General features: G+C 38.5%; 1 protein-coding gene across 2 annotated transcripts; it reads right to left on the bottom strand.

The window, feature by feature from the left end:
* Positions 1-39301: 39301 nt before the first annotated feature.
* Positions 39302-71034, bottom strand: PURG (purine rich element binding protein G). 2 transcript variants are annotated; one of them, XM_054720063.1, is made up of 3 exons: positions 70982-71034; positions 69793-70674; positions 39302-39409 (listed from the first exon to the last, which is right to left on the bottom strand). In XM_054720063.1, exons 2-3 carry the CDS (start codon positions 70666-70668, stop codon positions 39305-39307), a joined length of 981 nt encoding a protein of 326 aa, XP_054576038.1. In that variant the 5' UTR covers positions 70669-70674; positions 70982-71034; the 3' UTR covers positions 39302-39304. The 2 variants fall into 2 exon arrangements, with proteins under 2 accessions (XP_054576038.1, XP_054576037.1); XM_054720062.1 differs by lacking the exon at positions 39302-39409 and having other exon boundaries at positions 68675-70674.
* Positions 71035-71455: the final 421 nt, after the last annotated feature.

Raw genomic sequence — 71455 nt, 5'->3', positions numbered from 1 at the left:
CCAACCCTGCCTAACTTTACAATAATTAAGTTCACCTTGTCTCTGCCACCTGCCTCTACGATTCCGGAATTCTATTACTCCCATTGTCATTAAGAACAGTTCCACAACAGCATCTGAAATCAGTGGCTCTGGGTAATGGAGTGTCTCAACTGAGTGTCTCAAGAGTTCTGTGTCCTCATCATTAGTACATTCCTTATCGTGTAAGTTAAAGGAGTATCCTTTGGGCCCTCACAAGGAACAGAGTGGGTCCTTGAGTCTCGAGTAATTCTGACATGGTCTTATCTCTGAGCCTTTAAAATACCATTCCTAACACTCTGCCAAGGTGTTTCTGGCATCTCCACTTCTTTAAATGTGGGTCATTTCCCCCTCCCCCACAAACTTCTAAAAGCCGTTTCAACAACACATTATTAGTTCTGGTTTCATTAGCAAGCCATTACATCCTGACTGACTGGATAGTGGTCTTATATTAAGGAACTCTCCCTTTTCCAGATTAGTATACTACCCCCAACATAGGTCCAGCACCCTCATTATCCACCACTAGAAGCGTCAGCCAATTCCTGCAGCTCCTTCAGTGAATACCCTTTCTCTCTCTGTGGCAACGTCAGCACTTCCTCAATCAGGCCACAGCGAGACTTGTCCCTTGTTGTTGGTCTAGTGGCCAGGAGGGGAGAGGCAGACATTGTCTTGAGAAGCACAAGGCATTTGTCTCACTTGAGGCCTTATGTAGTCTCCAGGTGAGGGGTGGGCTGTTATCCTAGCCAGCAGCATAGAGGCCACTTCTGCAGACCCAGAGGCTTCAAGATTCTCAAGTGCATCTACCTAGATGTCCCTATTCCAAGTCTCAGGTTCACACTCCTTTCCCCTATGAGGCCCTGACTTTGTTCTAGGAGACTGGATGAGGCTGCAAATTCAGCCTTCTCTGAAGTTCTGTTAGCCTTACAATTAGGTCCTGGCCTGGTCTTTAGCATGCTATGGTTTCTGGAATCCAAAGTGTTTTTAAGTGATGCTAAGGAGGCCTTCTGACTTTCACACCTGAGTCTCTTCAATGCATCAGTGATGCCCAGAAACAACCAGTTTCACAGTCCTTACAATTACCGTTTCCTTCTTACTTCTCAAACAACAGAGAAATTACACCAGCCACTGCCTCTCCTCCCACTCTGTCCTATCCAGATTCGCCATAGGTGAAAGTCTTAGTGAATGCAATTTTACAGCGTGACAAGGGCTGACAGAATTCCACTTACCCCAGTGAGGAAGTCCTGGTTGCCATCTGACTGGCAAGTGACCCAACTCTAGAACCTCTTGCTTCGAGTCAGCTTCCTAGGACCCCTTTTAGAACCAACTGTCTTGGGTTCAGTTCCTCCAAAGCAACCACTGAGACAAGGATTTGAGAACAAGTGATTTAATAATGAGGAGAAACTTGTGGAGATGGGGAAACAGAATGGAAGGGGAAGAAGTGAAGCAAAAGTGTGCAAAGTCTCAGTTTCAGCAAGGTCCTGTCAGGCCCTCTGGATTGTAATTACCTTTGAAGTTAGACCCACTCTAGACAAGGGAGATGGTTTTTTTTTATACTCAAGCAAGGCCCCCCCCCCCCCCCCAGGAGAGGCAAACTCCTAAGCACATCTGTCTTCCTGCAAGTATGGTTTTGGCTCTGGTAGCCCTTGGGCAGTGCTCTCAAGAGAGTCACTGGGTGGACTGTTAAAAGAAAAAACACGGAATTGGGGGAAGGGCCCTTAGAAATGATGGAAGGAGTCTGAAGGGATATGGGTGGAGGCCCCTAAATATCCACTACACTGATCAAAGAGGTGTAGTGATGTATCTGTCAGCTATTCTGAGGGACTTTACTTGGGTAGTTGGACCTCTGGGTGAGTGAGGTGAGCCATATGGACAACAGCAGGTGAGCCAGTAGGTCTTTGGCATTGTGTCTATTAGATTGTGTATGTGTGTGTGTGTGTCTCTGAGAGAGAGAGAGAGAGAGAGAGAGAGAGAGAGAGAGAGAGAGGTTTGTGACTCCTCAGTGTTTGCAGGCTTCTTCTAGCCACATGCTTGCATTCTTCATTATTTAATTGCCATCATGTTTAATGTGCCCACATTCTAATATTAGAGGTATAAAAGAAGGATGTAGCTATTCCTGTCTTTTGCTTCACTGTGGATAAATATTCACACCATGTCTATTCATAGAAACACAGGCAAATAGAATCCTGGATATAGATGTGAGAATTAATGAGCACCCATCCAGTTTAAGGTCTGATTCACAGGCACCATAGATGGCTGCACATATAACCATAGCTTTAAAAAAATGTTCAACTCTTAGAAATTATCCAGGATGAGAATTTTCAGGAACAGAGCAAGGTTAACTAAGTGACATTATTTATTCAGCAAATGCATGCTGTGCACATTATACACCAGGCATTTTGTTAGGGGAGAAACATACAATGATGAATAAGACACAGTCCTTCCTTTTGAATGTATAAGTTAGTAGAAAGAGAACACTAATATACTGTATAGTTACATAATATGAATGCATACATATACAATACATAGCTGTGCTGGATGCAAAAACAGATATATACAGGTTAAAAAGAGGTATAGAATAAGGCTGCTAAAGGATGCCCTGCTTCAACCTTGAGAATACTTTGTAAAACGGTGATTAAAAATTACAGATACCAAAGCCCACAGAGTCACTGATTTTTCCCCTACTCGAGATGCGGTGGGAGTATTATGTTGCATCTGCTTCTGACAGCCTCCTAAGGCTTGATTAGGACACAGAGGAGAAGACAGCTTAACCATAGTGCATAATAAGTGACTGTTAACTCTTGAAGGAGCTATTGCCATCACCACCAACCAATATTTATTTGTTCCACTATGAAAGATGCTGTGTGTATGTGTGTGTGTGTGTGTGTGTGTGTGTGTGTGTGTGTGGGGAGCCAGGTGGGGAGCTTAAAGGGTACCTCCTTTACAAAGACTTGTCTGTTCTTTCAGCTAAAATTTGGAGGAGATAAATTATGGTAATATGCAAAAATAATTATACTATTAAGGTCTAGGTCATCAGAAGTATAGCTGGAATAAGAATATACTTTGCAGCTGTACCATGAAGGATGGGTAGAATTGAAAAATATGAAGATATTCCAGAAAAAGAAATGAATTAATGAGTGAGTGAGGAGTGAATGAGTGAATGAATGGATGGATGAATGAATTGAGCAACTGCTACATATAAGGCTCTGTGTCAGGGCTGGGAGACACAAGAATGGAGAAGACTGATATGGTCCTATCCCTCTTAAGAAGTAGATACAAAATAAAGAAGTACCAAGTAATTATACAATGAAAAGTGTTGTAATACTAACAAAGGAATGCAATTAGGTTGTATAATAGGTGGATCTAATTTGGAGACCTATAATAGTGTGATGTTTAGGCAGAGACCTGCAGAGTGAGTTGAAATTATGCAAGTGTATTAGTTTCCTAGAGCTGCCACAACAAATAACCACACACTTTGTGGTTTAAAACAACAGAAACTTGTTCTCAGTTCTGGAGGCCAGAAGTCTAAAACCAAGATGTTGTTAAGGCTTCCCTCTGAAGCCTCCAAGAAAGAATACTCCTTTGCCTCTTCCAGATTTTCATTTCTCCTGGTGTTCCCTGGCTTGTGGTTGCATCACTCAAATCTCTGTCTGCCTCCATCTTTATATAAACTTCTTCTCCTCTGAATCTTCTCTTCTGTGTCTGTGTGTCTCAAATCTCCCTCTCCTTCCTCTTCAAAGAATGTCAGTCATTAGATTTAGGGCCCACCCTAAATCCAGGATGATCTCATTTCAAGATCTTTAATAATCTTATCCTACCTAATAATAGACAAATATGCAAATTGACCACACCTTTGCCACGCCCACCAACCAAGCCACGCCCACCAACCAATCAGGACGAGTATGCAAATTACCCCAACAAAGATAGCAGCTAATTTGCATGTCAAGACAGCTTAGAAAGAAGCCAAGAGATGCTGAAGGGAGCAAAGCTGCGGAGAAGCAAGCAAGCTGGGGGGGGGGAGGAGAAGGGAGGAGCGGAGGCGTGGCCGGGGGAGAAGGAAGGAGAGTGGGGCGGGCTGGCAGAGAAGGCGGGCAGGGGGACAAGGGAGGAGAGCAGGCGGGGCGGGATAGAGTGCAGCAGGAAACCCTATTGCAGGATTTTTCCTGCAACGGGAACGCTAGTTTCCAAATAAAATCACATTCACAAGTACTGACTTGGACACATCTTTTGGGGGATACGATTCAGTCTACTATACCAGATGCATGGATATCCTGGAGGTAAAGAAGGAGAAAGAGTCTTTTCTAGAGAGGAAATAGCATGTCAAAAGACCTTGCTATAGAAAGTAACACAATACTTTTATTCAAGCAATAGAAGAGGATTTCTTTTTAAACTCACATTGAACAGATTTGTTTATAGCTGTTTCCTTTCAAGGCCCCACTAAAATGACAGAAAATGAATATGAAAAATATGAATCCACACAGATAAGAAAAAGAGACAACAATGGACCAGTGGTGATGGACCAGAGGGAAGAGTAATAAATAACTTTAATAAAATAGAAAAAGCTGAAACCTTCCAAGCCTGTATAGGAGGATGTCAAAAAAGAGAAAGCCCATTTCCTATAAAACCACTGAAAGGATCAGTTACTAGAAGCACCAGAAGCAGTGGAAGGTAAAAGTAAGTGACGGTGCTGAAACCAATGATTAGTTGAAAATCCTATATAATAAAGAGCTAATATGCAAATGGTCAACACTCAACACTGGGGAAAGAGGAATGGGGACCAGCCAGGCACAAATGAGCTTGCGAGAGAGGAATGGGCACCAGCCAAGCTGCGGCCTGGGAGAGGGACAAGCTGCCCACCCTGCGGTCCCAGGTGCCAGTGGCTGTGCCTGCGTCTGCAGCTCGTCCTGGGAGAGGGACAAGCCGTACGCCCCTCGGTCCCGGGCGCCAGCGCCTGTGGTTGTGGCCCAGGTGAAGATGCCCGCCCATAGTCCCCTGCGGCTGTGGCCAGCCGGGCAAAGCTGGCCTAGGTCCTGGATGTCTGCAACTGGCCGGAGGAGGGAATCCTGGGTCCCAGGTGTGGGGCGAGGCAGAGGTGGTTAGGGGCGATCAGGCCAGCAGGGGAGCAGTTAGGGGCGATCAGGCAGGCAGGCTAGCGGTTAGGAGCCAGTGATCCTGGATTGCGAGAGGCAGTCGGACATCCCCAGAGGGGTCCTGGATTGAAGAGGGTGCAGGCTGGGCTGAGGGACTCACCTCCCCCCACCCCGTGCATGAATTTTGTGCACCAGGCCTCTAGTCTGAATATAAAATAGGTTCCAGTCCCTTTCCCCATGTTTCACAGCGAGGCAACAACCTTCCCTCCAGCCTCTGTAGAATACCAGAGATTTATATTCTGAAGAAACTGAATGAGAGAAGCTCCATTCTTGACACCAGGCAGAATGGAAGATGGGAGAAAGATGCCTGACTGATAGAGGCAAAAATAAGTGAATGGCAGAGTCCCATTCCTCTACCCCCTACCCTGACCCCTGTTCCCTGGACATGGACTTTCAAATATAGAGGGGCATAGGCAAACTATTACTAACATACAAACACTCAGAGTTTTTTTTTCCCATGGGCTCTTCCTGACGAATCTACTAGAGAAGATCTTCAAACAGCCAATGTGATGAGAAACTTAGACAGGACAACTGTCTGAGAGCACTCACACATCCCAGCGCTGGCGATGCTTCAGGTAGGTGTTTCTTCATTATCCTGGGAATTTACAGGACAGTTTCAATTTGGAAACTTAGTTCAGTCTTAAACTTAGTTAGATGTATATAATTCCTTTGAAAATCTCTTCGCTTGCATTTTCTTTCTGAAACTCTTATGTATCAGAAGTTTTCTACTCTGGTCTAGCTCTTTGCCTTTTTGCTGTATGTTTTGATAGTTTCCTGGCTTTATCTTCTAGCCTCTATACTGAAACTTTTAATGTAATCTCTCATATTTTTAAATTTCAAATGCTCTTTCTGTTGGAGGAATAATCATGACTGCCAGTTGACCTGCAAGACGGACCCAGGCAATCAGAGGTGCCTCCCCCACCCTCCCCGTCCTTGGAATGTTCCTTCTGTCCTTGGTTTACACAGTGGGAGCTGTTCCAAGGACACAGCCTTGAGAGGGTAAAGTATTGTTGAGACCATCTGGACTGAGCCCGAGTAAGGCCTCTACATAAACTTTAAAATTCTGGAGTGCTGGCCAGAGACCTGTGCATCTTGCAGCACCCAAGACAAGACTCATACATTCCCTTGCTTATTAAACTTGCCACCCTCCAATATGGAATGGTATGCCTCTCCTTGCTGTTCGTGTAAGGGGACCATTTGTGAACCAACATTTAGTTTTTCATAGGAATAGGTATTGTTTCATGGATGAAGTATCTTTCTCTGAAGGTATCACAAAGTTTTCTTCTGCTCCTTATAATATGTTTTCTTGGAATTGCTTTTCTGGTCTCTGTATTTCATGGTACTGGTTTTCTTCTAATGTATGGTAACCCTTTATTGTCCACTCATATTTAATTGGAATACTAAAGAGCTGACTAGAGCTCTGTGTGCACAGACTGGTTTGACCACTGCAGGGCATTTGTATAAGGACCCTCAGGATCTAAGAGACCTGAAATTATCAGTTTGAGCACTCCCTTTTTTGTTCCTCTGGGATCATTCTGTTTCCCTAGAGAAGTATCTTGTGTGTTTTTTTGTTTGTTTGTTTGCTTGGAAGGTATAAACTTGGTTGCTACCATGCAGAATTAAATAGGAAAAGGTGGTTGGCAAGGCAGAAATGTACCATGTGAAGACACAGGGAGAAAACAGGCTTCTATAAACTAAAGAGAGAGACCTCAGAACAAAACAACTCTCTGACGCTTTCTCAGACTTCTAGCCTCCAGAATTGTGAGACAAATTTCTGTTGCTTTCACCCAGTTTACAGTACTTTGTTATGGCAGCCCTACCAACTAATACAGTGAAAAACTAGATGCCTTCCTAATAATATCAGGAACAATGCAAGGATGTCCCTTATTTTCACTCGTATTCAACATCTCACTGAAACTCTTAGAAATGCAATAAGACAAGAAAAGGAGATAAAACATATACAGATTGGGAAGGAAGAAATAAAACTATCTTGTTCTTAGGTGGCATGATTGTCTATGTAGAAAATCCGAAAGAATCAACAACAACAACAAACTCTGGGAACTAATAAGTGTTTATAACAGGTTTCAGAATACAAGATTAATATACAAAAGTCAATTGCTTTCTTATATACCAATAATGAGCAATTGAAATTTGACATCTAAAACACAAAACCATTTTTACTAGCACCTCAAAAATGAAACACTTAAGTATAAATCTAACAAAATATGTATAAGATCTATATGAGGAAAACAATTAAACTCTGATGAAAGAAATCAAAGATATGTTTCAATATTGTCAAAATGTCAGTTCTTCCCAACTCGATCTATGTATCTGATGCAATCCCAATCAAAATCCTAGCAAGTTATTTTGTGGACATACACATATACTTTTGTATATGCCTAGGCTATATCTGCTATATCATAAGAAACTGCTAACAATGATTGCTTCTGTAAGTGAGGAGTGGGATATTGGGGGAGACTTGCTTTTGAACTTTTTGCACCTTCTGAATTTTGGACCATGTACCCGTTATATAGACAAAACATTTAAGCTAGAAAAGAATTTATACAAGTTCACACATGTAGTAAGGTACAAAAGGGACTAAATCCAGATCTTCTGAACTGTAAGGTGGGTAAGAGAGGAAGTTTCTCTTTGTGCAGGATGATAGTGACAGAGAGGATGGAAAGAGCCATGTGGTTGGATGAGACAGTGCCAAGCTATGGAGTGTGGATGTTGTCTTGAAGATCATGGATAATTGTGTAAGTTTTATGCAGGGGGAAATTTGATCAGAGTAATATTAAGAACTTTACTTCTCTTTGACCACTGCCCAGAATCCACGTAGTCAAGCTTCAAAGAGATGAATTAGCAGAATGAAGGATTCTGTAAAAAATTGAAAAAGTAAGATACAGAATAATTCTCTTTTAATAGAAGCCGGCAGCTTATGTAAGTAAGTCTAAAAGGGTTCCAGGAGTGATAGGAACACCTGATAGCACAGGAGGTGATGGAGGGAGCTAAGGAGACAGCATACACAAAACCAATTAACTATCAGGGAATAGGGAGAGGTGCTGGAAAAAGCATCAGAAGTAACTCTAACATCCCGGGTTAACTTTCATACTAATGGCTTTTTTTCTTGGACAAAAAACAGAGGAAGCTGTGTTCAGATTAGAATTACTTCTCAATGTTATGAAAGAATCTAGGATCTAAAATTCATTGCATTTGTACATGTAAGCCTAGCTATAACGCAATAATTTGCATTTATATAGCAACATTCATCTAGGGCAGAAACGTGCTTCCCCAGCATTAACTCATTAATCCTGACAATGTCCTTGTGAAGGAGCTGGCAAGCATGATTATCTCCATTTCACAAATAAGAAAAATGGAGCTGTTGAGAGGGTAAATGATTTGGGTGAAAATAGATGGGATCTATATTGGGTATTAATACTAGTATTACTACAAGTCTCTTGGAAATGAGTTGTAAATGATTGGCTCAACACAATTTGGTGTTCAGATGTCTCAAAAATTTTAAATAAATGAATATTTTACTTTGACTTTATAGCCAAAGGAATCTGATTATTATTCTGTCTTTATTCACTGTGATGAATAACAACATTTGTCTCATGGAATTCAAGGCCATATTTCTCCTTGACTAATAACTTTAGACTCTCTGAAAAGAATTATAAGGTCAGGGAAATAATAAGAGAAAGTCACTTGACTTTATAGGTAACATATCAGCAATTTCAGTTTTTGAGCCCCTCAAGAGGCAACTTTAAGACAAGATTTGGGTGCAAGTAGCTTATTCAGAGAGTACATCAGGAAGCATGTTGAAGGAGTGGAGATATAAGACAGGGAAGAGAGGAAAGTTAATAAAGGACTCCTTAAATGAGCAGGTGATGGAGGGTTGACTTGATCTGTAGCTAAGGAAATGTAAAAAAAGGCTCTGTGTGCTAGGGACCCTCTGTGAGACTGTGTACACCACACTTCAAAATTGCCTCACCCAGGAGCAAGGAAGTGGGTTTTTAAAAAAATATATATTTTTAATGTTCTTATTTATTTCAGAGAGAGAAAGGGAGAGGGAGAGAGAGATAGAAACATCAATGATGACAGAGAATCATTGATTGGCTGCCTCTTCCCCCCCCCCTCCCGCATTGGGGATTGAGCCCACAACCCAGGCATGTGCCCTGACCAGTAATCAAACTGTGACCTTCTGGTTCATGGGTTGACATTCAACCACTGAGCCACACCTGCCGAGTGGAAGTGGGTTTTTTTTATCCACCAACTCCTTCCCCTCTTTAGTTGAGGATTGTTCCTGTGGCAACCTCTGGTCTGCTCTGTGCAGGCTGCACAGTTCTGAGGCCAGAGAAAGCCATCAGGCAGAGAAGAGCTAGGAAGCTGTAGTGTAAGTGTTGACATTACGCTTTTGGTTGCCAAGGCATCCATTTCAAAGACATCCATCCTGAGTCAACATATTGCCAGCTGTAGGACACAGCCTCTAGCAAAGCAACTAGACAAGAAATCAGGCAGCCACTCCCCTCCCCAGGTCCCCTTATAGAAAGCCCTGAGAACCAATAAATAAGGAGAAAGCCCTGAGCACCAATAAATAAGGAGAAAGCCGAGGCAACCTATCCTCACCCTGGCACCAGGAAATGTGTGTGTGTGTGTGTGTGTGTGTGTGTGTGTGTGTGTGTGTGGTATGTGTGTGTGTGTGTGGGGGGGGTGACACAAATAGTATGGGTCCAGGTGAGGGCCACAGGCATTCCTAACTGATAGCATTACTCTCAACAGGCCTAGAGACCAACAAAATAGAAGCCTTCAGCAAATAAGGGATGTAAAACCTCAACAGCTGCTGACCTCAGGATCTGCCAAGAGGATCCAATAAAGGCTCTGAATGCACTTGCTATAACATTCAACTATTCAACATGTATTGCATAGCTACTATGTGCCTGCCACTTTGCTAGGTGTAGGGCTACAAGATAACTAAGACATGGTAATTTCTCTGAAACATAAATTGATCATGACGTTCTCTAGAATCAATCTTCAGTAGTTCAGATCTGCTTCAAATTGCTCCTGTTATCAGAGAAAAATGTGTCTCATCTATCCCCATTGCTAGTGGGAGTAGGGTTCTTGGGGGTACTACTGGGATAAGCATTTCCAGAGATCTACACGGGAGGATGAGATATGGTAGAAATTATATCCCTGCATTTCCAAAGTCCCATTCCCCTTAGTCCAGTCATAGAAGAAGTGTAGCTGAAGTTTAAGTAAAGCTAAAAGCAAAGCCAGAGTTTTCTTTTCATGTTGGAGACAGGTCCAGTACAGCATCAGGCTAGCTGCAATCCACTAGTCCATTGTGTGTGGGTGAATGCAGGGAAGCAGGAGCAAAAGAGCCCCACAAGTCTGGAGTCACATGAGTCCCAAGAAAGCAAGCGCACAAGAGAGTGAACTTCTTTGTTTAGGGGGCTATGTATCCCACATTTTCAAGGGCTTGCAGTGGCCACACCCATTCTGGCCAACGAGGTGTGACTGACAGCAAACACCTTCACTATGTCACCCCGATTTTACCAGGCATGCGTCTGTCTACCCTTTGTCCAGTCCCCTTCCCCCAATGTTTTGCAGTGAACATGCCTAAAATGCCTGGTCTTCATGTTGTTTCTTTTCTATTATTCATAATTAGCTAATTATAAGAATATCACTATAATAGTATGAGATACAGAGAAATCTGTAAACCTGAGATGGGAAAACATTGAACAACTTTAATATATTGCATTCAATTGGGTTTGACTGAGGAAGCGATTTCCCAGCCTGCTTCTCTCATCTCTTCCCAATTTCTAAGTTACAGGATTTGGTTTCATGCTAAAGCATGGCAGGATCCTCTTGCTTTATGAACCCACTTTCACCACATTTCATTTACTTCTTCCCTAATAGGCACAGTATGTATTTGGCTTCAGTTTTCTTCATCTCTCCTAGAATGAATCACAAATATACCTGCTTGTCTCGTGTTAACTCTTTTGCCTGTCTTTCCTTTTTTTTCAATCCGATTTTCCCTTTTAAAATTCTTTCCAATGACTGTGAGTTCATTTGGGACTTTCCTTCCCTATTCTAGTGTCGTTTTATGACTGCCCCTCCATGACAATTCCTGCTCTCTGCTTAAATTTATGATATTTTAATGTAATACTAAAATTCTCTCTTCTTCTTCTTCTTCTTCTTCTTCTTCTTCTTCTTCTTCTTCTTCTTCTTCTTCTTCTTCTTCTTCTTCTTCTTCTTTTTTTTCTGACTCCCAAGGTGAAGATAGGTGAATTTGTCCTTGGGTTAGTAGATTGTTGGTGAGAAAAGACGAGCCCTGTCTGCTCTATCTCACAAATGTACTCAAGATAGCATGTATGTATTTTAAACATGGGTCTCAGGAGCTAGCCTTCCTCTTCCTGACTGTTGTTTGGTCCAATGAAATAATGATGACAAGATCCTCAGTTTAACATGGAGGAACGGTGATGTGTTATCTAGACTAGGATTATTTCCTCTGCTCATAAATCATGTGATTATATTTCCGATACTTTTGTGAAGATGGGAAATAAAGCGATTTGGGGGTGTTGGGAAGGATTTAAGTGATATTCTGTTAGCTACATGGTTAGTGTTTATGCTTACCATCATGCAACTATCTTCCCCGGCTTTTTGGTCATGGCAAGACATTAAGAAGTGTGTGTGTGTACGTGTGTTCATGTGTGCCTGCAGTGATAATCCAAGGACAAAGTCAAATGAGCCTGGAGTGTGTTAGCCATTTTGCACTATTAGTGCTACATTGAGGAACTCGAAAAGCTGAAAGTTAATACTTTGTCTGCTTGGTTTGGTAGCCCTCCTCTAAGATGAACAATTGAGCATCAAGAAAAGACAAGTGCAGCTCTGACCGGTTTGGCACAGTCAAGGATAGAGGTCGGCCTGCAGACTGAAGGGTTCCGGTTTCAATTCCAGTCAAGGGCATGTACCTTGGTTGCGGGCACATCCCCAGTAGGGGGTGTGCAGGAGGCAGCTGATCGATGTTTCTCTCTCATCAGTGTTTCTAGCTCTCTATCCCTCTCCCTTTCTCTCTGTAAAAAATCAATAAAATATATTAAAAAAAAAAGGATAAGACTAGTGCCTATCAATAGGTGAGGTGATCAAAAGTTATGGTATATATAATGGAATATTACTCAGCTATAAAAAAGGATGAAATCTTACCATTTGCAACAGCATGGATGGACTTAGAGGGTATTATGCTTAGTGAAGAAAAATACCATATGATTTCACTTATATGTGGACTAGAGGCCTGGTGCATGAAATTCGTTCATGGGGGGGTGGGTCCCTCAGCCCGACCACCCTCTCCAATCTGGGAGCCCTAACAGCTTAGGCCCACTCCCCGTGGTTCTCTGCTCTCTGCAGGGCCTGGCTGCTACGTGCCCACTGCCCAGAGGCTTTCCACAGCCCAGAGGCCCTCCGCGGCTGGGGCGGGATGCTTGCCTCATCGCCGCGGCAATGAAACAAGCATTCTGCTAGGCCACTCATGCTGCCCACTCTCAGTGGACGCACCCCCAGGACTGGGGGACTACGGTGGGGCTGAGGGGATTGGGCGCTGCCATCTTGTGGTTATGGGCACCACCATCTTTGTGACGGAGTGATGGTTAATTTGCATATTACCCTTTTATTAGATAGGATTCTAAAGAGCAAAACAAATGAACAAACAAAATATAAACAGACTTATAGATAGATCAAACTGATGGTTGTTAGAGGGAAGAAAGGTAGGGGGAGCTGAGCGAAGAAGGTGAAGGGATTAAAAAGTACTAATTTGTAGTTACAAAATAGTTTTGGGATGTAAAGTACAGCATAGGGGATAGAGTTAATAATGCTGTAATAACTATGTATGGTGCCAATTGGTTACTAGAAATATCAGGGGAACACTTTGTAAAGTATACGATTGTCTAACTACTATGCTATACATCTGAAACTAATATAAAGTAATTTTGAATAAAAACTGTAATTGAAAAATAAAATTAAAAAAGGAAAAGACACAGAAGGTATAATTATGTAATTGTAAACAATAAAAGTTGATTTCTTCCTTCACTCACAGTTGTCTGAGGAGGTGATGAAGTACGAGGCCAAAAATACAGATTCAAACGATAACTCACATGTGGGATGTTCTCATTTTGGTAGCATTTGGCTGCCCATTATGTTAACTTTTGGTAAAAGAGAAAGGGAGTGGAGTTGTAGTCTTTTCCATGATTTCAGAAGACAATTCTAAATGGAAATCACAAATCTGTCAACAATCTTGGCTAAAAAGAAAAGAAAAGAGACAGAGAGAGAGGTAGCTATTGAGGAATGCAGGGTCAAAAAATTAGTAAGCAAGCAAACACCTAATGGAATATTATCAAACAAAGTTAGGGAATTTTGTTTCTGCCTCTAGTCTCAAATGTTTTTATCAGATTTTATTTTATTTTATTTTATTTTCTTGCAAACATGTCTGAGTCTCTATTCTGTGCCCTTACTGGACATCTATGAACATCTATGGTCCTTTCATTTGGTAACATTCAATTTCCTTAGGGTGTCACCCTCCCCCACTTCCAGTTCAGGTGGTTTAGATGGGCTGACTCTATTACCCTGCTCTAAAGCTAAGACTTGGGTTTTTAGAGCATTCCATCCCCCTAGATATGTAATTGGTTTAGGAATTAGTCCTGATCCAAACCAGACCATGAAATTAGCTCTAGGATTTTTATTGGGAGAGAGTCACTCTCTTTCTGCAGTGGTTGCTAAGGTGATAGGATATAAGCCTGAAGCTGCGGGTAGTTACTTTTACCATCATCTGGGGAGAACTTGCATGAGAACGAAAATAGCATAGAGGAAAGCACGGCCAATAGATAGAGAAGTCATGATAGCACTGATTATTTGAATCAAGCCAGGCCTGAAATAAAATTTAAAAATATTCCTTTACTTTTAAGTTACATAAGCCAATACATTCTCTTTAAGCAAATTTAAGTTTCCTTTCTTGTGCTTGAGAACCAAAGAGCTCTGACTAATATAACCTTTTATCGGTCAATGGCTTTTTCTTTCATTGCTGTATTTGACTTGTCTGTGTACTTTTAATATAAGCTTAGACTTTTTTCATTGTGGTAAAATATATATAACATAAAACTACAATTTTAATCATTTTAAAGTGTACAATCCAGTGGCATTAAATACACTCACAATATGGTGCAACCTCACCATATCCATTTGCCTCAGCCTTTTTCAAGAAAACAATAATTCAGTTAAATTTTCCTCTTTATAACCTGTTTCCTAAGAGATCGAGTCAATTGCAGTAATGGTGGGTTTAAACCATTATATGAAATTAACTTATAAAAGCAATACTGTGGAGGCAAAGAAATAAGGCATCCATGAGTCACAAAGGAACTATTTCTTTCAGATTCATATTGAGTGGACAAAAGCTTGTTGTCCCCTGAATACCTCTTAGTCTAATTGTCTTAGTCATTTTGGGCTGCTATAACAAAATACCACAGCCTAGGAGGCTAAACAATGCATATTTATTTCTCATCGTTCTGGAGGCTGGGAGTTCCGAGATCAAGGTACTGGCTGATTCAGTTCATGGTGAGGCCCTTCTTCCTGGTTTGTGAATGGCCACCTTCTTGCTGAATTCTCACATGGTGGAGAGCGAGAGATCATCTCTCTGTGTCTCATAAGGGCACTAATCCCATTCAGAGGGCTTCATCCTCATGACTTAATTACTTCCCGAAGGCCTCATCTCCAAATAGAATCACATTGGAAATTAGGGCTTCAACATGTAAATTTTGGAGAGGGAGGTCACATTTAGTTCATAGCACTGATGTTAGTATTGTAGAAAGGCTCTTCTATTTCTAGTACAAGGAAAGCCTTATTAATAATGAGACTAGACTAAGCCTCAAAATCAGAGACATTAATGGATGTATAATTACTTTTGGATTCCTACTGGCAAGTCAAACCATTCCAAGTTCTGATACTATGATTTGTAGTGTTCTCACTCTTCTGAGTCTTTAAAAAGTAATTTTGAAAACATTTTAAAACTTGGAGGGGAAAAAATTGGAGCAAAGAGAGTGCAAGACACTGAAGTGAACTGTTGATGAGAAGTAGACTTTAGAATCTGATAAGATGGCCACGTGGTGTGTGTTTGTATGCACACGGGAAGGGGGGGGGGGCAGAATTTAGAGAAGAAAGATAAAGGAAGACACCACCTCAGGTTCATCTGAAAAGACCAGTGGTGGCCTTCATTAAAACCCTAAAGGGTTGTTGGAGCCAATCTTTCACTTTCTATCCTTCAAATATGCCTATTTCCTTTTCTCTCTATTGTCCCTCTACCCATCTCTTCTGCCCAACTTTCTCTCCCACATGTACCCTTTTCTCTTTACTCCTTTCCTTTGCCTCAGTCTTGCATTCAATACCAGAGGCAGTGGCAGATACCTCTTAAACATTTCCCCAAATCCCTTTAGAACTCCAAAATAGGTTCATGAATCACCTTGATGTCCAAAAAGAACTCAGTATTTGTTTCCTGTTCTCATGGCTAGCTGTATGGGAGTTCAGAAGTCATATTCCCTGTTACAGGTGCATGAAACTTCCTTATAGATATTGGATTATTGTCCTTTCAGGAGTTCTGCTATTTCAAGCTCTTCAATGGAAGATGCAGGAGAAGTGATAATGGTCCCAGCCAATAATTCTTATTAAAACTGAGTATAGTGTAAGTATAATTTTTTCAAGTCTTAACTAAGGACACTAGAAGAAATGAGTGATCAAAGGCAATTAAGAGTGATTCACAATGATTAAACATCTGCCCTGCTTGTTACTCTACCTATACTTCTTTTGTGATGTTGGGGTTACTGTGTTGAATCCATATTTGGTTAACGTGTTGCAGATGTTGGGGAGTATCACAGCCTATAAATAGAGTGAGGGTTTTCTCTGAAGGGATCAATATTTCCTGGGGCCATTTATCCAACTGGCCTTAATAAACCAGAACTTAGAGTATATAACAGGAAACATATGCCCCATTTGAGGCCATGTTCTTTTGGTGGGGGGTAGATTTGAAATAAGGTTTCAGGGAGGTGAGTGTCTGGGTATGGGCTCCTGGGTAACAGATGCAAAGATGGCCTCTGTCATAAATGTGGCAATCATTATTTTCTTATCCACGGTGCTTTTATTGGAGATAATGTTATGCCCATAGCCCCTGGAACATACCACTGTGGCCCACCTTCCCCCAGCACAGCTCATAAGACAAGTTGTGGATTCCCAATTCTAGATAGGTCAATTAGAATTTGGCTTTTGAGAAGTTGGACTTGTGACAATGAGAGCTGGGTCAGTTCGATGATTATGGGTACTTGAACTAAAAGGTCATGTACAGTCAAGGCTGGAGTTGATTTCAGGGAAGCTCCATGTTCCAGCCAATCTCCAAGAAGAAGCAGGAGAATGGCAGGGCAATGCAGCCAAAAAGAGACTGTAGATCATACACAACCTTTGTTAGTTAGGGGAAGTAATGTCAGCTGCCCTAATAAATAAAATCCAGTGGTTCAATAGATGCCCTGCAGTGGTTTAACCAGTAGAAGTTTATTTCTAGCTACATAAGGCCCAGTTGGGTGCTCTGGTTGGTCAGTAGCCTTCCACTTAATCATTCAGGGACCTATGGTCCTTCTTTCTTAAAATTCCAATCTCCTCTAGTGGCTCTTAATGTATAGTTTGATACCAATTCTATGTTAGAGAATATAATGCTCTGTAACAGATAAATCCTCAAACCTCAGTGGTTCAACTAAATAGTAATTTACTTCTTGCTCACATAAAGACAATATGGGATTTCTGGTTGGAGAACACTACTATTTATTCTAATATTAATATAAATTATTCTAACGTTAAAATTGTCTAAATATTGGAACTATTGTAAATACTAATATTAGTACTAAAGAATAGAGGGGAACCTACCCGTTCAACCCTTCTTAATTGAGGTAATAGAGCTATGATTAGATGTCATCATTGCCCATCTTTTCTCCATCAGAAGTTTTAAAAAAGGACCAGAATGCTTTACACCTTTGAAGCAGGGGATAACCTCTACAGGGAAGCTCCATGTTCCAGTCAAAATTATAGGGAGTGGAGAGAGCTGATCTCCAAAGAGAAATAGGAGAATGGCAGAGCAATGCAGCCAAAAGAAACTTGAAGCTGAGATATGTTGTGGGTTTTTTGTTTGTAAGAAGTACTGTGTTCACCTTTTATTTAGTGTGGGGAGCGCTACATATGATTAAACATAGAAAAAAATGAAGAACTTATACCAGCAGAAGTCTAAAACTAGTGTAGTCATGCCTGAATGTTATTTTTGTTTTGGTTAGAGAATAAATAGGTATTAAAAATTCTTTTTACTTGTCTGTGTCTTTCGGAATTTTTAAACTTTTTTCCTATAATTTATTTAAAAGAACCGAAATTAGATTTAGTTTTAAAAAAAGGGAGGGGGAGTAATCTCTGATTTTAGCAAGTGTTTAGCATAGATATGAATTATCCCCCTTACATTGTCTTTAATAAATCATCACTTCTGAGCAAGTAGAAGAATAGTAATTGCAAGATTGTATTGTTTACTTACAAGTATTCAGGTGGAGTGATTTCTCTTTCAGACTTCTCTTTGATTAAATGCCTACATTGCGCATATCTTTCTTTTAAAAAACAAGAAATCATTCAGCATTATTTTTATGTAACAAATACTTATGTCAGGGATACAGTAGTTTATCCTGAAAACAAGTTGTAAATACTGTGAATGAACAGTTTCCAAGTGAGAAATTTGTCAAGCTGAGATTTTGCTTTTGGGGAAAAGATGCAGAGAAGTGAAGAATAAAGACTTAAGGTGAAATTTCTTAAGAAATGACATTCACCCTTACTTCCATAAGCTTGAAAAGATGGGACATTTTCTGACTCAAAGGCTGATGTTTGGGATTAAAAATTATCGTCATTCAGAATGGTTGCTATTTCCTCTCCCTAGCATGAAACATTGATTATAAGGTACAACACATAAAGAGTGGCATTCTTTTTTTAAGAATAGTTTATTGATTTTTAGAGAGAATAAAGGAGAGGGAGGGAGAGAGAGAGAGAGAGAGAGAGGTGAAATCACAACATTAATCGGCAGGCCACCTACAGGGGATTGAGCCCACAACCCAGGCATGTGCCCTTGACCCAGAATCGAACTGAAAACCTCCTGTGACACCCAATCAACTGAGCCACACCATGGGCCAGGGCAAAGAAAGAGAGATGGTGGCTATAGCTTGAATTTTGTTAAGAAATCCACAGAACACACGAGTCAAAGGGCAAAATAAGCTTTCTTTATTTTCATAGTAAAAGTGAATTTTGCTTGAAATCGTCCTTTCAAGGAAAAATGGGTAGGAAGTAAAGCTTTCTTGAAGCTGCGATATGTTGTGGGGTTTTTGTTTGTTTGTTTTTGCAATGAATGTGTTATCACGTAATTAACTAGTTTATTAATATTAATAATAGAAAATGAGCAAAGGGGAGGCCACACATTATAAGCATGGTCATCTGGGCAGCTTCACCAGGAAGTTACGGCTTCATGCTCCCTGAAGAACCACCCGCCCATTCCTTGCAGATCACTGGAGGAAGGGATTACACAAAGGGGGAGATGGGTGCACAGGCAGTACAGTCAGGGTGATGTGGGGAAGGTGCTTGCCTGTCTGTCTAACCTGGGAAAAGATCACTGGCTAGGGAGGTGGATCCCAATGCAAGCTCACAAAATCTTTGAAGGGTAAAATCTCCAGAGTTCCCTCTCTCTTGTGCACCTTGTTCCCTTCCCGCTCACTCTCTTTCTCCATGACCCACACTTGCCCACCATGTACTTTCCTGCCATGTGGCCTTAAACAGCCTCATGGCCCATGGCCAGGCGGACCCCGCATGCAATAGACTGCAGCTGGGAACGCAAGGTAAGCTAGCAGGATTCTGGACTAGACCGGACTTTAATATGGAGCAGGAATTCTGGGCAGTGGCCTTAATTCTAGCCCAGCTGACGAGAAGATTGGACTTCTTCCTTGGCAAGACAGACAGAGATGGGACCGTGGAGGGGAGCCCCCTTAATTTTACATCATCAGTAAAACTTTCCACAATACCCCCAACCTCCCCTGGTGGTGGGGGAGGCCTCAGGAAATTCCTTTCCCGATGGCACCTCAAGAATTCCACTTCCAACAATAAGAAATGAGTTGCCTTTGCTGCAGCATCTTTCTACTATTTAGTGATGAAAGTGAGAGAAAGCCTCAAATTCAAATGCTAAGCAGCACACTGACCTGTTTCCATTGCCACCTAATCAGTGGGCTGTTAATGTCCAGAACAAGCAGGGATTGCCCTGAAAGAGAAGAGCCGTCCCTTGCTGTTTAAGTGGTAATTCCTGTTGGTAGCAATTTCCACAAAGAGAGAAAACACTGCTGGAAGGGGAAAAAGTTCTTTTCCATTGTCTATTCCTCTATAAGGTCAAAAATAATCTGTTGAAAGGCAGTGGGGAGAAGAAAATCTACCAGATAACTGGTGCTTTGTCTGTACTAGGGCAAATGATTTTTTTAAAAACGAATGAACTGCAATGAATGGTTGTTTGTACATTGGGTGGAAACAAAGATTTGAAGATTTTCCTACACAGACTCTGCTAACTTGAAGATGGTGATAGAAAATATTATTTATTGAGTGTTTATAATGAGCACATTATCTAATCTCCAAAAACCTAATGAAGTAGGTGCTATTATTGGTTGTACAATGAGAAAATGCCCAGGAGCACACCTGCAGCAGAGCTGGATTATGAACCCAGATTGGTGAGCTTCAAAGACATATGTAAAACATGCCAGAGAAGAGCTCATTCTTGTGAAAATTTAGCTTGCAAATGCTTACAAATATATGTGAGTTGATAGTAAAAACCCAGTAATGATAGGCCAAAAATGATAAATAACCTTTTTTCCTCGAAGAGTCATCTTTTGAAAACACTTTCACCATCACTATTTTATACCACTTACTCATACCATTTTGAAGAGATTGCAGAAGACAATTTTTATGTTTGAAAGTCTCTAAAATTGGAAGTAATATCCATCCATTTATGTAATTTTTTTAGAGCATGTGTAACATACTTTCAGATGATAGTGTTGATGCGGTTGGGCATGGTATATGAAAAGAAAATAAGTTTAGAATGAGAGTAAGAAATAATGTGTCTTAAATTTGGGCATGACAGGCCATTATTTAGGTGTTCTATATCTGTGTACTTGGAGTAATATAGTAACATAGATTCTTGGGTTACCTGACAAAGAAGAAAAATGAGATAATGTACCAGAAATATTTAGAATGCCAAATTCAAAGTTACTATGTTGTTATATTTCACATATATAACATATAAATTTAAATCTTTATTTAAAAAATTTAAAAAAATCTTTATGTTGAAAGTATTACATATGTCTCCCCCCTGCCCCCCATTAACCTCTCCTAAACTTTCCTTACCCCCTGCCCCAGGCCCTCACCACCCTATTGTCTGTGTCCATGTGCATTATGTATTTAGATATATATTCTTTTTTGGGGGGGGAAAAGATTCACTTTTCAGACAATTAGGTCTTTTTTTTTTTTTTTCTATTATATCTCACATATTTTCCAAACCCTGGTGGCTGCACTTCCAGGACATATTTATGGTCCTTCCACTTATACCATCTCCACTGCTACTGTGGTTCAAGCCACTGCCTTCTCTTGACTGGGTTATTACAAAAGGCTCTTACCAGTTTTCTTTGCTTCCACCTTACCCACTTGTGATCTATTGGATCCTATTAAAATGTAAGTCAAATAGTGACACTCACATGCTTAAAACTCTCCAGTAAAAGTCTTTACTCAGAGTAAAAATCTTTATGATGGCCTTCTACATCACCATTGATCTGCCCCGTTTCCCCCATCATCCCTCTGATCTCATCTATAATTCTCTCCCTTATTAACTCTGTTCCAGCTACACAGACTTTCCTGGTATTCCTTAAACATCCCAGGGACAATTCTGCCTCAAGGACTTTGGGCTTGCTGTTCCCTCGGCCAAAAATGCTGTTCCCTTCCATATGCTCACTTCCTTCAAGTCTTATGTAAATTCAGCATACCAGAGGGACCTTCCCTAAGGAACTCCCTATTCTTCACATTCTACTTTATTTTCCCTTTACTCCTAGCACTCCTTATCACCTGACAAGTTTTTGTTTGTTTATTGTCTGTCTCTCTGACCTAGAATGTAAGCTCCAGAACATAAAATAAATAAAAATGAATGAATGACTTAGTCCTCATTCAGGATTGATAATAGGATAGGAAAGAATCTACCCTTTAAAAATTGGGTTGAAAGCAGATTTTCATAACACAAATTCTGTTTGCCCATCACTTATAAACTTTATCACAATTTAGCAAAAGGGGTTTTAAGTTTCCAACAGTTTCCATTTTGAGCTGGTGATAATCAAAGTTATAAGAGAACAGAAGAGGCATTAGCAGTTTGATGTAAATCTATGTAAGTTCCATGAAAGCAGAGACTTTTTCCTGTCTTAAGCACCATTGCTTTCTTAGCTCTTTCAATAGTGCTTAACAGATAGTAGGTGCTCAGTAATAATTTATTGAACAACTGGACACTTTTTGTACATGTTCCGATTAAAAGTAGTCTTATGGAAGCAAATAGCAACCTCACTCTTTTATTGATGTCATCAGACAGCTTTATAAACAATGAATTTTAATAGGTATACCTCCGTGTATATTTGGATTATTATGTAACAAGTTTGATTTCTCCATTGAAATCTGCAGTGCTGTTTCTTAAATATATTGAAGGACAATGCTAATGTGATTACACCAGCTTTATTTGTTACACATTTTCTGATTTTGATTCTGGTTTGTAATTTAGTTGATTTATTCCCTGATGTATTTGTTGAGCACCTACTGTTTGCGAAGTCTGGTTAGATGCAGTCATTGCGCTTTAGCAGAGTCCCATGAGGGGTGATGGGCCCAAACTAGGTTACTGGCCATGAAAGTACTTGGAAGAAGCAGAACTTAATCATGGCAGGATTCGACAACTGATTGAATGTGAGGGCAAAGGAAAGGAGGATTGACTTTCCTGGCTCTTGCTGCTGTTCATCCTGCCCTTCACCATAGTCATATGGAGAACATCCCTGAACTCCTCTAACTTGAGGCCCTGTGGAAAACCTGCATACTGGGCCTGGTATACAGAAGCTCACAAATCAGATTCAGACGGGGGCTTGAGATTCAAGGGGAGGAAAAGTTCATGGTGCAGTTCTTACGTTAGGATGTCTGTAATTGGCCTTAAGGTAACTCAGCATACTAGGAAAGTGAGTTTTATAATGTGTTTGGTTTTTAGATTAAACTACAACCTAAGTGCATTCTGATAGGAGATTACCAGAGGTGGCTATCCTACACAGATGGTTAGTTAGCAGAGTGAGTGTCAGAATGACTGTTTACAGTATAATTGTACAACTTGTTAAATAGCAGGAGGAGAATTAGAAATGGGTAATTTCAAGATTTATTGATTGGTGAAATATTTGAGATGCGCTCCATATCTGCAGCTACAGCATAGAAAAATCAACAGAATCCTGATGTATGTATCCTTATGAATGTCATCTTAGACTAAGAGGATCCTTGTCTATTGTTTTTGTCTCTCTAGAGTGGCTAGAGTATCTGGAAACAAGAAAGAAAGAAAGGCTGGGGCAGAGAGAAGCAGGAAGGGAGGGGAAGAAGTAAGAAAGGGCGGGAGGATAACATTAAACATATGGTTCTTTTTTATTTTTTCTGGCATTCTTGATTTGCTGAATCCTTCATCAAGGCTTTGTTGGCCTAGTGCACAGCCCAGCAAAGCCCACCACGACGCTGTTGTCACTTTAGGCTTCTGGAGAAATCACTTGGGAATTTTGTGCCTGGTAACTTGTATTCAATTTCTCCCTGCAAGATGCACCTGCTGATAGAAGAGCAGCTCAAGGATAGGGAGAGAAGGCAAGTGAAAGTCAAAGGAAGGTAAGAGCAAAGAACCATGAAGGGTCCTATGAAAAATTGAGAAGAGTTAGGGGCGAATTGCTGAAAGATATTATCGCTGCCCGGTGCCCTCAGGGCAGCTGCCAGTTGGCATGATATTTTTCACGTTCCTTTACACAACTGAAAGCCTATGACCTTGCATTATTTATGAGGCAACTGAATATTCTTGCTCTAAAATGAGTTTTCAGACCTCTGCTTGGTATTTGATTAAAGAAAATCAATCTCTGCATCAGTTTTCAAGCACTCATTTTCTTTCAGTCCTTCAGATTTTCTCCGTGTTAGTGCACTAAAACTATTAACTTTTCCTAATATCCATGAATTGTCAGACATGGAGAAACATATTACCAAATTTAAGGTATAAAACATGCCCTGCTTGCTTTAGTCTTTCTCTTTAATTATAGTTTTCGGAACTTAAATTATACAGATGTCTATCAAAATGTGCAAATAAAAAAAAATCCCTACCTTGACACAACCAAAATAAGATATTTTTGTGCATAACTAAATTACTTGTTTACCTTCAATATGCCTTATTCATTACCTCACAGAGAATTCATTTTAGATATTTAAGAAGCTTTCTTTTTAAGTAAAGTATTGATTCGTGCTGCAACATGGATGAGCTTTGATTCCATTGGTATGAAATGTCCAGAATAGGCAAATCTTTACAGACAGAAAAATAGATTAGAGATGGCCTAGGGCTGAGAAGTGGGGTTCGGGGACAGGAATTGACAGCTGATGGGTATGGATTTTCTTTTATAAGGGATGAAAATGTTCTAAAATTAGATTTCAGTGATGTTTATGAGCCATCCTCTTTTCTTTCCCTTTAACCCCCAACAAATTTGCACATGGGCGCACATACCACTTTAAGTATTGACATAGCAAAACCACATAATTGCATTTAGTGTTATTCAGTGGTGAGACATGCTACTGTTTATAACTCATCTTTCACAAGTTGGAATGTGGCCAGTGATTTCAAATCCATACACAGGGTGTGATGTTTCCCAGTATAATTAACAAGTGAGAATCGAAGTGGCTGGTGCTGTGCATCTTGTTTTAGCTCAACCACCAAACCATCCTGTAAAACCAGGAACTGCAACATAGAGAAAGAAATTATATTTCAATAACAATGCTCCATCTGTAGAAAATCAAAGCCGATTACACTCACTCTTCATCTTCTCTGTTCTCATTGTGAGGACCCAGGCCAGTCAAGAGGGATAAATCCCTGTTAGAATTTTTTTTTTTTTTTTGCCTGCTACCAGTTGTGCAATGAATGAATGAATACATACACAAAAGGAGATATGTTAAAGAAAATCACTTATGTGAAAGGCAATAACATAGTGTCTTAGCATATGATGGGTCTGTGATAAAGAAATGATACACTAGTTTCTTAAGCAGGAGGAGGTGTTTTCTGCTAAACAGAAAGCAGGCTTCAACTTGAAGCTCTTCCCTAATGCATATTTGCTGTTTTGCTATCTGGGGGATTCAGAGTATAATTAGCGATTTTCAGTATTTAGACCTTTGCTTCTTGGGGAGGTGCCAGAGGACAGAATATATATAGAAAGATGACCTACCTTTTGTTTGTAGCTGCACTTTGTTAGAAGGAGGAAAGGACATTGAATCTGTTTGGTAGGTGTTGGTGTTTTTAACCTTTCACTCTGCTCTCCTTTGAGAACTGTCAAGAAATTTTTAAATTTTCACTCTTCTGCTTTGACACCTACAAATCAAGAAGTTATAGACGTCCTAAAAGACAAGGACATTTTCCAATTTAGCAGCCCTAGCCTTCCAGCTGATTTGAGAGAGGTGTTGAATGCATACTAGTACATACCATTCCAAATTGCTTTGACCCGCAACAGTAATGGGAGACAGAGAGATTAGAGAATTCAGAGAAAACTCAAAGCACAGCGAGCCATCTCTGCAATTATGTGGAATATCCCCGTAGTGTTGGTCTTTGTCCCATTCTTGGCGCAGAGCTACTAAAACCCTTTGAATTTCCTAAGTGATGAGAGTGTAATATGAGTGATTAAGTGTCTCTCATTCATAACAAGCCCTTTTTAACCACACATGAGTTTATGTTAATGGCCTGACTTTAGGAAAGCCTTGTGGATTGGGGATGGTTGCCAGGAAAACCAAGTGCATGTGTAGGTATTTGGAACTTTCAGACCCTCACCCCCAGGGAGGGGAGAGGGGCTGGAGATGAGTTCAATCACCAATGACTTAATCAAGCATGCTTAGGTAATGAAGTTTCCATAAAACCTCCAAAGGATAAAATTTGGAATACTATTTTTTACCTTTTTTAAAAAAATTAAAATTGATTTCAAAGTGGAAGGGAGAGAGAGGGATAGAAACATCAATGATGAGAGAGAATCATTGATCAGCTGCCTTCTTGCACAGCCCTTGCTGGCATTGAGCCTGCAACCTGGGCATGAGCCCTGACCAGGAATCAAACTGTGATCTCCTGGTTCATAGGTGGATGCTCAATCACTGAACCACACCAGCCTGGAATACCTCTTTGATGGACATGTGGGGTATGAGTAGGGAGAGGGGTACACCCAGGGAAGCATGAATGCTCTGCCCTATTTTCCCCATACCTTGCCCTATGTATCTCTTCCATTTGGCTATTCCTGAGTTATATTCTTTGATAATAAACTGGTGATCTAGTAAAATATAACAAAATAAGACAGAAAAAATATCTCCATAGTGGCAAGCATCTAATAACATGTTTCTCCAGCCAAGAGTAGGGTAGCTCCAAATCATCTTTAGGACAGATACAGGTGCGGTGGACCTCCTAAAATTTGGAAGTGGGAGCATTTGTTTTAAGGTTGCATAGAAGAAAAAGAGCTGATCTCTGGGCAGGATGTATCATTCATTTACTCATTTCATTCTTTCATTCAACTCAATAAATACTGAGTGTCAAGTATGTGCTAGGCCCTGTCATAGGTACTGGAGATAATCTATTAAATTAAGACATTAAAGTTGATAGTGACACTAAGAAGGAGAAATAAAAAGGTGGAAAGAAAATGCATCTTATATAATAAAAGCCTAAGACGCTAAGTGTCTGGTTGTCCAGTCGTTGGTTCAACCAATCAAAGCGTAATATGCTAATGATATGCTAAGGCCACTCAACCACTTTCTATGACATGCATTGACCACCAGGGGGCAGATGCTCTGACTGGTAGGTTAGCTTGCTGCTGGATTCTGGCTGATTGAGACTGAGCGAGATGGGCTGGACATGCCCTGGAGCCCTCCTGTGATCCCTTCCTGGCTGGCTGGGTCCTGCTTCCCTTCCCAGCCTGATTGTGCACTGGTGGGGTCCATCAGCCTGGCTTGAGCCCTCTCGCAATCTGGAACCCCTCAGGGGATGTCCAAGAGCCAGTTTTGGCCCGATATCGCAGGCCAGGCTGAGGGACCCCACTGGTGCACAAATTTGTGCACCGGGCCTCTAGTTAGATTATAATTGTTTCTAATCTTCTCTCATCTCACCTCCTAAGAGAAAGAAGCCTAGGTTATTATTGGCCCACGGTCATGGGGATAATGGTCAAAGTAAAACAAACAAACACAAACAAACAACCAAAGAGACCTTGAAAAGATTTGTGGGATTGCATCAGAAAGAAGAAAACTTTACTGGAAATGACAAAAAGTAGATATAGAAGGGAAAGTAGTGAGAGAGAGAGAGAGAAGAGCTTGTATAAATTATGTTTGCTTGAAACTAATTTTGAAGATCCTGAAGATGAATGGGTAAGGGCTTTTGTGGCCACTTCTGTGAGTATGAAATTAGAGATGAGAAATTTTGTTTGAATAAGTGATTTGTTCTTTTGGAATTTTCTTTTTAGTTACATTCATTTTTTTTCTAATTTATTTTTGAATTGATAGTGCATGGTTTCAGAAAAAATAAGTATGTATAGTAAAGATGTCTCTTTCCTAATCTATCACATAGTTCTGCTTCCCTAAGGCAGTGGTTGTTAACAGTATAAATGTATAGTATTTTTCTTCTTTTTGTGCAAATGGTACCATACTATATTCATAGGAAAAATGGGGAAATTTAGAAACACTGATCATATCAAATATTGGTGAGGATGTGGAGGAATTGCTGATGGGAATGTAGAATGGAACAGCTCTTTGGACAGTTTGACAGTTTTTTTAAGAAGTTAAACATATACTTACCATGTGATCCAATCATTCCATTCCTAGGTATTTACTAAAGAGAAATGAAAGTGAATGTACATAGCAATACTTGAATACAACTTTTCATAGCGGCTTTATTTTTACTAGCCAAAAGCTCGAAACAACCCAAATGTCCGTCAATAGATAAATAAATAAAATAATTACTACATCAATACAAGGAAGACAACTTAGTAATAAAAGAAATGAACTATTGATACATACAACAGTTTGGGTGAATCTCAAAATAAGTTTGCTAAATGAAAGAAGCCAGACAAAAAAGAGTATATATATTGTGTGACTCAATTTATATAAAATTCTAAAAAAAATGCAAACTTATCTATATTGATGAAAAGTAGGTCAGTGGTTGCCTGGGGCTTGGGGAAAGAATGAGGATGAGTGTGAAGGAGGGAAGGGAACTTTTGCAGGTGGTGAATATGGTCATTATTTTGATTGTAGTGATGGTTTCATGGTTGTATACAAAACCAAAACTTACCAAATTGTACATTTGAAATATATACAGTGTATTTTATGTCACTTATCCTATATGATAAAAGGCTAATATGCAAATTGTCCCCTCAACCAGGAGTTTGACCAGGAGTTCGACTAGGGGGTGGGTCTGGCCGGCCAACCACCTGCGGCCCCTTCCCCTGGCTGGCCTGACCAGACACAAAAGGCCACAGATTGTATGATGCCTTTTGTGTAAAATGTCTACAATAGGCAAATTCGTAGAGTCAGAAAATAGGTTAGTAGTTGACAAGTCCTGTGGGAAGGGAGGAATTGGTACAGGGTTTCTTTTTGAGGAGGTGAAAATATTCTGGAATTAGATAGTGATGATGGTTATGCAACATAGTGAATACAGTAAACCATGAAAGCGTACAGTTTAAAATAATGAATTTTATGTTATGTGAAATAGTATATCGCAATTAAAAATATGTTACTTTAAAAAACCTTTGAGAAAAAAACACACCTATGAGAAGTAGAAGATGCAATGTTAAAAAATAATAATCTGGATATTGGGTACTCGAGTAGAGTCAAATATGTTTTTTGTTTAAAAATTAATGCATATGTTAATATATGCATAGAAGTAAATTTGGAAGACTATTTGCTGAACTGTTAACAAGCGTAATCTCTGAAGAGTGAGATTATGGATGACCTTTACTTTCTAAGTAATACATTTAGGTACTATTTGATTTAAAAATACATATATAACTTTTGTGATCAAGTAAAATCAAAGACTGAAATGATTAAAGAAATATGCTAGCAAAGTTTGCTATTGGATACATCATATAGGAAATCTTTAAAAATTATCCTTTGATTACATGAAAATTAATCTACATTCACTTTTTGTACAAATGTAGGTTTTTTGCATTTGTATATTGAAAGAAATATTTGTATATTGAAATATTTTTAAAAGTTAAACATTTTTTTAATTAAAAACATTTTAAATACAGTTTACTTTCAATATTGTTTTGTATTGGTTTCAGGTGTACAACATAGTGATTAGACAATTATATTAGAAGTTTTAAAGTAGTTTTTTGTGGTAGAAAGTTGACTATTGTAAGGTACCTATAAATATTTTAATATTATTTTAAGTTTATTACTCTTGGTCAGTTCAGACTCCAATTAGGTTAGTTCTTCTCCCTCAATTTTGAGTATAAGGATCAAAATTACATCTCTCTCAAATCAACACTTCATCAGTGGCTGAGATGAGCTCCTTGTGATCACAAAGGCCTTTATGTGTTAGTGTGGGAAGCATGAGAATGTGCCTCCCAGATCTACTGCAGGATAATTAACCACAGCATCAGCTGCTGTGCTCTGACTTCCATCACTGCGTTCACACCAAAACCCATTTCCCCTGCTCATGGCAGGGATATGAAAGAAGACCCATTTCTGAAAGACACAGGACTGCTCTGAGGGCATCTTGGCTTGAGGACTCTCTGTGGGCCTTGCCAAAACTTCCTTAGAACAGAGCTGCAGCCTAAGATCTTCCCCTTCTCCTTCACAGGAGCCAGATCAGCATTGGCTCAGTGGCTCTCCCAGCCTCTTCCAGCTCCTCATTTTCCCACACCAGCATTTACCCCATAACTATTTATATAACTATTCCTTATGTAACTATTCCTATCTTAGTTTTTGCTTCTCAGATAACCTAGACAAACACAAGTGGTACCAAGAATGATCCAAGAAAACACTGTGATTTGGGACTGACCCACTGACCATCCAGTGGGCAAAAAGGATGTTAACCTGGTTGATAGGTGGGACATGGATAGTCCTTAGCCTAGGGTGGTGACTCAAATGTTTAAGATTTCATTGATGGTAACTCCTAAATGACCTGGCAAAGGAGAAGCTGTTGCAGGTGTGATGATTAAGGCATTTGAAAGCTACGGAGAGAACAATGTCCTCAAAGACAGCACAGGAATAATGAGAGATCCAGAGCCCTAACAAGAAGTTAATAGGAGCCAGAGGGTCTTTTTGAAAGCTTACCTCCTGTAGTGTGAAAGAGCAGTCACAGTTGAACAGGCGGAAACTCAGACAAGGGCAGAGATCCCCAGATGTTCGAATGTTGAGCCAAGAGAGATCTGTTATACCAAGGTCAGGGTGCTGGTTGGGGAAAATCTGGGACCCTAAAAACTGGGATGGGGACTTTAAATGGATGCCTCTGAGTATATTATCTTGGCAGGATTACCTCCTGACCCCCATATCCTTAAGGTTTGCAGAGGTGTCCCACCCTTCCCTGATAGGAGACAGCACTTCTACCATGCTAAAAGAATGCTGCAGAGCTCTAGCGTGTTTAGCTCAGTGTTTAGAGCATCGGCATGTGGACCAAAGGATGCCAGGTTCGATTCCGGTCAAGGGGCACATACCTTGGTGCAGGCTCCTCCCCAGCTGGGCCCTGTTCAGGGCACGTGCAGGAGGCAACCAATCGATGTGTTTCTCTCACATCGATGTTTCTCTCTGTCTTTCCCTCTCTCTTCACTCTCCCTAATAATCAATGGCAAAATATCCTCGGGTGAGGATAAACAAACAAACAAACAAAAAAGGATGCTGCAGCGACCTCTCCCTCACTAGGAACAGGTGCTTCCTTTAGTAGCTGCCCTTAGCTCCTCCTTGTCTGAACCAGGGTTCAGTCCCAGCATAACCTGGGTGGGTACATGCTGGGAATTATTAAGAAGGAAAGAGACTATACTCCAGAAAAGCTGCAAGTAATAGCAGGTACAGGCAAAAGCCAGAGAAATACACCTTGGATTGTATTTTGAGAGTGCTTGATAAGGGACCTGAAATTTAACTTTCTCAGGACCTAAGACTTCTTACCTTGACAAGAACCTCAGGGAATGGGGCAAACTGCTAGGGTGGTTCTCAGAAACGGAGAAAAAGCAATGACAGCACTCAGTGAAGTGGAAATTTCTGAGTTGCCCTCAGTAGGAAAGGATTCTGCCACAGTGCAGGCTACACGGCTCATTAGTCCTGATGATCAGAGGAAGGATAAAGAGGCAGAGGGAAGTGGGAACCCCAGAATGTACCCTGTGAAAATCCAGGCTCCTTCCACTTCAGTGAAGTTTTTAGGAAATCCAATGGTGAGGATTTCTTCTCCAAAGTAAAAGACATATTAGTGCATCTTGCATCCCACAGCATAAAGGAAGCTCAGCAGCCTGATCAGTTTTGGGGCTTGGGAGACAATACATTCCATTGTTAAGAATATCACTCTGGCCCAGATACTGAGTGGCACAGTTAACTGCCAGTGCTGAGTAGGGCTCAGAGCATGAAAGGCTCTGTAGCAGGTGCAGCACGCCTGCTGCTTGCTCCATATGGTTGGGCAGACCCTGTGGTTTTGGAAGTATCCATGTTGGGAAAAGATGCAGTGGAAAAGATAGAGCTTTTCCCATGCCACAGTGCGAGAGTAACAATGCAGACTTCTGGGATTCTGGAATAAGACCGTGCCCACCAGCAGAGGATTAGACACATCTTGAGAAATAGCCCTTGGAGTGCTACTGGGCCCTGGTGGAGATAATGGTTGTAAACCATGGATGTAGAATTGCCCACTATTATTTGGATTCTTTTTAACCTTCTTGGTTGATAAAGTTGGATGGGTATATATAGTTAATCATGAGATGGAAATGATACATCCAAGATCAAGAACCTAAGATTTCTTACCTTCAGAAAGAAAGAAGGAGCATAGGTCATGAGCAGATAGCCCAAAGCCCTTTAACACCCTCAATAGATGCGTCTCTCTCCCATCTTACACCTATGGACATATGAAGGTTCCCATATACTAGCTGAAGGAGGAAGAAAAAGCCTGAACTTGGCTTATGGATGAGGTGACTAGGTTTGAGGATGCAAACTGAGAATGAGTGGGGTGGCCTTGAAAGACAGTGGAGAGGAAAAAACTTCCCAATGAGCAGAGTTGCAAGCAGTGTACTTGGTCATCCACTTTGTATGGAAGAAGTGTCCTGAGGTGAATGGGAGTGGACACAAAATATGAAGAGTTTTGTTTTACATGTTAATGTCCACCAGAAGTCATCCACCATGGGTGAGGCACTGAGCAACTGAGTAGACAAAATGACTCAGCTAACTGATGAATCAGAGTGCCATTAGCCACCTCAGAACTGTCACGATGGGCACAGGAACAGAGTGGCCATGGGAGCAGAGAGAGAAGCATCCAACCAGTTCCTAGTGAAGGAGGTAGGAGTAGGCCTATGACATGACTATGACTATCACACCATCCAGAAGAAGACAGCTTCATGGAATGCAAAAACAGCCTTCTAAAGGCACAGTGGAAGCACCAACTCGAGTCAATACTCTGAAAGTAAAGGATGCCATCCTTCAAGATGCAGCATGTACATGAAACCAGAGACCTCTACCAAGTGCTGTGCACTCAATAGGAAGACCACATGAATCTGGGAATCAAGGGTGTGGATGCAGAAATGGCCTTACCATCACTACCAGTGACTCACTGGGGGAGTTTGTGCTTCCTGTTCCCTCAGCTCTGAGATCTGCAGGATTGGAGGTTCTGGTCCACAAATGGGGGCACATTCTTGCCAGTTACAGCTGTTGCCTGGGCACTTTGGACTCCTCATGCCTACGAACCAGCAGGTTAGGAGAGGAATCACAGCTTGGGCAGGCATCATTGACCCTCATCAGTAGGAGGAGATAGTGTTGCTTTAAACAATGAGGGCAGGGAGAAAGAGATGTGGGTGGAATCCACATGGCCCCCTCTTGGTACTTCCAAGAGTCCCATTGCATACCCCTCTTTGAGGTTGCAAGTCTCTTGGTACTTCCAAGTCCCATTGCATCTGCTAATGGAACTGTGCTGCAACCTCGGCCTGAGAAGGGTATGGTTACAAGAGATCAGACCCCTCACGAACGAAGGCTGAGTCACACCACCAGGTAAGCCACTGAGTTCTGCCAATGTGAGGGCTGAGGGTGAGGGGTCATTTAGAATGATGGTGGAGGAGGAAGAAGAAAAGTTCCAGCTGTGGCCCTGAGATCAAATGCAGCGCCAGGGGTTGTGCTTTATTCTACCAACTTCCCTTTTCTGAGTTGTTCCCTCAGGAATCAAGGTCTGTAGGGACCACATAGAAGGTGGAGATGTAGATCTGTGCAGCACAAACAGAAGCCTGTGGTGGCCATGAAAACACATCTCTCAGTTTTCCCTTAATTGACTCACAGACCAGCTGCTGGCCTCTGAAATCTATCACCACGTTTGCTTGGAGGCTGTGCTTCCCAATGGCCTCTCCCAGCCAATGCCTGAGTGTGGCAGGGATACTAAGCATGTTCGTACCTGTAAGATGCTGGCTGCCTCTGCAAGGTGACTTTGGCTTATGGACTGTCCATAGGCCTGGCTGGAACTTTCTTAGAACTGTAAGAAACCCCCTTCCTAGTTTCTTCTTTCTTTTCCTTCAGAGGGGATAGGCCTGCATCATCTTCTGATGGCTCCTCCACCAGCTCCTTCTCCATTTTCCCTCACGGGCATTTCCTCTAGTAAATCTCTGCACATCTAATCCCATCTTGGAATCTGCTTCTTGGAAGACCCAGACAGATTGTATATGTGCCTGTGGGCATCTAAGGCAGAATGGCAAATACATCAAGCTTATATGTTAAGTCTAGTCAACTTGTGGCTGCCAGGAGTGCTGAGTTGAGACAGATTCTAGAGCTGTATCTGATCCTTTGTAAAGAATGCCATGATCTATTGGCAAGGTCTGCCATGAGGGCAATGGAGGAGGGCCTTGACCTTTCATTATAGCTGATTCTGAATTGGGATGCTTCCAAAATCTCTATCGAGAAGGTCATGGTGAGAGGGGTATTGTATTTGAAGCTGTTGTTAATGATGAATGGTATTCATAATGATAGTAATGATTAATGATAATTATGGTTAATGATTAATAATAAGTATTACTAATAATGATATGACATAATGATGTAATAATATATAGTGACTATGTAAGTAAAGATAATGCTGAATACTGAATCCTAATATATAAAAATGTTGGGTCCGTCATATCCACAACAACTGGAGACTCGACCTAACGCCCAGGCTGTGAGAACAGCAGGCTCTGGTGGGTTCGGACTTGTGGCAGTGGAGATGGGGATGGGGGAGACGGGGCCGGCACTCACACTCACTCACAACCGCACACATGCACAGACACACACAGTGCCTACCAGCTCACAGCCTTTTCTCCCTTTCTTTCCCTCCCTCCCAGCTCACTCTCAGAGCCTCTCTCAGAATGAGGAAACAAAACAGACTGGACCTGAAGAGGCCTGGATGGAAGGGAGGGATGGCAGAGGGTGGAGCGGCCCCCACTGGCCCCACCCACTCCGAGCCGGGAAAGAGGAAGAGGGACACAGGGAGGCAGGGAGGCCTGGAGGACTGCTGAGAAAAACAAAGAGAGACAGAGACTGGGCGAGATCAGGCTGGCAGAGGAGGGCAGTTAGGGGTGATCAGGCAGGCAGAGGCAGTTAGGGGAGAGATCAGGCTGGCAGGGGGGAGCAGTTGGGGGCAAGATTAGGCCAGCAGGGGAGGGCAGTTAGGGGTGATCGATCAGGCAGGCAGGCAGAGGCAGTTAGGGGCAATCAGGCAGGCAGGCAGAGAGGTTAGGTGTGATCAGACAGGCAGGCAGAGGGGTTAGGGGTAATCAGGCAGGCAGGCAGAGGCAGTTAGAGGCAATCAGGCAGGCAGGCAGGTGAGTGGTTAGGAGCCAGCGGTCCCAGATTGCGAGAGGGATGTCTGACTGCCCGTTTAGGCTTGATCCCACAGACATCCCCCCAAGGAGTCCCCAGTTGGAGAGGGTGCAGGCTGGGCTGAGGGAAGCCCCCCTCCCCATGCATGAATTTCATGCACCGGGCCACTAGTAGTAATTATAAAATGGTATATCATTAAGGAGCTGAAAATCATTATAATATAAAACAGTATGTAGTTTAATTATATTATATAAGGAATAATATTTTCACAGTGAAAGTGTCACATGGCATCTAGAAGACATGATTCAAAGCATAAGGACTTGTTAATGGTCTCCAGCTCTCACTTGGGGTGACTGCTCTGATGAGATGATGTGATTATTTCTGTTTCCTTAACAGGTCTGTATTATGGAGCCCATCATAACATGCTGCTCTTCATTAATATTACTTATTTCCTCATGTGACTTTATACTTGTCAAACAACATTATGACATTAATTCAATCTTATAAATAGATTTTCCTACTAGAAAGAGAATGTGCTGATCAGTTGATTATAGGTATTCTTTTCTATCTAGCATTTATTTCCTTCCTGTAAAACTCATTTCTAAAATTATAAAAATAACACAGGCTTATCATTAAATAATTTTAAAAGTATAAAGCAAAATTTAAAGTCCACTTCTTACACACAGTCTCCTTTCAGTCCTACTCGGTAGGAGTAACACTTTATTTTTGGTTGTCAATGAATTTTCTCCACTGGATATCTGATGCTGCAGGTGCTTTCTTTATGACTTCGTTAAAAAGAATTTCTTGTGTATTTACCCAGAATGAACTAACAAAACTGAGCTTCTAAATACACAAAACTGAGGGTCAACCCTTTCATTCAAAGTTCTTTTTATCTTTATGAGCCATTCTTTCATTAAGTCTTTTATGAAGGCAAACATTATGCTTTGCAAAAAGTGTAAGCTTTGCTACCTCTTCCAGAATATAAGAGATTAATTTGGGAGATTATGTGTAATGCTCTGCTCACTGCATTTTTTTGGTTTATTCAGTCTTATGAACTAGCACCACTCATTTGTTTTTGTGTGAATTGTATTACTTTATAGTTATTTTCCCAAGGAGACTTTTCATTGTCCCAAGGATAAAGTGTGTAATGTGTGTGTGTGTGTGTAAGAAAAGTGAGTTAGTCTTAGTATGAACTCAGTAGGCACCTACTTCAACAATTAATGAAGACAACTCAGAAATGATGTCAATCAAGCATGGCAAACTCGAGGCCCATGGGCCACATGTGGCCCACAACGAATATTTTTGCGTTGGGAGGGCAGTTGAGGGCAAGGTCAGGCCGGCAGAGGAGGGCAGTTGGGGGCGAGATCAGGCTGGCAGAGGAGGGCAGTTAGGGGTGACCAGCCATTATAACGGTATGTAAGAAACATTTTAATAAAATTTTGTAACTTAATTTTTACAATATCCTGTTATACATAATTATTAACAATGAATTAGAACGTTTGCTAATGACTGATTACTATAATTGTGTTGCATTAATTTCCCTTACGCACAGGCATACCGTTTTTCTTCAGTAATACTAGCAGCGAATATTTTAGCGGCTGATTGCCACGTCAGTAGTCTTGGACTGACTATTTTGGTGTGTGCAACTAGAAATATTTCGCTTTTGGAGAACAAGAAAAATAGGTTTAATAAACGTTACGCTTATTAATTTGTGCAGTTATTCAGTGTCTGGTAAGTTAATGTTCAAGAAAAAATATTAATTTTTATTAAAATGTTCTATTATTTTATGTCAACGATTACTCATTTATTTCAGCCCTTTGTATTCAGCATGTCTCTATCGAAATAAACTTAACGTTTCTATGAAAATTGAAGTTGTTTTTTTTTGCGGCTCACATAAACTTAAACCTTGTTTATTTGTCCCATGTTAGCCTTTGAGTTTGACATTCTTGATGTAGATTATAGATTACCTTTTTTTTTTTTTTAAAAGTTAAGATTATTAATGGCTATTTTCAAACTCAAAGCAATTTCAGATGAGAAAAATTAGTTTCTTAAGATGAATAAAGGTTAAACTTTTAATGTACATGAAATTTATTTCAAAAAATCCTTCTTCAATGGAGAACATCTGGATCTTTATTGGAAGTGCTTTTATTCAAAGGTTTATAGATGAAATCCTTGAGCTTAAGATTCTCAAGGGAAATTCTTATTTTAGAAACAGAAAACACAGCTTATTAAAATATTGTTGATAAAACAATAAAGACAAATATAATTTTGTAACTCTAGAAAAGCTTAAATAATGGTTTCACTTAAAGAGGGAGAGATTATATACTTTTCCTAAAAGAATCAACTTACAAAGTATACTCATTTTATTTAAGATTGATAATTTTAAAAAATAATTTCATACAAAACCCCCCAAAATTTGTGAGAATAATTTTTAGGTGGGACATATATTATAATGAACAATAACACATATATCTGGTAAATTTGGGGATAAAAATTAGAGATTTTTTCATGTAGATCAATTTGCACATTTTTCCCCAAAAAACAATTTATTTATTCTCTCATCCTTTCATAAAATTAGAATTAATTTTTCTTTTGATTAACATCAAAATATTACCACAGAAATAAAAATACTCTAAAATATTCCTAGACCTACTTTCTAGAAATATAGGTCTCTTTTTGATTAAAGAAAACGTGGAATTATTTTGTAGCACATTTGTTATTTGCCAGTTTAATAAAATGGAATGCTGTAAAGTCACTTGCAAAAATGTTCACTACAAATATCTGGCATGAGGCTGTGATTTAGTAAAAACTGCATTTGTTTAAGGTAGTCCTGGAGGTGCATGCCCAGTGTTCATATTGCCTCTATTCTCCAAACTTCATTCCAATGTTAGGAGTTAGATACTATTTAATAACTAACTGAGGCAAAATTACTGTACCTTACACTCTTCACATAACAAAGATCCATAGCAGAACGAGAATGACATTTCAGTTGTCGGACCCACTAGGTTAGATTGATAGCTTTGATCATCTATTTGAGATCAATGATTATTGCTTGAGGAGCTTTAACAGATTTGCTTTGATTTTTTCTTTTCAAATTGTTTAGGCCAGTGGTTGGCAAACTCATTAGTCAACAGAGCCAAATATCAACAGTACAACGATTGAAATTTCTTTTGCGAGCCAATTTTTTTAAACTTAAACTTCTTCTAACGCCACTTCTTCAAAATAGACTCGCCCAGGCCGTGGTATTTTGTGGAAGAGTCACACTCAAGGGGCCAAAGAGCCGCATGTGGCTTGCGAGCCGCAGTTTGCCGACCACAGGTTTAGGCAAAATACCAAGGTCAGAATGAAAATTTGCACACTGCCTTCACATTGAATTGATCTCTGGCTTAGGAGAAACACCGCTGTGTCTCCATGAGGATAACAGCTTCACTTGTCCCAGTGCTGTGTGATTCTGAGTGCAGGTGCTAAAATTAAAAATGCAGTAAGACCACTGCATAGGTTTATGCCATTCTGGCATACGATATCAGTTTACCCTGGAAAGTTCCAATTTTATTTTTTTGTCCTTATTTTCATATAGGTGGAGTGGAAATTTACTTTAGATATCAGCATACACAAATAACCTTTGCATTGCCATTTGAATTGCAATAAAAGTTTGAAGGCATACTTGGCAAATGTTATCTCATGGCTCAGCCAGATGATAAAACATTATTAATAAAGTACTAAAATAAACAAGTGCTCTCTAATGGCACATTTTTTGGTCTTCTCAACTTACATATTTTTCAGGTCTGGTAGGCCTAGTTTTTATAGATCTGATCTAAACTTGAATTTAGAAGCCAGGCCAACTGGGTTTAAATTCTCAAAGATACCACAAATTTGGGGGCACAAACTAAGTAACAAAATAAATACACGGTAAGATCAAATTTTGATCGATATGAGGGCCCAGTGGAACTAATCTGCTTTCTGAAAAACAAATAAGAATCCAAAGTAATATTACACACATATAAACCAGTTTATTAGATTGTCAGTGATACTTTGAGACATATTCAAGTTATTTTATTTTACTTCATATAAACAGAGGAAGGGAAGAAAGTTTTAAACTTCAAGCTTTGTTCAGCATGTGTGCAGTTAGCATCCACAAAAGCACCATTGGATATGGAAGAATTAGCACCACAGAATTTTAGGACCTAACTGTTAACATGCATCACTGAAACACTTGGGACATGAAAACACAAAGAAGTACGTGGTATGGTCCATAAACAATACAAGGCAATTTATGATTTGCTTTCATATAGTACAATACAATCACCAATCGATAAGAACCTTTTAAGTACAATACAGGACAAAAACACTTTGTACCCTGTTAACACTAAAGCAGTTACAGATTTAAAAACATGTTTCTTATGAGAGGCAGGGGACTGAAATTATCACTCCTCCTCAATTTTTAAATTCAGAGTTGTATAGTTACATGATCTCTTAAGAAAGTATCTTCAAATTTATGTCTCTCTACCGCAATGTTGACAGTTTTTTTTTTTTAAACTGAAATACTTGATAAATTTAAAAAAACAAAACAAAACAAAAACCTGATAAGAGTCAAGAAGTACTCCAGCGTGGTGGAAGATATTCCACATAAGGTCAGTTTGAAAAGGATGCCAATGGTGTTGACACTTGTCTTCCCTTCCGTGGAGGAATGTCAAGTACAGAAGCCTTGCATTCGCGTTGAACTTCAGTTCATTTCTTCCACTCAATGTCTTTATTCTGAAGTGTAATATAAGAGACATTCCTTATTCCTCAACTGTTTTTGTAGTGTTATAGGGCTGTTCCTTATGCTGGATTTGACAACAGTGAAAAGGGTTGATATTCTCTCTGGATTTAGGGTAAATTGTGAGCTAAAGAAAAAATATTAATTTAAATTTAGCATATGTGAAGTTTTAAAGGGAGTTTCACTATTTTCACAGTACAAATGCATAATGAATATCACTGAAAACCTTTCCGTTAGAAAGCATGTAACAAACCCTCAATTTTAAGTTGGGTCTAGGCCAATTTTGGCATATTAGAAGATTACTGTATAAGAAACGTGCAATAAGAATAGATAGGTACAGGTATATTCAGATCTCAATGCACTGTTGCCAAGGAAAATATATTTTTAGTCACCAAGAGAAGAATATATCCTGAAGCATCCATGTAGACACAGGAGTCAATCATGTGTCTGCCCACCTTCTAATTCTGGAATAGTGATAACAGGGTCATGTAGGAAAAAGTACTCAATTACAGTATGGCAGCAATTTTATATTATATATTTTAACAGCAAAACATTTTTGAAAATAGATTCAGTACTATATGGTAAGTTTACAATTCACCATTTCTATACTTGTAATACATGCATATATTTGTTTTCCCAGTTTTTTTTTTTTTAAAAACCCCACTAGGACCAACATCTTTCAGAACAACAATCTAACATTAAACAAAACCTTCTAAGGAAAATATTTTGCATCACAGAAATTTGATAAAACTCAGTTACTCAGCATCACAAAATACTCAATAGATGTACATTTGAGATTGTTCATGCCATGACATAACACACCTTTGGGTTAATATATCTTATTATAAAAAGAAACAAAAGAAAGAATTGGCATGGAATTTATCTTTAGCCTGTCCTTGGTTAGAGAAGACTGATCTCTAATAAACTTGACTCCTTTCCGCAATGATAACTGTTTCTATGAAGCAGCATTTATATTTAATAAAACTTCTTAAACTAGTGATGGTCACCACAGAGAAAAAATTAAAGATAAGTAAAATTATAGACAAATGTTTTTTTCTTAAATGAACCGCTCCCAAACAAAAAAGAAAGCAAAGTTTGTTCATTTTGAAATGTTCTGTTGAAAAAACATTCTTGGAGGAAAGCTAGCCAATCCTTATAAATGTCAGGAAGATGTAAGGTTTCAATTGAGAAAAAAAGTTAACTTTTGAAAAAAATTATCTGTTGCTTTTCTGTTGAATCAAATCCATTATATAAATGAACTAGTAATTTTCTGAAGAGAAAACAGGTATACACAGCAGCACATCCGTGATACTAATTTCAATTTGATGATTCAGCAGGCATGGCTGACTTGAGCATGGAAGAAACAACTGATTTCTTAATGTTTTAGGGTTACGTTAAAATAACCTCAAATAAAACAAAATTGAATTATGACAGGCTGGCTTACTAGTTTTGATTACCTTAATATTGGACCAACATTTCAATATAAGATAGTACCAATTAAAATAAGATTTAAAAAATAAAAGCTGTCTAAAATTGTTCAATGAAAAAGCCTTTAAAGTTTACATTGTAATCTCAAATGATTGTAAGACTTAGACAAACAGTTTCGCCACTATCACATCACTTTTGTTACTCGAGTGTTATTTCTGTATTGTTCATTGGTTATATTATATAATACTATTTTCTGATGAGTTAAAAAAGTTTGACGTATTACATTACATAAGAAGCTTTAGAAAGACACATAAGTAGGATACATTTATAAAAGGATAAATAATATTTTTATGGTACTTTAGATGAATTCTATACAGATAAATAAGTAGTTCAAGATAATAAAGTGCCTTCATTTCCAGGTAATTAATTTTTCACTAAAATATTTTAAGGCTTTATAATATCAGAAGCTTGATAATATATGGGTTTTGTAATTAATTAGCATTCTTTTGTAATCCTTATTTCATTTAATCTTTTAATCCATATTAGGTAATTTTTTAATAATTAGGAGCTTAAAATTAGAATTGTAAATTCTGAATTCATTTTGAGAGGAAAGGAAAAGATGTGTAATTTCTAAATGCTGTGATTTGTACATGTTAAAATCACATATAATGTGTCACATGTTAAAAAAAGAGACTCACATATTGCTTCTGAATAATCCGGCTTATATCATAATATACTAGAGGCCCAGCACACAATTGAATCGTGCATGTGTAGGGTCCCCTAGGCCTAGCCTGCCATCAGGGCCATGTCAGCCGCCCTGCGACGCCTCGAATGTTCCATGGACGCTGCCGGCACCCCGCCCCGCCCGCCGCGAGAGCTGCTGCTCATTTGGTCGTGATGCTGTTAAAAAAGGCCTATGGTCGTGATGCTGTTATGGCGTCACAACCACAGGCGTTTTATGATATAGATAGCAGCCAATAACTCTCAAAAATCCAACAGAATATTTGATCCCATGGCAAACAGGGCCATCATTTCATTCATTTATATATTCTGTTGTCTTTACACTTAAAATGATTGTGCAGCCTCAAATAAAAAAGACTATAAAAATTTAAGATGAATTCTTCAAATACAAGCACAATAAGTATATTTTATTGCAACAGCTTGTGTATAATCTGTATTGATGCCAACATCTAATGTTGAAGCATTTATATTTGTTTTCATTTTGCTTCTACCCCCCCATGAATGTGTCACAGTAAAATACTGGTAACCTCATAGAAGTGTGTATAATAGCCATAATCATATAGAATTCTCTTTCTTCTTATCAACTCTTTATGGAGGATATGAGGGTATTTAAGCACAGCTGTGTACGTAGTTGTGCTGGCGGCTTCAGATTTTAAGATAAATTACAATTTTATGGACATCAACTTACTTAATTGGTTATGACCAATAAAAACTAATTAAAATGTTTGAATATTATATTTCAGGAACTTACTAACGTGAGGCACAAGATTAAATAGCCATGATACTTAAAATGCTTTGCTAATTACCATTGGATTAATTTAAAATGTTCCTTAAATTAAAGGGTTTTGAGGTTAGGATGAAGGAGGAAAGTTAAAACTCACTGCAAAGAATGGTTTAAATGAAATGTTCCACATAATTAGAAAAGGAGGAACTACCAGTAGGAAAAAAGTGCTAGTCTTAAAATTGGTTTTGGTTTTGAATTTAAAGGCTGATACAGGCAATTCCTGGGAATTAAAACAATTTTAAATGGCATAAACTTTTCTAATTGCACATTCCTTTACCAAAGTGCCACAAGTTACTTTTTTTTTTTAATGCACACAATGCTACTTTTCAAAATATAAGTACATATAAAGTTTACCTTTTTCATAATAGTATAGTACAGTTTCACACAAACTTGGTACAAATATAACCAGGATGACGAATTTTAACTTCCTAAATACAGTATAGTGTATTTAAAAAAATAATAACTGTTAGAACCTTGGTCATGATGAGATTCAAATCCAAGTCTAGCCAAAGCATTGCCATAAAATCTAAAAACATCACAAGAGTTTATTTAGGTAAATTTTAGCAATAACTCTGCCATGCAATGCACAGACATATGTTTTTTAAAAAAACATATTGGTTCACTTATCCTTTTTTAATCTGACTACTTATTATACTTACTCTCTTTAATCATTGAAGCTACAATACATGTAATAACTGAATTTTGAGAACAGTATTAAACACTGAGGTTTCTAGCCTTGATTGCTCATTCCTATTAAGCATATGAATGTGTGATGCATTGGCTATTAATTTTTATGCTTCTGTCTCTATTCTAAATAGAAGAACTAAATGGAAATGTATAGAAATAATATAATAAGAACATAATGACATTAGAAACCAAAGCATCAATATATAGAACAAATCTATACTAATAAAAGGGTCATATACTAATTAGACCGGGAGACCTTCCGTACTTCCTTCCAGACAAAGCCATGGTGGCGGGGCCGAGGCAGAGGAGGTTAGGGGCAATCAGGCCAGGAGGGGAGGGCAGTTGAGGGTGATCAGGCTGGCAAGGGGGGGCAGTTGGGGCAAGAAGGCTGGTGGGCGGGGCAGCTGGGGGTGAGCAGGCTGGTGGGGGGGACAGTTGGGGGTGAGCAGGCCAGCAAGGGGGGGCAGTTGGGTGCGAGAAGCCCGGCGGGGGGGCAGCTGGGGGTGAGCAGGCCAGCATGCAGAGTGGTTAGGGGTGATCAGGTAGGCAGGCAGGTGAGTGGTTAGGAGCCAGTGGTCCCAGATTGGAGAGGGTGCAGGCCGGGCTGAGGGACACCCCCCCCCCCGTGCACGAATTTCGTGCACTGGGCCACTAGTAAAAAATAAACAAGTATGTGAAAGTTCTTCATACTAATAAACTTGTTAAGTCAGGGGAAGACAATAAAAATTAAGATCTTTTTACCAAGTAATAATTCTATTACTATATATTTAAAAATTAAGTGGAATGCATATAAAGTTAAATTTTTAAATATTTTGTTGTTGTTTGAGTGTGATGAAGTTGAACTAGAGATGTGTGTCATTATAATCTGAGACACCCTCCCCACCCCCCAAAATCATATTCTTTAGAGGAAAGAGAGAATATAAGATCATGATTCTCAATGACAGGCCACTTGTCTTCTATTATGCCACAGGCTAAACATTGTGTTGTAGTACCTCATTTGATTAGGGTGAAAATGCTGGTAAAAATATAAAAGTGCTAATGTTAAAATTAGGAGTAGTTCATCATCATGGAACATTAAATGACTATCAAAAGAGAACCCATTCCTTTTTCAATATTTTGAGAATCTCAATCTTGGATATAAAGAATGATTATATAAAAGCATATAAAAGAAATACGCAAGTCTATAAATTCTTCATCTTCTGAAGATGTAAAATGGCATATAAATTGGTATCTTAGTCCTCTGAGAGAATTAACAAACTTTAAAAACATAAGTAAAATCAGAAGGGGTCAGGCATGATAAATCATTCATAACAACTCCCCCAAACCCAGGATACTGATAGGTGAATCACAGAAATGTTAGACATTCATTCTATATAACTTAACAAACCTTCTTATTGTTTCTGAGTATTAGAATATAATCCCTTTTTGGTACGTAATAGTCTTGTATAGTGGCAGCATTTAAAAATTGTTAGAGAATTACTTCAAATAAACATGGAAATGCAGACTCTTAATAGATGCTGTAGACATGTGGAAACTACACACTACATATTATATGCCAACCTGAGTTAGCTCATGTAATACCCAAAATAATATAAGATTCTACAATCTCTCTTATTAATACACAGATATTTTCTTGACTTTGAAAAAGGTAGGCAATTGTATTTACCTAATTTAGTTTTTCCCTGGTAGTAGTCCTATAGAGATGACATAAATACTGAACATACCTATGAGAATCATTCATTCCTACGATATCATTTAATCTTGTTTTCTATTATTCAGATCTTTTACAGCACTTTTCATTTCCAAAATGCCCTGCAATTAATTATAACAGTTATTTCTCATTGTATTGCTACAAGGAAGGCAAAGTTAAATTGCTTGTGCAGTGGTGGAGCTATACAGGGTTTTAAAAGATCATATGTATGTTCTCTGCCCTGTAGGCAGGTATCTAGCATTTCCCTATGCTATGAATCTATACCACATGCTCCCTGGGGCCAAAGACTAGATCTTGTTGCCTGCTGTATATCCAGACCTAGCAGCGTGCTTAACTCATGCTGTATGCAAAATAAATATGTTGATTTAATAAAGGAGAAATGGGATTGAGAAAATAGAACAAAGAACCTCAACATTCTTGCCCCTCACTATTACTTCCCCACAGCTGAAAAGCTGTGCTTGCCTGCTCTTGTTTCTCCATGACAACAGAGTAGGTAGTCTTACTCATCTTATACAATAGGGCAGTGTTACTCACTCTTAAATCATGATGGCAAAGCCCATATGGTGTGTGTCCTCCAGAGTACCAATGATATGATTGACTGTTAGTACAACTATTTCTAAAATTTAGAATTACCTTTCCTAATATCACATGATCTCACTTATTTGTGGAATCTAATGAACAAAAGAAATTGACCAACAAAATAAGACCTGAAGCAGGAAGGCATGGAACAGACTGACATACCTCGATGTGGTGTTGGGGGGACAAGAAGAGATAAACCAAAGAACTTATATACTTATGTGCATAGCCCATGGACACTGGCAATAAGGTGGTGAAGACCTGGGGATGTGAGTTGTGGCTTGGAGGAGGGAGGAATGGGGGGAGAAAATGGGAGATATCTGTAATACTATCAACAATAAAAAATATATTATAAAAATGAATTAATTAAAAGTTGTGCTTCTGCATATGATAAGCTATACATTTATTAAGCTAACTCAGGCATAAAGAATCAAAGAAATAATTCTCACAGCTTCAATCACAGCACGAATATGGAGAATGTCAGAAGGGAATGAAAAGACAGTTACACATATACAGCAAAAGGAATTGGGAACCAGTGGCTCTTAAATTTCTTGGAAATTAGTGCAGAAAAGGTGAGATCCTTGTAAAGACAGTGATTTTAGTGACTAGGTGAATGCTGAGGTTAAACCAGATCATGTCAAGTCTCTCGGAATTCTAAAATTCTACACTGTGCTAATTGGTTCCTCCTCTGATAAGATGGGAATCTGTACAGTATTCAAAGTTTATTTTATTTTTAACAATAGTTAAACTAAAAAAGTTTAATGTTTTGGAACTTTTGAACAGTTGTTCACAATTGTGAATATTAAAAATTGCCTTTAAACCATTACTTCTCCTTTTGCAACAGTGCCATGTAAAGCCTTTTAAATCCTGAATACATCTACTTAAATTATATCAGTATAATGTGGATATTAGCATACTTTATATTGCCAGCAAAATTAGTAGCTTGGAGTTTGCTCCTACTCCTACTACTTCATATGAATGTGTGCCCTAAGAACATGCCTTACATTCAAGGCCTCATTTCCAACTTCAAAGAGGGGAAGGGAACACTATCTTATATAATAAAAAGGTAATATGAAAATTGACCCTAACAGCAGAATGACCAGAATGACTGCTGGACCAGTTACTATGAGGTGCACTGACCCCCTCTTGGTCCCTTTCCCTGGCTGGCAGGCTCCGATCGCCTGATGGCCACCCGCTGTGGGGGTGGGGCTGGCAAATGGGCAGAAACAGCCGACCTCTCAGTCCCTTTCCCCAGCCATCAGGCACCGATTACCCAATGGCAAACGGGGAGCCAGGGGTGGGTGGTGGTGGAGGACGGGGCTGGCTGTGGGCAGCTGGGGAAGATGGCCCTGATTGCAGGCCAGGCCTAGGGATCATACCTGTGCATAAATCTCATGTGCCAGGCCTCTAGGTCTATATAATAAAAGGGTAATATGCAAATAGACCGAACAGCAGAACAACCAAAAACCAATCAAAGCATAATATGCTAATGTATGCTAAGGCTGCTCAACTGCTTGCTATGACGTGCACTAACAACCAGGGGGCAGACAGTCAACTGGTCGACCAGTAGCTATGACATGCACTGACCACCAGGGGGCAGATGCTCCAACTGGTAGTTTAGCTTGCTGCTGGGGTCCAGCCAATCCTAACTGAGCGAGATGGGCCGGACATGCCCTGGAGCCCTCCCATGGTCCCTCCCCAGCCCAATTGTGCATTGGTGGGGTCCCTCGGCCTGGCCTGTGCCCTCTCGCAATCTGGGACCCCTCAGGGGATGTTGGAGAGCTGGTTTTAGCCCGATACCGCAGGCCACTCCCTTTGGGAGGGCACCAGACACAGGACTCATGGCTGGTGAGCGCTGCTGCGGCAGCACAAACCTCTCCCAATCGGGACTGATTGGGTGCGAGCCCACAGCAGGCACAGTGGGGCCGGGATGAGTGGGAGCGGCAGGTAGGAGCTGCAGGCGGTGTTGGACTGCGGGTTTTGGCCTGATCCCTGCAGGCCACCCAGAGGGACCCACCCGTGCACGAATTCGTGCACTGGGCCTTTAGTTTCTTATAAAAATTAGAGTTCTGGTTTTAAACATATCAGTAGGAAAACAAATGGCTATGCTATTAAGTTTGAATCTCTAACTTAAATTGCTATACATGTTAACAAAAACAGGACTATTAACTAGAACATTTTGACTGAGAAGCAACACAAACATTATTAATTCCAAAACTAGGAAGCAAAAATCTAATTTTTATTAGCCAGAACCATAAATACATAGGAGAAAAGATGATTTACTATCAGCTTTAATTTATGATAAGCTAGGACTGTTCAAAACCCTTCAAGCAGCATGTACTCACTAAAAATCAGGCCCATACCCTTCTAAACACTAAACTGGCATCATTACTCATATCAGATGGGAACAAGGACCATGGTCTCATTTTTCCACATGGCAACAAACATTATTGGCAGTTAATTAAAATTAATTACTACAACTAAAACGATGATAAATTGCTTAGAGAATTCTTGCATATTGCTCAAGAGTAGTTAATCATCTTTATAGTTTAGAACATACATCCTTGAAGTTTAGAATGGTAGCACTGCAAGTCCTCCTACAGATTAAATTATAGTAATGAGATTCTCTGGGTAATTCAAATGTAACTGCCTTTTTGTAAGAAATAAGTCTTAGGATAAATTCTACACTAAAGCAAGTCACATTAAAGGGATGATGCTTCGATGCACCTGCCCAGCATCTCTGTTTTAACGGAGTAATTTAGAGTTTACCAAAACAGTGCCTCTTGATGCATATAGCATTAAGGTGGGAGAGTTGTTTGAATGTTAGGAGTACTGTCATTTAATATTAATATTAGAGGTTATTTTGCTTCCTCCATTATGACTACAGGTTTGCTGCCATGATTTTAATAGTAGTATGTGTCAATATACTCAGTAAAGATCTGCTTGTTTCTTGCCTGTTTTAAAAAAAATATCGGCCATAAAAAGGTACTATGGACTGATAAACTGAACAATGTGGATGATGTTAAAACTATTAGGCTGAGTGAGAAAAGCAAAATACAAAAAGTACGTGTTAATTTATAAGAAATTCCAGGACAGACAAAACTAACTTACCTGTGGCAACAGAAATAAGATCTGTGATTGCTTTTGGAAGGCAGGATGGGGGGACTGTGGGAGTGCTGACTGGGAAGAGGGTCATGGGAATTTTCTGGGGTGAGAAAAATGTTCTGTATTGATATTCATCAAACTCACCAAATGGTATATTAAAATCTGAGTATTTTACTTTATGTAAATTATACCTTAATAAAAGTGTTAAAAAGTATTACTGCTAAACACAATATTGTTGCTGAAGCATCAGAAGTTGAATGGCATTTTTCTTTTTTGCATTTCAAAACTTCTCTCTGCACACTATCACCTTGAGAGCAGCACATCCTAGAATGGGATCCATGACTAATAGTGTACAGAGGACACAGAATTTATATCAGGGTACTGAACCAAAACAGGTTTTTGTTACTGAAGAAAAAAGAAGACAAATTCTTTTATGGATCATACTAACTGTATCGGTTCTAAGAAGGGACCTAAAACATCTTATGTTTAAAAGTTACCTTAGGATAGAAAAGGTTTTCCCAGTCAGATTTGTTATTTAAAAATACTAGTTTCTAAAGCCATAAAAACCAATAAAAACTTGGTTCAAATGCTACTTAAAAGTGATCATGGCCGTATGGCCTTCATTCTTTTTTTTTTTTTTGGTTCTCCAAGGATGAGTCGATACTGGTGGAGTGAGTAGTATGGCAAGGAGACTAATTAACTTAAAACATGTAGGTGGGACGGAAACAAGATTTTACCTTATGCTGCTTGGTGCATAATCAAGTATATATATTATATCACATTTTAAAACCATTTTGAATGCCAGTAATTGGGCCTAGTATATGATTACCTCACCATTTCAAACCCAAGGGGCCACCTGTTCATCAGCTTTAAAGAGGTTACATGCAAAATCAAACTATCTCATGAGTTCCCAATCTCCTGTAGAAATAACCTGGTAACACTATCTGACAATTCTAGAAATAAAAAAGTAAAAAATAGTCTATTGGTCTGAGAAAATAGTAATATCCTGGAATGACAAGTATTCATGTGCACAATTAAAACTGCAATCAAAAGTCAGATAATTATATCTCCTATTTATTTATTTGTGTAATTCTAATTCAAACCCACCAAAAGTTTATGCTGTCTTAAATGCACATTTCATACAAAAACATTTAAAATATATAATTTTACTATTAATCATCATCTCCACCCAAGATTAGAGGAAAAAAGAAAAAAAAAAAAAAAAAAAAAAAGGAAGCAATTTCCCTAGCACAATGCCTGACCTATAGGAGGAAACTCAATAACTATTTGTTGAATAAATGAATGAATGCTTTCATTCCCCTCAAATTGCCATCTCCTACCTCACATATTGGCTTCTTACTGCATATTAAAAATTCAGTATGTTTGAAAAGAAAAAGCACAGGCACATCCTTAATTAGAAAAAAAAAAGGCAAAAAATAAAGCATTGCTCTGAAAACCTTAAGCCACATGTCATTATTGCTGCTACTGTTATTGTGACATAAAAATCACGTAAGCATAAATTGACACAATTGTAAAACAAGACAACCTATATTTTTGGCTATAAAATTTTTCCTTTTAAGAACTCAATAACATTAAAGGACATCGTTTGCTTCTCTAGGGTGAACAATAAAAACTTGGGTAATTAATAGGATGGTTAGCTATGTGATGGTTCATGTATACAATTTTCTAAATAACATTTTTGTTTGAAGGCTACCTTGCAATGTAGGTGCCAGGACAAGACATAGGTCAACAGGACAGGAAGGAATTTAGCTGTACTCTAGTCATTAGGATCCAGTACTGGAAGGCTCACTAGGGTGGAAAGCCCAGGCAGTAAGACTAAATGATAGAGAGGGATCAAAGACTCAATGATTTCAGGTAAAGAGGCTGAATCTAGGCAAGTGGCTTTTGTGTACACCGAATACCAATATAATGACTTGATATGCCTTCTGCCAGGGCTAAACCCGATAGTGGAGTGCAGAATTGAGCCTAGAGATGTGACAAAAACAGGAAAATATGTAGAACACATTTAAAAAGAAACTATTTAAATTAGCTATAAAACGTGTTTAATTGTACCAAATTGATTTGAAATTTATAATTTAAAATTTCTATAGCGTTATTATGAAGATTTCAATGAGTGGTGGGCTCTCTATAAACCTTGGCATTTGATTATGTCACTAAGTGATCTCAGTAAGTCATTTAGCCTGCCTGCTTCTCCATCTGTTAAGTGAGGTTAGTGATATTGAACTAAACTAACCTAACTCAGTATTTTCATCCGAATGATATGCAATATGTGAAAGAATTTTGAAAAATATGTGAAATTATATGTAAACTAGAGGCCCAGGGCATGTAATTCATGCACTCGGGGGATCCCTCAGCCCAGCCTGTGCCCTCTCGCAGTCTGGGAGCCCTTGAGGGATGTCCAACTGACGGCTTAGGCCCGCTCCCCATCAGTCAGACATCCTTAGCACTGCCAGGGAGGCGGGAGAGGCTCCTGCCAGCGCCGCTGCTCTCGCCAGCCATGAACCCTGCTTCTGGCTGATTGGCACTCCCCCTGTGGGGGTGCACTGACCACCAGGGGGCATCTCCTACATTGAGCGTCTGCCCCCTGGTAGTCAGTGCACATCATAGCGACCAGTTGTTCCGCCATTTGGTCAATTTGCATATTAGCCTTTTATTATAGAGTAGGTCCTCAGGTTATGTCGGAGATCCGTTCCTACAGCGCGATGTAATGCGATTTTCACTGTAAGTCAGAACCCACCTACATAAGCACCTACATTACACACATGAAGCACATACACAGCAGTAATGAAGTGAAACAGTAAAAAAAATTTAAAAGATAACAATTTCTGACCTTTACTTGTGGTAAATAAATAATAAAAAACATAAAGCACATATGTACATACGTCGAAATGACGGAACCTTTTTTTAAATAAATAAATGGGAAATGGCGACAAAACTACGTATGTCGAGTCTGACGTAACCAGAGGACTGTCTGAATAGGATTATTATAATTTAAAATTCCATATTCTCCCCCCTCCATATTCTTTTTACATTTAATTTAATTAGAAAATATTTCAGAATTAATGGCCAGTTATGGAAAAATCTTTAGGCCAAATGAATCTTTTGCACCAATAAGTAATTGAATTTATCCATTATTGGCTCTTCATTGCAATGTATCTACAGTGAACATTATTATGATTTCTGTTTTACAGTCATGGTAGAATCAGGCTTATTTCTTTTGGTTAAAACATTGGTGAAATATTCATAGTTGAGAACACTGATGGAGTTTTGTAAAACACATATTGACATCAAAGGAGTTTGTGAAGATATTTTATGTGTGATGAGAGTGAAATAAATGAAAGTAAGGATGAATATAAAAGTCTAGGGAAGGAAGAGCAAATATGTGATATTAACTGTCTCTACTCCTTGCATTCCTCATCCTCTCCCCAACTCAGTTCCCCACGCTCACACAGAAATCACAGCAGCCTTTTATGATGAGCCTGCATGGGGTTTCACAATCATCTCCAACCTAGAGCTCAGGAAGTCATCACAGCTTGAATAGAGTAGGCACACGAGATGAAACAGATTATTATTTTCACCCTAGGACATCAAAAGAGATTTGGCATGGGGAAGACTGAATTATTGCTTAAGATAGTATTACCGTAGTTCTCTAAATTTGCATCAATGAAATATATTTTGATCAGTATAACAGAATGTAGATAATTACTCATATTTAAAGGATAAATTGCTCAAGCTAAAATACCATGCAGCATTTTATAATAGATAGCATCAAACACACTTCTCATATATACCAACACACTGCCTGACACATGGCAGATAATCAGATCAATATCTGTCGAATAAAAAAATGACAGTTTGATTAAGCTACAACAGCTGCTTTGAATCAAATAACTTTGGACAAGGCACACTTAAAGCTAATGGCAATGGAATATTTTTATTTTGTAAATTATTGTAATTCTATTCCTCAGCACAGGGCCTGGCACAGAGTAACCACTGAGTAAATGGAACAGGATCATTTACCTATAAAGCAAGGGAAAGGATATTTTTGAAGTAAAATTCAGGATGTGCAGTAAACAAAAGATCCCATATTCTACCACACCCTAATCTGTGAGTCATTCTTTGAAATAAAGTGACATAGTATTTCTTACCAGGATTTAAAATTATCACTTTCATTCCCACTTGTCACCATTTTGATTTGTCTGTTAAGTACTGTGATCCCGAAGAAACAAGATTTCTAAGGCAAAATGAGAACAGGAACAGCTTTTAAGTAAAGAGATTATTTCAGTCATCAGCACAGTGCTAGGTATTGAGAGGAACATAAAAGGGGAAGAAACAGTCTCTGAGTTTAAGCTTAAATTCAGGCTAAGATGATAGGAACTTATATGGGAAACGAAGCTTAAAATTTTAAATATATTTAATCAAGGTTTAGACTGTCGTAAAAACATCTTTTGGAACTGGAAGAATGGCCTACTTAAAGCTTTGTGTACAGGGCCAAAAGAGAGAGAAAAAATTAAGTGGCAGGGTCAGGAGGGATCTGAGCAACTTAGAGTAACAGCGCACAGAAACCTTTAGTGAAGCAACCATTACGAAATCTGAAGGATGCCAAGAAGGAAAGGATGGTCAATACATGCCAGATGAAACAAAGAGGATGTGGCGAAAAAAAATGAGAAAAGGCCACAGAAGGACGTCAAAGGTAACTTTAAAGAGAGGATTCTCTGACTCTAGGGATACAGAAAGAAGTGAGAGGGTTCTTAGGGATCATCTGTTCTGATCCAATCCCTGCAATTGCTGGATAAGCAAGTTGGGCCCCACAGAGGTTAAATGACTCGCTCCAAGCCCAGCTGGAAAGCACAGAGCCAGGGCTTCTCAACAATATCACAGCACCCCTACCTCTATCCCACACTGCTGTATGCCAGGAGGGCAGAGGGGAGATTCTTTAAATGCCATGAATGCTTGAAATAATAGTCCAAATAACACACAACTAAAATTGTTTTGGTTTTATCAATTATAGGACACATATAGCAAGTAATTTAGCATTCACATTCATTTTATAGTTATTTTGTAACAAAATTATTAAAACGAAGTTGTTATTTGGAATTAAATTATTGAAATTCTAATTTAAGAATCAAGTTTTGTGTTTACCTAAAATATTTCCCACACAAAATATTAAAAAATTTCCACCAAACACAATATAGATTTTCTGTAATATGTCTCAACTCAGAAGCAAATCACCTTAATGGAAGGTATTGCTTGAATCCCAGCTTGGTATTAAATTTAATATTTGGGTCTTTCTTTTTCTTTTTTTAAAGAGTCAAACAACAAATGGTGATTAACAAACCAAATCGCACATAGTTACCTAATGACCCAAAGGATCCTTTAAATAGGAATAGTTTAATAATACTTGAAGAATAATAATGCAAACTAGCTTTAGTCATAAATCAAACAGGCATCCTTGATTCTAAGTAAATTTAATATTATAATTGATAAAGTAGGTAAATAATTGTCCAAAAAAAGGCTCAGAACTCGGGGAATTTTCAGGCTGGATTTACTATATTATTAAAGAGTCCTACTGGCAAAATATTAGTGCCTATTTATTTTAGACACTACAGAGGAGAGGTTAAGTTCTAGGCTGCTGAGAGTGTGTGCCCGGAGGACTGCATGGCGCTAAGTGAATTTCTGTGATTTAAGAGTCATAATAGGGAGCAAAAAAGAGAGATCTTAAATGGTGATGGAAGCTCTGCAAAGAAAAAAAAGTAATTGCTTAGTATGTTACTGAACCAGGTAATACCACAACTCTTTCACTAAATTTTTCAATTCAAAATCTTTTTCTCCTTACTAAGAACACATTCCTAATTTTGTAATGGAAATCAAGGAATAATGAGACTCAATTGTAAAGAATTTTTTTGAAGTAAATACTATCCATATGTTGCAGATCATTAAAGTAAAATCTAGGGGCTACAAAAATTATGGAATTATTTTAAATTGCTATAAGTAAGTTGCATTTGTTTGAAAAATCATAATACATTGATATTATAAATTGTATTCATAAAGTGAAGAAAGATTCAATTATCATTATCTAAGAATCGTAATCAACTAGTTTTTGTGTTAGTTCCAAGATAATTTAGGCCAAGAAAAGGTAGATCTTTTTCTATGTCAAAATCATAAGCCCAATGCTCATAATTATTGCATTTCTGGTTAGTTACATGGATATTGCTTGCAGGATTTCAAACTTTACTAAAAAATTTAATTACAGAAGACACTTTTTTTGCTTTTGAAAAAATAAGAGTTTAAAGAATGTGTCTTGGCTTGTGGTTTTTCTTACTGTTAATGATTTTGAAAATAACATTTGAAACACTCCATTTGCTGAAATGCACTCTTATTTATGCTTATTTCCTCCCAAATTATGTTTCTAATAAAGTTGCTTGAAGGGAAACAGTGTTATATTGTACTAAGCCTAGACTTAAAAATCATTTATTAAACAATAACACTGTCCAATTTCAGAAAAATTTCCAATCTACTACATAAGTAATGTGAAAACAACCCTAGAATGTTTATAGCAAAAATATACAGATATTCCAGGCTTTATGCCTAATTGCCCTGGTAACTCTAACCTCAAACCTTCAATAAACAAACAAACAAAGACAAAATATCCCTCTGGAGTCCTCTAGGTCTCATGGGAAATCAAGGGTTAGCTTTCCCTGTAAATCAGTGGAAAGATTCCAGGATAAAATATCCTGTATTTGCAGACACCCAAAGACTATAAAAAAATCTCTTAACATAAGTACAATTGCTTTTAATTGTAAACCTTTTTACATGTGAGAATTACAACAATACAGAATAAGAATACTATAAGGATTATACTTGGATAGCTAAGTGGCAATAACTATAAATCCATTATTTATGGGAGAAGGGCTAAGCAAATATCTTGCTTATTAAAAAAAAAAGAAAGGCTGAGAAGTAGAATGGTGGTTGCCAGGGGATGACACAGTTTGAGTTTTGTAAGATAAAAAAAAGTTCTGGAGAGTGTTGTACAACAAGGTGAATAAACTTAACAAAATACTTAGAAATAGTTAAGAAGGGTTAATATAATAAGAAACGGTTACGTTATGTGTGCTTCTTTTTTACCACAAATAAAAAAATTAAAACAAGACCAGAGAGTAAGGTATTCAGATTGACTAAGGATATCTTTTCTACATTCAATAAATTGTAAGTAGATATCTTTTTTAAAAAAAAAAGAATTGAGAAAGTAATATGAGATTTAGAGGGTCAACTTGTGAGAAAACGAAAGGTAAATCACCTATGAAAATAACATTTCAGGCTGGAAAGGCTCGGAATGTTTTGGTTGGGAAACCTGGGGAGCATACAATCAGTGGTTAAATGTCAAGTAGTTTGAATCTGAGTTTAGGAGGTGGGGGAGAAACTAGCATTCCCGTGATTATTGCCCAGGAAGCTAGCCAAAATGATGGTACAAAACCTTAAATACTTGCATGTATGTATTTAGCTTCTCTGTGTTTAAAGTGAGCCCTAGGTATTATTTATTTAATTGTATAAAAACGCATTTTTTCCCATGGTGTTACTTATGGCTGACAGTATTAAAACCTAAACAATTCCAGCTGAAAAAATGATATGGAAAAAAGGCTGTAAGTCTAAGTCCCTGACAAAGAATGGCTAGCAGACCACTTGTATCACAAACAGCAATTTCTGAACCCCACTCTGGATTAACCAAATCGGAATCTCTGGTGATGGGATCCAGAGCCTACGTTTGCAGTGCACGATGTACACTAGTACTTGAGAATGACTGCACTACATTTCAAAGGGAGAAACTGCTGTCATTTTAGTGGAAGGTTAGAACTCATTCGAGAAAAATATGGAGTTTAATGCTTAAGGACGTTCTTGATGACATCATCTTAGCCATGAGGCTTTGAGTTCCTCAGGGGCGCATTGAAGATTCTCTGCTGTTTTAAAGGAGGGCCTGGTGGAGTAAAGCAATCTCTTTGAAGTATCAGAAGAGACACATTCTGAGGTGAATCAAATGGTAGTTTGTGCTGCAAGAGCCAGCTGTTGGGCTAAGATTGAAATTTTTAGAGCTACAATGAGAACTTTACAGCTCTAAAGCAGGGAGGACAAATAGCAAATATTTGGCACGAAGGCTGTTTCTCTCTCTTTCCTTCTGGATGCAGATTTCAAATTCTCAATATAGCATGTTAAGGCAGTCAATCAATTATAGTAACAATCAATTGTAGTAACTTCTCCATGGGCAGGGAAGGGTTGGGATAGGACTGGGTTCTTTTTATAATTTACACACACACACACACACACACACACACACTCACACATATTTGTGCACAGTAAAATTTACTTAGTGAAATATTTAGAAATGTGTAATACAGGTGTAGTTTATAGACTTAGGTGTAATATATTTCAACGTAGGTCTCTCTCTAAAAGATATTATTTGTCCACTAGAAATTTGGAAATGTTACAGTACCAGAAGAAAGCACAGCTGACTGGAAGAAGTGACAAGAAAAAGTGGACCCTCCAAGTGAGAACTGAATTTCATATTGGTTCATACTAGATCCCTGAATTTACATATCATTGCTACAACTATCTGTTTATCCTTAACAGAGCCCGAAACTCTCCAGGAGAGAATCACACATGTTATTTGCAGCAATAATCAACTCACTTGGAAACCTATTTTCTAATACAGAAAATTTAATATGAAATTAGCAAACTATGTTGGTTTTTTCCATCTTAAGTTAAATTAGTAGTGCAAGAAAAAAATAAAGAATGAAAATATTTTATTGCTTCAACCTTTAACTAGAACTTAATCTGGATTTTTATAAAGATAAACTTTACTTGCTAATATCCAATCACTTGGTTTTCCAATTTACTGTATTATCTCTCATGTCTTTCCAAATAAACCTTTAGCAGCTACTTTTGAGTAGCAATATAAATATATTCCTCTTTATAATTGTTTCTAAAAGATGATTAAAAGTGAAAAATTTCTCATAAAAATTAGAAAAGCTAATTTCATAAAACCTATCTTAACTAATTCACTTAATTAGTTAAGCTCATGAAAATTTAAAGACTGTTTCTTATATTATTTTTCAATAACAAGGGGTGGAAAGAAAAAAGTCTTTCTTAACGTTTTCAGAATAATACTAGAAAAATTGAATTCACATTTCTTTATTCAACTTGGTAAATTAACAGAGACCCTGAATACAAGCGTTCCAAGTATTATTCCCCAGAATCCTGTTTCTCAGAGTCGATAAGAATCTTCAAGGTAATAACAATCTATTTCTTTTCTGATTTATTAATTCCCTCTAGCATCCTACATTAAGTGCATGTCCAGTCTCTGACTTAAATAATTCTGGCAACATGAAGGTAACACTGCTTCTTAAAGTTTGCTCTCCTATTGAGTTGAAATCTATAAATCTGCCATAAATCTCTATTCTGTCTGAAGCCTTACTCAAATTATAATTCTAAGACTTAGATTTTTTAAATCTAAAATTAAGTTGTAGCAATAATACAAATAGAATAGAGAATTAAAAGAAAGTTACACTACCTGTAATGATCTTTTTGAGTTGGTCAGTATCTCTGTTATGTCAGGGGTTAATCTTTTTCACAATTAGAAATTCATTAATTGTTTTGGAGCACTAATCATTGAAGGGGTAGTAGTTACAAAAAGAAGTTAATGAACTTACAGAACTGCCAAAACTCTAGAAATGAATTAATTTAGTATTTCTGTTAGGATGTGATCCACTAGAACCGTGGTCGGCAAACTGCGGCTCGCGAGCCACATGCGGCTCTTTGGCCCGTTGAGTGTGGCTCTTCCACAAAATACCACGGCCTGGGCGAGTCTATTTTGAAGAAGTGGTGTTAGAAGAAGTTTAAGTTTGAAAAATTTGGCTCTCAAAAGAAATCTCAATCATTGTACTGTTGATATTTGGCTCTGTTGACTAATGAGTTTGCCGACCACTGCACTAGAATGACAGCTATTAAGAGGTTATTTGTAGTCATATCTATTAATTGATTAGATTTACATACAAAACATGGTTTTATTAATTTTGATCAACACAATTGTAAAATGTCTACAGGTTGGGGAAACATAGTTATTTTTAAATATATTAGTTACATTTTAAAATAATATGCTCAATGAGTATTCAGGTAGAATATTTCTAAATTTAAGTCAATGGGTTCAACTGTTAATTTTTAAAAAGTCCCATAAACACACTGCAGTATATATATAGTTCCTCTATCCTGCATGTATAGATAGGACACAGGAAGATGCTGAAAATATATGCTTTTTAAAAGAAATTAGTATATTTACCACATATATTTTAAGAGATAATCATTTTAAGCTTTAGCCTTTATTTTCTGTTTATTTAGCCTATTTAAGTAATTATGAACCATCTGAGCAACATGACATCACAAAATGTAAGTTCTCTTTAAGTCCTAATATTTAATATTCACTAAAATTTGTATTAATAATTCTTGAGTATAGAAATTATTCAATTTCCTTTACTAAGATTTATACTCCAGAGTTATTTAATAAATTAAAAATAAACTTGTCTCCATATATTTGAAAGCTAAGCTTTTCATATATAGATGCATAATTATTCATTCCTATCAGAATTATCTCAAGACAGCTGTCAAAAAATCAGAGGGAACAAAGAAAAGTCATTAAATATTGTGAAAGGATAAAAAGAAAAGAAATTTAACCTAAACTCTAGTCAATTTATAAAAAATGTTTGTTTTAAAATTTATACACTTTTCAAGGCAGAATGAGTAGCACTGAATCTTCTTTCTAAGATGCTACAGTTGTTTTGACCATGTTCCTCCTTCACTATCTTTTGTAGCTAAGATAAAATCACATCAGCCTACAGCAGTGGTTCTTAAACGTGGTCCCCACATCAGCTGCATTGGTTCACCTGGGAATGTCACAAATGCAAAATTTTGGTCCTCCCCTGCACCCCTCCCCCTCCCTTGCTGGCCTAGGGAACAAAATTCTGGAGATGGGGGCCACCAATCTATGGTTTAACAAACCCTAAAGGTGATTCTTAATCACACTAAAGTTTGGAAACCACTGGCCTAGAGTAACGGAAAAAAATGTCTACTTATAAATAGGGCAGTCATTTCAGTTTATCCTGTTGGGAGTTAAAGAAGAGGAAACATAGTAATTAAATATGAAAATGAACAATGTAGGAAGAGTAAGATGCCAGGAAAAAGTGGCAATAAGTAAATAAAACTCTCACTAATATTGGTAAGATTTATTTACAACTGATTTAACATGACCATTTGTTTTTGGTTAATGAAAATAAAACTGCAGATCTACAAAGAGTAATTTGTCTTCTCTCTGCCCTTAAGGGTAAAATTGAGATGATCCATCTACATGCTCATTTGATGCCTTTAAAAATTATTGACATTTATTTCAAATAGTTGGTTGAAATGAGAGGTTCAATATGTAAACTATACTAAAGATCAAATAAATTGTATTTATTAGCACCATCCTTTAACCAACTAGAGGAACACTCATATAAGCGAGTAACTGTCTCTTGTTGAACTAGACCCATATATAGGAAACAGTCTGGAAAAGATAATTCCCAGTAATCTGAGGCAGATTTATTTATAGTGGTGGTTGGGGGTAGCCTGTGCTTTATTTGTTAGCGGACTAAATGTCAGATTAAGTCTTAAAGGCAGTGTGGCCTGAATGAGCACAATCTTTGGCTTGTGGTCAGTTTGTGTTCAAATATACTTCTGAAATATCGAACCAGTTTCAAAACCTCTGGGAAAATATATTAAAATGGAGATGATACACGGGTTGTTATGAGACTTAGAAATAGTAGATATAAGGGGCCCAGGAATACCCAATATATGGTGACTATTCAATAAGTAATAGTTATTAGTATTAATACATTTTGATTTTTCCTTTTGTTACCACCTTCTCTTTAAAAATGGCCATGGTGTGATTTTCCTAAAGGCCAATTCATTTCTGAAATCATGCTAGACAAAATATTTTCTGAAGATCCACTGAGTACTGAAGAGTTGGAGTAACTGACCTTTCAGTCCAAGTGGAATGTTATATAGAAATTTGGTAAGAGTGTTGAAATTAATTGAGTGAAGTATTAACTCTTCTCAGAGTCTATAGATCTAGTTCATAGGGCAATTTCTAAATTTTCAAAGAGCAGGTTTAGTTTTTATTGTTTTAATTGTTATCTGAACAAATAAATAGGATGGAGTAGGGCCATGGTCATAGTGGAGGAATTTGTCTTTTTACCCACTTCCAACAGGTTCAGCGTATGGAGCGAGGAAAAGGAGGGAAGAAATGAACAAAATTACATATGTGTATATACACTTCAAAACACACTTTGGTTACTCTTAAACACTGTCTTTGATAAACAAATAGGTACCAGAAAGAGATGTCTAAGGAGAAAGGTGTCACTCTTTTTTAATCCTCCCTATAGACGGTGGTGGTGGCACTGCAAACTGGAGGACTAGGGTGCCTAAATAAATGCCTCTAAGACAGAAGCCTTGTGTGCTTCCTCTCTTCCCCTCCAATCATCAACCTTTACAGTTTCTCAAGAATAAAAGCAAATAGACAAACCCATTATAATGTTTTATCTTTGCACATCCTACTTCTTATAGGTCCTCTTAAGACAGAACCATAGTGTTCACAGCAGCTCAGTGTCCGTCCTTATTTTCTTTGTTAAATGTCATTATTTGTAATGTTCAATAGGACCAAGGAAAAAAGAGGTCAAAAGCAGTATTTGAATCTCAGGGACCACAGCAAAGATAGTTGCAGTGTGTTATTTAGCAATGTAATATATAGCTATTTCAGAAGCGATGACATTTCAAGAAGTGATGTTATTTTTAAAGTTCTCTTGTCATGCTGAATATGGGAAATGATTATAGAATGTGTAGAAACAAGTGATGATTCCAAAGAATGAGACTTCATATAGGTAATAAAAATACTTCTCTAAAAAAGCAAAGCATAGGATAGCTGTGTAGTTAGTATACAACAATTTGGCCTTAAAAAGAAATAGCAAAGTTTTATTTTTTTTGGTTTAACAGATATGTGTGTGTGTGTGTGTGTGTGTGTGTGTGTGGCTAAACAGATCTATATATATAAAAGCCTAAGTGACTGTCTGACCGTTCAACTGGTAGCTATGATGCTCAATGACTACCAGGGGGCAGATGCTCAATGCAGGAGCTGCGGTGACTTGGCAGCTGTGGTTCTCGGGTGACGCACCCGGAACCAGAGAGGAGGGAACCTGATTCTGGGGTGCGTCACCCAAGAACTGCCTCTCACAATCCGGGACCCCTCGGGGGATGTCAGAGAGCCGTTTTTGGCCCAATCCCCGCAGGCCAGGCCGAGGGACCCCACCAGTGCACAAATCCATACACCAGGCCTCTACTAGTATTATAAAAGTTTAGAGTAGGAGGGAACCTTAGCTTTTAACACAGTCTTGTTCATTTTTCATATAAGGAAGCCATTCAACAAAAGTTACATCATTTGCTCTGGGCCAGGCCATCCATTGACAGGATTAGGTATTATTATTCTTTCTCAAATGCTCTTTTAAAGGTTAAATAGAGATTTAGTTTTGAGAATGACTTATTTATTTCTGTTTCTGTTAGATTGATTTCTTTTGTTAGAGGCAAGCAAAATCACCAGCAGATACCATTCTCTTCTCTTTCTTATTTTATATCAGCCACCTCTAGGCAACAACCTCATCAAATCCACAACAAAAAACAAAGAATATCCTGAAGAAGAGTATTATCCAACAGAACCACTTTCTCTAAGAAAAAAAAAAATTAAGTATTTCATTATAGAGGAGTCTCAGATAAAATAAATTCTGACTTTAATCAGATCAAATACAATAATCAGATTTATACCATTATTTTGATAAAGGCAAAACCAATAAAAGTGACCCCTCCCCAATCTTACACTTTGAGCAACTCTAACTTTTATACACTATGCACACTTTTCTTAGGGATTACTTTCTCTCCTCTTCCCCCCGCCTTATTTTTACCCCTACTATTTCCTGGGAACAATGAAAACTATGAATGGAATAACACAGAAACCAAGTATAATAGGGTAAATGAGAGGACAGACAACTCCTATTCAATCTTAGAAAAAAGTCAACAACATTCAAGAAGAAACTATACATTCCATTTAAGTGAGTATTTTTTTCATATTCACATCACAAACTAACTTCACTGTGGAAGTACTAATTCATTATGAATATGTTTTTATTTACTGGTAGATGCCACTGGCCTCAATCAGAATAAGAAATTACTCAAAAGAGGTATTCAAAAGAAAGTAAAAATTTTAAGACATAAATTACCACAAAGCACCAACATGGGAAACTCCTTGATTAGTGTGGGAAATTCTTAATATTTTTTAGCCTAAATTTAAGCAAAACTCAGTTTGAAGATGAATTCACCTTCCTTTTGACCCCTCTCTTCAAATAAGGAACAAGACGTATAAACCATTTTAAACTTAAACAAGGAAATACCCAGATATCATTACCAATGTTATAGATTCTGCAAAGGATAGTTATTTGTCATTAAAATAAAAAAAGCAAACTCTTTTATGTTTTAAAAATATATATTTAAGAGAATCCTGTTTTCTAACAACACCTCTCTCATTTTACAAACAAAATCATGACACCAATTATGGAGATATGATTCTAAAGTTTAAACCAATGCTCACATTTTTTTCAAACCTTTTTAACATATTTGTAAAATTTACAGAAACCAACCCATTAAAAAACTTCTTTCTCAACCCACATATTCTTTAAGATAAGCCTAGTAGCATTGGACCTTTTACCCTGGTTGCTATAATTTATGATTAGATAGAATCCTTCAGGATTCAAGTATAAAACCTTTACTTTTTCAGATAACAATTTTTCTTGGTGGTCCTTAGAAAAGTGACTTTAAATGCCCCCTTGATGTGAATAGAAAGAAAATTGTTATTTTTCAGGGGATTATATTTTCAGGAATAGTAATTATGCTAACATCATTTTTAAACAATTGTATTTGCTATTTTATATTTCTCCAGCAGAGAATGGAGATGGTTTAGTTGTACTTGCAACATCATAGCTCCAAAGTTTTTACTCTTTTTCCAAATCATCATGGTATCTTCTGGTCCCAAGGATATCTATCTGACTGGCTCTGGGTCCTTCATGAGGAATCAATGCTTTAAACCAGTGGTCGGCAAACCAGGGCTCGTGAGCCACATGCGGCTCTTTGGCCCCTTGAGTGTGGCTCTTCCACAAAATACCACGTGCAGGCGCGCACGTACAGTGCGATTGAAACTTCGTGGCCCATGCGCAGAAGTCGGTGTTCGGCTCTCAAAAGAAATTTCAATCGTTGTACTGTTGATATTTGGCTCTGTTGACTAATGAGTTTGCTGACCACTGCTTTAAACAATTAGGACTAGTTTTATCCCTTTGTTTAGTCTTGAATTTGACTAAGTTGCTAAATGAATTATTCATAATAACTTTATGTCTTTCTCACCAAAAACATTAAAGCTCATGTTAATAAAATCAAAAGATTTCAATAGAGTATAACATAATTTTTTGCTATAGTTCTAGTACTCATTTGCTCTTATAACTCACTGTCTTTTTTTCTAAAGAATAAGATAATAGTAACAGAACGAACCACTAAAATTGGACTAAAAGTGATAATTTGTTAAAACTTTTGATATGGGTGTTTTTCATTAGAGAACCCAGTTAACCTAAAATAATATGTGGTTAAATAATTTAATGTTCTGCTGGTCCTAATCTGTATTACTTTAGGAAAAAGATCAATAATTTTTTGGGAAGAAAGAGGGAAAATAGGAAGGCAAGATGGCTAGGCATAGGGAAGGGAAACTGAATATTTATACATTTTAAAATTAATATATACACATAGTATTTGCATTTTAAGTAAATACCAATGGGATTCACTCAAAATTTTCTTCAAGTTCTCTTTGTGTAATAATATGGTTCAAATTAAATGCTATGTTAGCTAGATCAAGTATCAGTATAAAAATAAAAGTAAAGAATCCACTTATAATGACAGATCTAAAATGGATACTACTGGGTATAAGATAGTGTATGCGATACGTTTTAATTTGCATGTTCAAAAAGGATGTATGTATGAATTCATATGCTTGTATATGCAGAGTAACTCTAGAAACATATACAAGAAATTGGTAACATTGGTTGCTACTTTTCATTTTCTACCCATCTGTAGATTCTAAATATTATGTTTTCCGTATTAAAAAATATTGATTAAAAACCCACTACTGAAATAAATTTAAATTACTTAAAAAGTCATGTCAAATTAAGAAAAAAGACTTTTTTTTCACATTATACAAAAAATACACAAACACATATTGTTTTTCTAAGACCCACCAACATAAATTTGGGTAAATTTACTTTATAACAGAGTAACTGTAATCTAAAAACTCAGTTTTCACATGACATTAAATTGGGAAAACACATTTTCCCTGTACCTCACTGCTACAACATTGTGGACTATGGATTGTCTTAACAGCATGCTAACATACTTATTCTCCTTCTCTGATGGGCTAGTCATTAGCCATTATTTTCTCTATGAAATTTGAAAAATCTTTAAGGAAACTTCAGAAAGATTTTAAGAATCTTATTTGGCAGTGATAAATATTTATACCTATTCTGTTAGCATAGAATAAATTTTTAACTTCTCTTTGTGGTTTATTTTAGACTTTATCCCGCCAAAGATGTGTGGTGTTTTGGTAAAGACAAACTTCACACTATGTGGTGACTAAGCGAAGTCCTTACCTAAAGCTTGGAATCAGATTTTTATAAATAGTTCTAATGAAAAACATTTTGAAATAAGCAGGAAAAGAAATCTTATACTTATGAAAAAATTATTTTCAGGACACCACTTAAAAATTCAAATTAAGTCCTATTCACTTAAATATTAAATAAACCATAAAACAAAATCTAAATGAATGATAATACATTTTTCAATGGTAGCTGCTTATTCAAAATGAGTGTCTGAGGGCATATTCCAATTTTATCCTCTTCAAATTGTGCAGCTCAGATAAATGTTTATTTTACTGAAAATATTTGCAAAATTACAATATAAATACATGATATTAAGATAGGATGACTATTTATAATGTATTCTTATCCATAGATATAAAATGAATGCAGTAAATATAGTATACTCTCGATGAATTGTTAGTACACAGTGTTTCTTAGTAAAGTACATACAACCTATTATTAAGCAACAATTATCTAGTTTTTAAATGTACATCTCAGGAAAATTTTAGGATGAAAGGATACAATAAGTCCCCCAATACTATTTGTGTTTGGTGAAAGTTAGTTCTTCTGCAAATTTTGAAATAATATATTTATCTCAGCAATTGTCCTTAGGCACTTTGCATTTCCTCAATTTGAAATTTTATTTCTTTAGTCTGGCTATTTTCTTAATGACACCAGATCAGCCAGCCATACTTTTAATTCTAATACAGACATATACTGTCTTTTCATTAGTCATTTAAACACATATCAACAATGAAACAGAATCATTCAAAAAAATTTGTCAGCACGAATTCCAAAAATTAAGTTTTAGGGTATTATGGGGAGTCTCAACTAGATATAGTCTCAACTGTAATATTAATCTGGGCTAGAAATAGTTTTGTTTTTTAATTGATTCTAGTCCTTAAAAATACAAATATGAACTCTACTTTAAAATTCTTTGTTAAATGTATTGGGCTTTGTTTCAAAAGCATCTTCTATCCTCCTTCTCCATTATATCAATTTAATGGAAACTTGTAAGTACAGCAGTTCCAACACAAACATATGCATGCAAGAGATCACCCTATAGATTCTAACTACATAGTAATTGAAACACATCCCACCTGTCAAGTGGCATAAATGTACATCTTTTATATACAAAAGGTAAAGTGCATTATTAAATTAGTGAACTGACAGATTGTCTGCCTGGATCATATAGCTTTCAAATAGACAAATGTGAAATTCTCCCATTAGAACCAATTATTTCAAAAGGTTCCAACTAGCTTTTCCACCCTGTCATTTCTTTTTTGGCCATGCTCTTTAGTGCAAATAAGCTTGTGTTTGACTCAAGTTTAAGGGACATGGCAATTTGGGGCTTTAACAAGAAAAATTATAAAATGTGGCAGAACATTAATACTTTTATAATACATTGCATCTTTTGCATATAAGCAACAGATTAGTGCAGCTTTCAATTGCTAGGAGCACACTGCCAACGATTATGAGGAACCCGTTTCCAAATTTCATACTATTAGCTTATATTATTACAGTTTGAGTCTGTACCACATTATGCTTGGGTTATTATGTGCAAACATCACCAGTGTTTTACAATTGTACAGTGAACTAATAATTTTGGTTACTAACTTTAATGCTCGTTTTTTGACTTCTAACATCCTCTTGCCTTAAGAGTTTAATGTCTTCAAGGCAGGGATCCTGTTATTTTGAAGAATACCATGTACACTTGCAAGTCCATTTTTGTCACAAATGACAATAAATAAAATGTATATTGCACAGATAAGAATAGTAGCTTATTTTACAAGATACATGGCAATACATGTCCTAATACCAGAGTTTTGAACTGGATCTTATTTGATTATGGCTAATGATTGACTGGGAATTTTAAGTATCAAAAAAATAGCATAATTTCATTTTTCAGTGAATACATTAACTATGAAAAAATGAAACAAAAGGACTGGCAGAAGGCTAATGATTCTAAAGCATATTCAGTTGCCAGTAATAGATGATATATAGACATCTATCTAATCTGTAGCTTTGAGATGGTAAAAACTTTGAAGTATACATACAATTAGAAAATTTGGCTGCTTAATTAATTATTTACTTAAATATTAGTGCAAAATTAAATGAATAATATTTATATACAATAAATTAAAGATATTTATCTTTAAATCTGACAGTATTATGTGTGTATGTATATATACATATATATAACACATATATACATACACACATATGTATATATATATGTATGTATATATACATATACATATCTATATATATATATATATAGACACACTCAAATCTTATCAGACTAAAAACCAAAAAAGAAATCATTTAGACTTAACGGATATAAATATTTTAGAAGGGAAGGTTTTAAGAGAGAGTATACAGTCACAACAATAGTGATAGGAACACTCAAATACTGGAATATTCACAGCTCCAGCTTGCCAAAATCTGACAGGTTGATTATTATTAATAGGCACTATGATGGGCAGCAATAACAATCAGTAGTACAATAATTCAAGTGCATACCACTCCTTCACATACCCAAAATGACTTTTATCAAGCCTACAATAGTTACTTTACAGTTAGGACTGTTTAAAGATCCTTGATACTTTTAGAGTCTAAATACCCACCATGTGCTATTAACTCTAGTACTAACATTATCATCTAACCTTCAGTTGTTCTGCAGTGATCCAGATGGTCCACAATTATACTGAACTAATGACATTCCTTCAGACTACTTGAGGAAATGTGAAATACAGTCTGCAAACCAACACCAGCATATATATGCCTGGGTTACTGAATGTTTGTTTTTAAGTCACATAAACCAGTGAAATTAATGTTCTCAATTCATACCATAAAGCTTCCTTAGTGATCTTCCTTAAATGTATTTGGGGACAAATCTCTGAAGGAAAACAATTTGTTAAAATAACCTTGAGTTACTTATAGCATATAAAAGAAGAGCTATATTCTGATCTCAATCCATGCAGCCAGCTCTCATCAATGAGAGCTATATTTGGGGGTTGAAATCAGTGTCTGGCCTTTAAACATGAGATTATGGACTTACTGTGTGGGAGGGGAATACAGCTGAGATAAAAGACAATCATTTCATTCAGAATAAAATGCAGCTCAACAGATAAAAATCAGTCAGTTAATACAGGGTGGGTTGGTACACATATACACTATAACCACTTGTTTAAAAAATTGCGTAGGTGTTGAAAAATTGCTGTGGCACTTACTGGAAAGTAATTTTTAATATATGTAAATGGGTGAGTCTTGTGTAAAGTAAACCTTTTTAAGTATTATAAAGAGCACCTTGGAAAATGCCTGAATTTTCCTTTCAAATATATTTCTAACCAATCTTCAAATAATATTTTTCCCAGGCTGAAAATTTACATTCTAAATGTTTTTTAGAAAAATCCTTTTTCCCCCTTGGAATTAAAACACCTGTAAAAATCAGGTTTACACTGAAAGTGTTGACAGTTTTAAGGGTAGCAATTGCAAAAGTGCTACCAAAATATATTGTTACAGATGTATTTTTGTATCCGCTAACTGGTGCACCAACCCCTCTGAAATAGTGTTAAAGAAGAAGCATAAAATATAACACCTTGAGTCCATGATATATTTTGGGGAAAAATCTCTCACCACCTTCAAATTAGCATGAAAAGCTAAAACAACAAAATATCCATGGCAAATCCATATGATGACGATTTCCCCTCAATAATGACATAAAAGTAATTCCTGAAACTTTGGAAAGTCAATAAAAAATCTCTGATACAATAAACAGGAGTGAAGATGGGATTGTAACTAACTTAGAATAACCAATTAAAACTCTCCCATGGATTTGATATGGCAACTATAAACTGTGAAGTTACCACACATTTTAAATTATGGAATACTATAGTAACTCTAAGATTTTATGCTTTAATGGTACTATTTAATATTCAGTTATCGAATGGACAATTAATATATTTCTACTTGTACTTTTATAAATAAATATATTTATATTATCCTTGAGGTCAATTTCTGTTCTGTGATAACTGTCCTATAGTAAGCTTAGCAGCTTTTAACGAAGAAGGAACGGGATACTTTTTTTTTGGGGAACTTGTTAAACAGTAATTCACACTTCCATATTAAATATATGTATCTTTTTTCAGGATTATGTCATAGTGCAATGTAAATCTTAGTTATGGTATTTAGAAGATCAGAATGTCACATTTTTGTGTGTGCTGATTTGCATAATTCAATAGTCTGGAGCAGATGAAGCAGCTAAACTATTTAGCTCTGGGAAGGTGGGAATTCCCGTAAGAATTATAGTGTTCTATGTATAACATAACATGAGAATCGGACTCCTTGAAGTATAAACTATAGAGGTATTCCTAATAACAAAAGGGCCGAAAAAGAGGAAAAACTTCTTCAAATGATTACGGATCAGTACTTTTAGCCAATTTTATGGTTTTAAATTTTGCCTGATGGAGTTCAATTTCACGCTAGTCGAGGCATTCTTGTTCTTCACCACTGGCCCTTCTGCCATCCATTTTCTTTTCTTTATGGCTGTTGCATATTTTCCTCATCTCTTCTTCATACTTGATAAAATTCTCCCCAAACCTTGTCCAAGCTTTGAACGGAACGGTAATAGTATTACGGTAAGGTGGCCTCACCTCACTTACCTTCAGGAAAATTCCATATTTATTAGAGCCCACATCAAAGTAGAACCTTTTATTGTCCACTCGGAAAGAAGTCCCCTCTGGGAGTTCGAGCGGGTCCTCGTCGTCTCCCCCTCTTCGTTCTTCTATGTCCCCTTCGCCGTAGTCCTCAATGAGCTGGACCAAGGCATCGCGAAACTCAATCATCCCTTGCGCTGGGAGGACGATCGTCTGCTCTTGGCCCAAACTGTGGCCAAAATAACCGATCATGCCAGCCCCCCGCATCATGGTTTGTCTGATCCGCAAGAAGCGACCACGCTGGTTCTCCTTGAGGTCGAGGTAATATTTCCTATTGTCCCTCTCGATGTAGTCCGTCTTGAGGACACTGTGGGGGTGCTCCTCGGACCCCACGGACACTGGCGGGGAGGGTGCCAGGTGCTTCTGCCTCCTCCTGGAGCCCTGCTCTTTGCCGAGGCCATGCTCCTGCCGGTGGCCTTTCAGGCCCAGGTGGGCGTAGTGCTCGATGAAGTCCCCCAGACAGTCCTTGAGCTCCGCGGCCACCGACAGGGAGAGGGTCAGCTTGCTCTTGCGGATGTTGTCCTGCCGGCCTCTCCCTATCCAGACTTCGGCTATCTTCAGGAACCGGCCCCGGGAGCTTTGCTTCACGTCCAGGTAGAACCTCTTTTTCTGGATGTCCACTCTTTTGGAGGCCAGCTCCTGGATTTCGGCCGTGCCCCCGGGCTGGTGAGAGGAGGCTAAGGCCGCGTAGTGCGGGTAGTGGGCGTGCTGGGCCTGGGGGTAGAGTCTACTCTTGCTTAGGCCAGAGCCCCCTACATGCTTGCCTCCGCGGCCGCGGCCGCCGCCGCCGCCGCCGCCTCCCCTTCGCCTGGCTCTTTCCATCTTCAGCTGCAAGTGACAAACAGACAGACACACGGGGCGGGGTGGGGGAAGGGTGTTGAGAACAATCGCAGACGCCCCTCGGCCGGGGCTGCCCCCGCCTCCGCCCGGGACCCCCACACCGGGCTCGGCTCCCAGGGCGCTGGCCGCCCCAGCGCCCAACCGGGTGGTCGGCGGCGGCGGCCCGGCGGCATCCCCGGTTCTGCACCGCGCGCGCAGCATCCCTCCGCCGCCCCTGGCCTCCCGCTCCCGCTCGCGGCCGGGCGCTGGGCTCGGGCTCGGCAGCCCCGGGGTCCCCCAGCCAGCAGACACTCACATCAGCACTGCCATCACCGCCGTCGCCGATGCCCTTCACGACCGCCGCCGCCGCCGCCAGCTCTCGGCCCCTCTGCAGCAGCCGCCGCAGCCGCCGCCGCCCCCCGCCTGCTATCCCGCCGCCGCCGCCGCCGCCGATCGCACCGCCCCCCGCCGGAGCAGCGGGGCAGGGGCATCGCCTGCGGCGCCCACCGCCGCCGCCCCTCCTGCGGCCGCTGCGGGGGCCGCCGCCTCTCTTCGGGCACCGGCCCGACACGGACCGGGGAGGGGGGTGGGAGGCGGGGAGGGTGGCGGCGGGGGGCGGGCAGTGGACCCCGCCTCCTCCAGCACAGCTCGCTGATGGGAAGAGGGGACCTCGCGTCCTCCCTTGGGGCGCGCCCTGACTGAAGCCCAGCGAGTGAGGGCGAGGTGACGGGACAGGTGTGAAGATGGTAATAAGGGCTGGGGTGTCCAGAGTGTCCTGACTAGTCCAGGT

Source organism: Eptesicus fuscus, chromosome 8 (assembly GCF_027574615.1).
Source record: "Eptesicus fuscus isolate TK198812 chromosome 8, DD_ASM_mEF_20220401, whole genome shotgun sequence".
NCBI classification, from domain to species: Eukaryota; Metazoa; Chordata; class Mammalia; order Chiroptera; family Vespertilionidae; genus Eptesicus; species Eptesicus fuscus.
This window is presented reverse-complemented; position numbering and strand designations above follow the sequence as displayed.

Bases quoted from the DNA above. Each gene is read 5' to 3' on its own strand.
- PURG (XM_054720062.1), bottom strand. From the start codon at position 70,668: ATGGAAAGAGCCAGGCGAAGGGGAGGCGGCGGCGGCGGCGGCGGCCGC.